This window comes from Benincasa hispida, chromosome 11, assembly GCF_027475165.1.
Source record: "Benincasa hispida cultivar pf3 chromosome 11, pf3_genome.v1.1, whole genome shotgun sequence".
Taxonomy (NCBI): domain Eukaryota; kingdom Viridiplantae; phylum Streptophyta; class Magnoliopsida; order Cucurbitales; family Cucurbitaceae; genus Benincasa; species Benincasa hispida.
In genome coordinates, this window is record NC_143488.1 from 72,616,153 (window position 1) to 72,688,241 (window position 72,089).

Consider the following 72,089-nt stretch of genomic DNA (forward strand, 5'->3'; position numbering starts at 1 on the left):
ACTCAAACGATTGTACCATATTCATCCTGAATATTCTAATCTATATAGAGATCTATAACTTTATTGAATACAATTCCCAAGAATTTGATTTATATATTTCTGGTATCTTAAATTATTATAAGATTCTCATATAAATATCATTATCAAGAGATCCATATAAATATGTTGCGACTACATCCATAAGATGCATATCCATACTTTCATGCACAGTCAGACCAATTAAATATCTTAATGTAATTGCATCCACCATTAAAGAATACGTCTCCTCATAATTAGAAATGTCCAAAAAATCTTCAGGGTCGGGGTCTCATGGGGAGCCACCTCGAACAGGGCGGGTAATCCCTGAATACATGGGGAATGGGGGAGGGAGTGGGGATTTTTTTCCCTGTTTACAATTCGCGTCCCCGGCCCCGACCTCGGCCCCCTCCTGTTTCCCTACCCTGCCCTGACTTTGTATATAAATTATAAATTTTTAATATATATATATGAATATTGTAGACTTTATTAAGATAATTATGGATATTTTAATTATTTAAGTTCAAGATTTTTATTACTTTAATTATTTAGATATTGTAATGTTTAAGATAGGATACTCTAAATGTTGAATTTTAATTTTTACAAATTATGAGAATTTAGCATTTTAATTATATTTTTTAAATTGTATGTGTATTATTGTTTTAATTAGTAAAATTGATAATATTTCATTTAAATGAAAATTCCATTCAAACTGTTTAAAGAATTGTAAAAATATATATATATATTTAATTGAAATTAAAAAAAATTAGAAATAAAGGCGGGAAATTTTTTCCTGCAGGGAACCCGATCCTCACGGAATCCCCGTCCCATCCCTCGCAGGAAAATTGGTGGGGATGGGGAATGGAATAGGGGGCAGGGAAGGCTTCCCCGTCCTCGCCCTGCCCGTGGACATCTCTACTCATAATCAATACCAAGTCTTTGTAAGAAATCTTGTGCAACTAGTCTTGCTTTATATCTTGTGACCTCACTACTTTCATCTCTTTTCCTCACAAATACCCATTTATATTCTACAAATTTGACACCTCCCATTTATATTCTACAAATTTGACACCTTCTGGTGTTCGGACTACTGGTCCAAGAACTTGATGTTTTGAAAGTGAGTTTAATTCTACCTTGATTACTTCTTTCCACTGAAGCCAATCTTTTTTATGTCGACATTCTTCAACAAATTAAGAATCCTCATTTTCAGATATAATATCAAGAGCAACATTATACGCAAAAATGTTGTTAATAACTACATGAGTTCGGTTTCATCTTTTTTCTGTCATGACATAGTTTATTAAAAGCTCATTATTATATTTAGGTATTTCACCTTTCTCATTAGTCATGTCATGAATTTCTTCATGTGTATTTACATCCCCAACCAAGTCTTTTTTACTATTAATTATTATTTTTTTTAGGATTTTTATCTTTAGAACCAACTGGTCTACCACGCTTCTAGTATGTTTCAAACTCATTAATGACAACTTACTGTGTTGAGATATCAATTTTGATGAAACATTTGTAGCTGGTATATGTGATTTAGTTACTTTCTTTGTATCTATAAATGCATCGGGTAACTGATTTACTATATTTTGCAAATGAATTATCTTTTGAACTTCAAGTTCATATTGATCTGTAAGGGGCTCTAAATGAGATAATAACAATGCATTCCTTGTAATTTCTTTTTTCAACTTCTTAATTCCTCCCCTTAATGTTGGAAAACTTGTCTCATTGAAATGACAATCAACAAATCGTGTAGTAAATACATCACCTGTTAGGGGTTCAAGATATTTGATAATTTGTGGGGTATCATATCCAAAATATATTCTTAACATCCTTTGAGGACCCATCTTAGTACGTTGTGGTGAAGCAATTGGAACATATACTGCACATCCAAAAATTCTCAAATGGGAAATATTTGGCTCATGGTCATAAGCTTATTGTAATGGTTGAGTATTATGATAAGATACTGGCCTAATGCATACAAGTGATGCTGCACGTAAAATAGCATGTCCCCATTCAGATGTAGGAAGCTTAGCTCTCATAAACAATGTTCTAACAATTAACTGCAAACATTTTATGAATGATTCTACTAAACCATTTTGTATATGAACATGAGCTACAGGATATTCAACACTTATCCCAATTGACGTACAATAATTATCAAAATCTTGGAATATACATTCATCAACATTATCAAGACAAATGATCTTTATTGTATAATCAGAAAATTGTGCTCTTAACTTAATTATTTGAGCAAGTAGTCTTGTAAAGGCAAGATTTTGACTTGATAATAAGCACACGTATGACCATCTGCTGGATGCTTCTATTAATACCATAAAATATCTAAATGGTCCACTTGGTGGGTTAATAGGTTCACATATATCACTATGAATTCGTTCTAAAAATGTAGGTGATTCAGTCCTCATTTTGGCTGGTGATGGTCTAATGATTGATTTGCCTTAAGAGCAAGCATCACATGATAATTCATTAGATTGAATAATCTTCTGGCTCAATGTATGTCCATTTGAATTCTCAATAATTCTTCTCATCTTTATAGTCCTTGGATGACCTAATCTGTCATGCCAAATTGTAAATATGTCTGGAATAATGAACTTTAGGTTCATTGTTGCATATGTTTCAATTGCTCGTATATGAGTATAATATAATCCAGAAGATAAAGCAGGCAACTCTTCCAATATACATTTTTCATATAAAACATTAAATATGATATAAAGATACTTCATATTATTCTTTCTACTCGTCTCAATATGACAACCATTGCAATGTATATCTTTAAAACTAAGTAGATTTCTCTTTGATTGACTAGAGAACAATGCATTGTCAATTGTAAATTTTATTCCTCTAGGCAAAATAATATTTTCTTTTCCAAACCCTTCAATTAGGTTTGTAGAACCTGATATTGTATTCAATTTTGCTTCCAACATTGTCAGTTTGGAAAAATATTTTTTATACTTGTAAGTATTGTATATGTAGCTGCACTGTTTGCCAAACATAAATCTTCTTTACTCATTTTTTAGTCACCCAACATATGAAAATGATCTAGATTTATTCATTAAAAGAAAATAGTTACAATAAGAAAAACAACATTTGAAATATACAAAAGTGAACATCTATTAAGAAAAAAAAACATGGAGATGAATAAAAAAAATCATTAAGTCTAGATCTTTTCAAAGTCAAAGGAAACACTTGATTCTATCAATTTTGTTGATTTTCTCTTTAGGAGATTCAAAGAAGTCTGCCACATTCAAAATTTTCATATGGGATGGGTCAAATATGTCATTATCCAAAATTTGCTTCCACATTTTTCTCTTTTTCCTTCAGAGATGCTTGATTGAGATCAACCAAGTATTTTGACCTTTGACAAGTATAATACCCAGTCATTCTGCATCAGAAACATTTATTTTCAACACCTTTTGAACTCTTATCTTGTAGAGCTTTTTCTTATCATCATTTTGTGTGGTTCTTTTGAAATATGAATGATTAGAACGACCACCACGAAAATAATAATTATTTCTTCCTCTGTCACGATCACGACCCCAGCGATTATTATTAAAATTCACAACATTCACTTCAGGGAATGGTGTCGTCCCGATTGGTCGAGATTCATGATTTTTTTATTAATAACTCGTTTTGTTCGCCCACAAGAAGACATGAAATTAGTTCAGAATATTGTTCAAAACCTTTCTATGTTACTATTGCAGGAGCATATTTGAGACGTGAAATGTAGAAAATGTCTTCTCTGATATATCAACATCAGTAATTTTTTCTCTACATAACAACAGCTTCGAACTAATTTGAAATAATGTGGAGTTGTAATCACTTACTGATTTGAAATCTAGTAGTCTCAAGTGCATCCACTCATAACAAGATTTAGTAAGAATAACTGTTTTTTTTTATGATCATGCCTCTCTTTCAAAATTTTCTACAAGATATGAGAATTTTTTTATTGTAAGATACTCCATTTTCAATTCCTCGTGAAGATGATGATGAAGGAAAATCATAGCTTTTGCTTTGTCCGTATTTTCTTCTTTAATAGTCCCTCCAAGATTCATACCATTGAAGTGGATTTTGGCATCAAGTACCAATGACAAATAATTACTGTCGTTAATATCAAGGGCAGCAAATTCTAATTTTGTGAGATTTGTATCATAAAATATTATATTTATATTAGAAATTTAATAGATATTAAATATGCAAAATAATTTTAAATTTATTAATTATAATGAAGAGGGAAAAACTGATATACCTTTATGATCCACCTTTAGTGAGAAAACGATAGGAGCTCGTATTGATAACGTGTTGTGAATTTGAGGAGTACAACGGCCCACACAAATATGGAGAAAATATGATATAATAATAATATAGAATAAAATAAATAAATATTAACAATAATATAAAATAATATATAAATATATAAAATAAATAAATAACAAAATGTAAATAAAATAATAAATAATAGAGTTTTAGGCAATTTGACAAGTAAGAAATGAATTATATGAACACTAATAGTGTGTAATCTTGAGATCCATGGACAATACATGGAGTAATAGATAAGTGATACATGACCGATAAATAATAATAATGGACATTTACAATACCCTTAATTTAACATATTTATAATTGTTTTTAAGTTTAAATTTTAAAGTAAAGCAAACTATTCCTCTAATTTTAGTGCGTTTTAATATATCTTCGATTTTTTTTTTTTTTAAAAAAAAACTCTTCAAGCAAATGAAATAGTTGATTAATTAAAAAATGATATTATTAAGGAATACCATTAAATGTTAAAATAACAATCTCTGAAGATGACGTCCATAATGTTCGAGACCAAGTTCAAACTTTGAAATTATATTTCAAAATATTTTTGATAGTAGTGTTTGATGTGGCAATTGTGGGCAAAAAATTGAGAGACATATTTACAAATTGATAGTAGTGTTTTTGATATTTACAATTTTAATTTTTGTAGAAGATTAAAATCATTGTTACCCTTCATATACACCAATATTATTTCAAATCTAGTTTGTATACATTAGTTGTGATTATCAAAGAAAAAGAAAAGGAAATACATTGGATGTTACAACAATTTTATCTAAACAATATTTTAAATAATATACATATTTTTTGTGATCTTTACCATTCAATTCCCATGTTACTTTACATATCATCATTTTTCTAAAAAAAATACTTTGATCTTATTGATGCCAAATTTTAAACAAGAAAAAATGCATCTAATCTTTATTTGACAACAATGATAATTGTAATTTGGGGTAGAGAGAAACTGCAAAACAAAAACAAATAGCTCTGACGCCAAAGTTAGTATAATAATTAAATAGAAAAGAAGAAGCCAAATATTCTTAGACACCTCATATGAAAGTCATAATGATGTATTTATAGGGAATTTATTCTTAGGTTTATCTTAGTCCTATTAAGATTAGGATATGAGTTTCCTAATCAAGAAAATCTAGAATAGAATCTTATCCTATCTTAAAGTCAAAAATGAAAAAAAAGTAAATTTTGTATAATTTAAACTTAAATTTTCAATTAAAGAATAATTTGGGGATTTTTTTTTCCTTGGGTTTTTTTTTGTTGAGAAATTATTTTAAATAGTAAAACTGTTGAAAATATTTATAAAATATAGCGAAATTTTAGAACTATCAATGATAAACGCTCAGTGTCTATCAGCATCTATATTGATAGTTCTAAAATTTTATTATATCTCGTAAATATTTTGATTTTTTTTTTATATTTAAAAACAACCCTTTTTTGTTCTCTTTTTCCACAAATAATGAAATCGTTTATAAGTCTCAACTGTTTATAATAAATTATGAGGTTGTTTCTTTTTAAGAAAAATCACGAAGTTATCCCAATGCCAGAATTTTTTTTTCCCTTTCTTTTTTCTTTTTTGCAAAGTAAAAAATGAAGAAAAAAAAACTATTTTGAAAACATAGTTTAGCTTAGCATGTGAACTTGTCTATTTAAGAGAATAGTCCGCAATTTTCTTTTTCTTTAATCATTATCATTATTAGTATTTTATATTGTTTAATAGCAAATAGCAATTGGAAGTTCATGTTCTGAGTCTGACAAGAGTACCATATATTTTTTAATTTAATTATCCCAAAAACTCAATCTCTTAGGGCTATAATACCAAATTTTATAGATTCAAACTAACGAATTATTTACCCTAACAATTTAAATGAAAACGATGCAAGTTCAAAATTTTTGAACACAAGGAACTTTTCAATATCTATCAATTTGGAATAATTTAAAAAATTTCAAACTTTAATACAAGGAAAAAGATGAATTTCATTTTAGTTCTCAAAAACAAAATCAATAATGTAACAAAAAGTAGGGTTATGAGGATTTTGTATAAAGTTGTAGTGGTACATGTTTGTGCCCTTCCTATGGATTGCACTAGGATCCATTACTATTTGCTCCAACAAAACTAGTGGATTCTCTCTCTTTTTCTTTATTTAGGAATTGGATTCTTTAGTAAGGAATTTCATTCTTTGGTATAAAGCTTAGATTTTTTTGTCCACCTTCGTAACATAAGTTTTAAGGCCCTCCTATTTTCAATTAAACAATAAAAAGACCGTAATTAAGTGGGTTTCATGTCAAATAACGATTAAATTAAGGACAAAATCAAAAAAGTATAGTACGCGTTCTGCCTCAATTTCCTTTTTTCACAAGTCAAGTAGCAAATAAAATATAATTAATTAATGTGATATGAATTCATATATCTCTGATTAAGAAATGAGTCTATATTTTTTTTAATGAGATGCTCTTCTCCTTAGATTTTTTTTTTGAGGTGGGTAATTTTTTATGTGGGGGCTTTTTTTTCCTTGTCCTTATTTTTTTCTTCTCGTCTGATTGTGCTTTGATTGTATCTTGATCTTAGATTATGAGATCCCTTATATTTTATTAGAATTCAATACCTTTCTATAAAAAAAATATCTAATTTGAACCTTATTCTTGATATTATCTTTTGATACATAAAAAAATTTCGATTAAGTCCCTTTTTATTAATCTTTTTTTGTTTTTTTTTGTTAAAATTGTTAATATAAAAATTTTGCTATTAACTTTTTATTTTATTAGCATATACATGCTACATAGACATACCATGTGTCAAATAACATTTTAAGTGACAAGTGTATACTATGTTCAAATATGTTAATATAAAAAGTAAATAATGGCCAATAAACATTTTCTTGACAAAATTTTTAAAAAATTATAACAAATGACTTATTTGAGAGTCGTTTAAATTAACGAGGGACGGATCTATTAAAGGATTAGAGCCATGTCCCTTCAAAATGCGACGTTTTATATATAAAAATATATTATTTTTCATTAAATATTAATTATAGTATTAACTTATATATATTTATTCGTTTTTATTAAAACATGTAATGCAATGCAATGATGCTACAGTGGCTAGGGAGTTTTCTTTACAATAGTCTAAGGATTGAGCTTCAGTGTATTTTTTTTTTTTTTTTTTTTTAAATAAATTTTGATTGTTTTACTTTTTTAATATCTATATTTATATCATAGTTTAAAATTTCAGTCGAAATCTCGAAAGCCACCTCGAAATTTTAGTATGAGAGAATTTTGGTTTTCCCCCTCATTCTCGAAATTTCGATGGAATTTTTTTTTTTTCAAGCAAATAGATTCATTGAAAGTTTTTTAAGGTTTATAGACTTGACTTGATTACATGAATGGTATAATTTCACACATCAATATACAATTTCACCTCAAAATAGAATTGATATAAGTTTTATTTATTTATTTTTTATCATCCAAAGCTTTCATTTCAAGAAACTAAATAAAGAAAAATAATAACATATGTTTATTTTTAACTTCATTCAAACATTTTTCCATTGATTTTCACATTCTTTCACGTCAAAATTGGATTGACGTAAGCTTTATTTTTTTACCATCTAAAACTTTCATTATTAAGAAACCAAAATTGATAAAATTAACATTTATTTATTTGTAACTTCATTCAAACATTTTTCCATTGAATTTTCACATTATTTCACCTTAAAAGTAAATTGATGTGAGTTTTGTTTCTTTTACCATCCAACGTTTTCATTTCCAAGAAAAATAATTAGAAAAAAATAAAATAAAATTTAATATTATTTTGTAATTATTTTTCCATTTATTTTTAAAATTTTCGCTCTTACATCAACATTTACACATTTATTTAAACTATACCTCTAAATGCTGTCTTATTTTATAGAAATGATGATTAAAAATAGTCAAAGATAGTCTAATTAGATCACAATCAAAGTTTTATTAACTAATTATAACAATTTCCATCAACTTCCATAAAGTTTCCCAAAATTTCCATCGATATTTATATTTCCATAAAATCAAGATCTCGATAATTTTATCGATATCGATATTTCAAATCTTAATTTAGATATTTACTTCTAATTCACAAATATATATATATATTTAATTCACCACCTATATTATAAACAATTTTGATTTTTTATTTTAAAAAACAGGTAAAGTATTTAGTTTTTAGCACACTTGAAACAGACCAAAATAACACATGCACACACACATAGATAAATAATTTTATAGAATTTTATGATATTATAATTAGTATTACTTAATCTAGATACCATATACTCATGCATTTAAAATTTTTAACATATCCACACACAGGTAAATAATTCTATTGAAGTTTATAAGAATTTTATAATTAGTCTTATTAATTAGTCTAGATATCATATACTTGTATATTTAAAATTTTTAACATACCAAATGTGTAAGAGACATATTAAATGTAAAATTAATATTTTAGAAATATATTAAACATAAAAATTGAAAATTTAGAGATTTATTGGACATTTTTTAAGTTTATGTAGACACAAATCTAGAAATTTATGAGTTGCACTTCTAACCTAATATATATTTGTACTACCATCACATGAAGTTTTAGATCCGCCACAAAAAGTAGTATAGAGAATTTCATTTAAAAGGTTAAGGACTATTAATACATAACCAAAAAACCCAGGATTATTTTTTATATTTGTATAAAATTATTGTCGCAATAAAAAAAGATACTCATGGAAGTTTTTCTTTTCTTTTTTTTTTTCTTTTCTTTTTTTGAACTAAATGTGTTTTGCACACTAACTTCTAAAAAGATTATAAAGAATGAGATACTTGACAAAAGCCTTTATGAATTTATTGAATTTATTTAGCAAGACATAATCTTAGTTTGGTTGAAGAACGTGATGTGTAATTGACTAGAATATCTTTTTCTCTTTAAGATAATAATACTTTTCTTCAATTAATAATGGTTTAATATGATGCATAATTGATTCATCATCTATTATAAATGATACTTGTTTGTTAAGAAAACAAAAAATTTCTTCAAAGGCTGGACCACCCATATGGTCTTAAAAAGGTAAACTTTTATCACAGTAAAGAGGACAGTCTTTTTTGGAAAAAGAAGGAAGCAAAAGGGAAAGATCAAGACCTTATTAAAGAGTGACTCTTTATAAAGGTTTTTTTTTTTTTTGAAATTGGAAATTGAAGCCTGAAAACAATAAAATAGAAATAAATGTCATTTTAAATGTTATAATATTGTTATGATAAAATATTGGGAAAAAGAATGAGTAACAATGTAAATCAAATGTTATTTAAAAAATGCCAAAAAATTTAAAAACAAAAAAAATTTAATTTACTTTAACAATTTTTAATGTTTTTCCTTCTATAACCATTAATGTGCTTTGGAAAAATTCAATTAATCTATCAAATGTCTTCTTTTAAATGGTACAACATCTATTTTTTATTGGAGGTTTAGATACTATCTTAGTCTTTATCTATTTTTTTTTTTACTCTATTTTAGAATGTACTTTTAAAGTACTTGCATTTCATCCTTGAATTCCAAAAGGTTGTAGTTTTAGTCCTATCATTTTCTTTAGTCTAAACTTGATGTATTGTTTTTGAATTTTGACCATAGCTTTGTATTACAATTTTTGTTATGGAGAAATTATTTCAAATCGTAAAATTATTGAAAATATTTATAAGATATAGTAAAATTTTAGAACTATTAATAATACTATCAGTGTCTATCAATATCAATATTTATCTATCAGTATCTATCATTGATAGTTCTAAAATTTCACTATATTTTATAAATATTTTGATTTATTTTCTATATTTAAAAATAACCCTATTGTTATGTAGACTATGTTATTTGCTTTTTGTAAAGATGGATTAAAATAATCAAATATTAAAAGTACCGAGTTCAAAATAGGAGGTACTAGCTACAGTAAAATGAACAAAAATTAAAAGGTTCCATAAGAAAAATAATATATATTTTTTAATTTAGAACAGGAAAATAATATTTAAACATGTATTTATGTTTGCTTTCATTATTATTGCGATGAGATTCTCTTAAAATTTTCTTTTTTTTTTCTTAAATTAAAAAATCTTACCATTTAAAAATGTTCAAATTAACCCATGGCTAATAAGAGAATAATAGAAAAAATGAACTCTTTTTTTAAGAGAATAATTACAAGGATAAGATATTGAACCTCAATCTCTTCAATCGAAGTGTATGTTAATATAAGCAAGCCAAACTCACTTTGATATAGAAAAATAAACTCTTGAAATCTCCCCTCTTTTATCTTAAAATAATAATTTATATATTTTAAAAAATTTAATACTATACTTATCTTTTATCTTGATGTGATAAAATTCAACTAACTTTTTTTTTTTTTAGTTTTGTGATATAAGTGGTAAAATATAATTATCAATCAGAGATTTTCACTAGTTTTATGGATGATATATACAAATAGCTCATCAATAATTTTATTTACATAGATAATAATATGCATTTGATAATTATTATAAGCATGCATTTTTTTTAGTATAAGTGGATAGAACCATCATCTCTGGGTCTTCAATACATATAGATGTTAATTGAACTAAGCTCATTTTCACAATTATTATAAGCAATCTATCAATTTTATTATATATAAGAAAAGAACCGCATAAATTAGTCAAGTATGAGGGGTTGCTTATTTTGGGCCTAAAAAGGCTTATTCTTGCTTGGTTCAATGGTCTATATTGGGCTTAATGGGCTTGAATCTACGAGTTGGACTCCACGCGCTGTGCCTCTTATCTTACTTGGTCCAATTGTCTTCATTGGGTCTCATGGGTTTGTATTGGGCCCATGGTTAGATCTTGATCTCTATCCCTTTTGCCTCGATCTTTCTTGCTTCTTCAAAGCTTCTCAATCTCCTCTTCCCAGAAACGCCAGTAAGTTCAATCTTCTAGTTTTCGTGTTCTTCATTTCTTTAGATCATCGAGCTTGTTTTTAATTTGTAGCAAACTCTTATAGTTCATAGTCGGTACTTCTGTAATCGGATTTCGTTTCTTCGTTAAGGTGATTCTATTACTTGAATTTCTTGTATCGGTAATATAGCAAATTTATTATTTTTTTTTTCCTCTAGATTTTTCATGGATCTATTATAATTTTATTTGTTTCCTGTGCAATGATCTGATAGTATTTGTTCATAATCGAAATTTAGTTCAATATTAAAACATTTTTTAAATTTTCTTTCCTATTTTTATAATCATTTTTCAATAAAATGTTTAGAAGGAAAATTTCCGTTGATGATAAGGTGATTCTTGAACTTTGTATCCAGAAATTTCTAGGACCTAACAATGTCGACGTCTATTTCTTTAGGTTGAGCTTTCTTCCTCTGTAAATGTGGTCTTAATTTTTATTCTCCTGCAGGAATTTAGGATATTTTTATGATTTCATAGCATCTACGACTTCAATGTACACAAACACAATGCTGTTTCTTTCCTCAGAAACCTTTAGGGAATAATGACCTGCGCCTACCCCTGCCAGTGTTCCATTGGAGGCTCTGATGTAAGTTTCATTACTCAACTTTACTTTCTAGGATTACTGGTGGAAATAAGATGTGCCCTTGATATTTTTTATTTCCTGACCGAAGTTGGGTACGGCTCCCTTCATAAAAGATTCTGTATTTTAATCAACTTTGCTTTTGTTGTTCAGTTTAGAAGGGTATAGTGCTTGAAATGGCCAAGCGAGATACATATTATTCAATGGTTGCTAATCATCTCAAAACTGCATGGCTGACACACTTAGAGGTTTTTGATTTTGATGCATTACTCGTGAATTTGATTCTTTAGGAATGTTAAGGGGACTGGAAGATGGAAGTTAAAATAAAGTTAAGTGTCATTTTAATGTAGGAGGACCATTGTTATAGAATAGCTTTCACTTTAGAATTAAGAAAGCATGTGTGGTATGTGGTAATGAATAGAGGGGGAATGCGCACCATAAACTCATTGTACTATTGGGTATTTGCTTTCTAAACCCATGAAAAATAGTTGTTATTATTTCATTTATTTAATTTGTGCTTGATACATTTGATCTTTGTTTAGGCTTGATGTTGTTGGATGCAGGTAGAGCTTGAAACTAGAGATCAAGATGTGTACAAGCACTATTCTTGTTGAACTTTGAAATTTGGATCTCCAAGGATATGGTTAGAAATGATTTTAATTTGAACTAGCTATCTGCTGAGTTTGTTCAACTTGAGTTAGGTAGGTTCCTTTTTAACTGCTATTGTTCTTTTGATTTGAAGCAAGCTCACCAACCCAAGTTTGGAAAAGGTGAAGGTTATGAGTGAGGTTCTTTCAAGAGATCTTGAGGCTGACTGTTCTTCTTTTTCAACTTGAAATCTTTGTTACTGTACTCAAAATATAAAGGCATGATGATAGAATAGTCAAGTAAGATGCACCTGTTAAATTTCAAGAACTTGATCATATTCTTCTTTGGATTCAAAATTCATTTCTGTTGGGTGGTAACTTTAAACATGAAATTTTGGGGATTGACTCCATCATAAACATTTCATTCATCATGTGAAAGTAAGACAACAGAAGTGTTTTAGAAAGGCAGTTCAATCCATAATTATTAACACGATATATTTGGAAAGTGATATTCATAGGTTTCCTTTATGCAATTTGGATGATTATTGGCTTACACAAGATTAGGTAATGATGCTTTCAGAGAATGCATACATCCTCAGTCATATTGACTTGACTTATTAGGTATAAAATTGTAAGTTTAAAGACTTATTATATAGATATAAAGTTAAAAATTAATAGACTAACCTTGGTAATTGAGCTTAAATATCTTCTCATGAAGTGATAAGATAATAGTACCTAAACGTGTAAATATTAGATCAAATAATTTGAAAAGGATGAGAACGACTGGTTAGAAGATTGAACACAGAATATATACACATCAGATAAATGTCCTCGACAAGACAAGAAGAAGAACTATTGAATGCGGAAGAACAACTATTGAATGCGGCCTCTTGTCAAGTCCTCCATGGCTGTTCCATCACAGGGCTTTTAAGCACTATTTTGTGGCCCAAACTGTTCAACAAATTAAAGAGAAAAAGGGGGAGAAAAAAAAATGCTTATAAGTTATAACACAAATGGAGTATATAATTAATATAATCATCTCACTCAAAACATTGGTCAATTAAATTGGTAAAAAAGAAGAAAAAGTTAATTAATTACCATATCATTATGAAGCGATTAAGTAGTGAGTGGCTGGGAGCGGTCGAGGGAGAAGGGAAAGATTGATGAGGATATGAATGATTAAAGTTGATAATGATAATAATAATGTTAAGAGAGTTTAATGAACTAAGTGGCACTATTGAATATAATTTAGTTGGAAAGGGAAGAGAACTTTTTTTTTTTTTTTTCATTGTAATATAATTTTGTAGGGACTCAAGGGAAGAGAATAGTAGAACTTTTGGGAAAAGGAGTTTATGGGGGAGGGTGGTACGTATCACCTTTACATAAACTTAAGCCTGTCATTTCAAAATTGGACCAACTTTTTTTTGTTAAATCGTAAACTTTAAGCCTCTGCTCTCTCTTTGCACTTTTTATAACTATTATTTACTCTCTCTTTCTATGTGTAGAAATATGGTTTTGGTTTTGGGTTTTGGGTTTGCTTTAACTCACATGGCCACGTAGAGGGACCAAAGATGCTTATTTTGAAGGCTCAAAAGCATAAAATGAGCAGCCCTTTTGAGTAGATAATGCCATATTTTGCTTTTAATATCAACTTTTTCTCACAGTGCCCTTTGCTTTTCTCTTTAACTAAAACACACCCTAAACAAATACCCAACCAACCACAATTTAGTTCAAACACAATCAAATCTACCCTCCTTCAATATATATGCATTCTGTCTAATTAATATAAATTATTAATCTCCTTTGAAAAAAAAAATCAAAAAAAAAAAAGAAAAAAAAGGACTGATGATCTCTAAGTTAACCATATTCACTTTGAAGCTAAACTATATATATTCAGCTTTTGTTATAGTTACTCTTTGAAAGTGTTAAAAATGGAGACAGAAAGACATGGGAGTTAGGGTGCATATGAAGCAAATACATTTATTCTCTTCTTCTTCTTCTTCTTCTTCTTCTTCTTCTAATTCTTCTATTTCTTTCTTTCTTTCTTTCTTTCTTTCTTTCTTTCTTTCTTTTCTTTTTTTCTTCCTTTCAATATTCAAACACTCCTTTTGGAGCATTTTACCCCATAGAAATGCTTTCTGTTGTTCAAATTATTGGGTGCTCTTTGTATGTCTTTTTAGGACAACAAAGATGGATACTATAACTTAACTTTTTGACCAAGGATGACACTTACCTCAACTCAAAAGCATTTTTAAATATTTATATACAGTTATTGCACAAGTTCTTGCACTTGGACCTTGACTACAATTTTAATTTTTATTATCATTTTTGAGTCCCTACAAACAAAATGGATTCAAGTTTCTATAGTGCTTTGCAATTATTATAATCACTGCCAATCATTTTTTTCACTTCACCAACTAATCTTCTTTTACCCTCTAAAAATCCTAACCCCTCCTTTTCTTTTGGTTTCTCAACTGGTAATTAGCCACTAAGTTAAGTTTAAGTTTTTGAGTTTTGTGTAAATTTGATCTACTAATTAATATGTTAAAAAAAAAAAGTAGAAATAAAAAAAAAAGTTAGATTAAATAAAAAGAGTAGACTCGAATCACAAATCTTTTGATCAATGTCATTAAATGAAAAGAAAACATACCAAATGACTTAACCACTCTCATTTGTATGCATATTGAATCTAAACAACTATATTTTGTTATAGATGGATGATAATTTATTTTATCAACAAAGTCTCTTCTGTATTTTTTTTTTTAATAAATAAATCTAGGCTATAATCACTCAAGCAATCCGAACCAACTTATAGGATATTAAATGATTAGGTCGGTGACCGGCATGATTGAACCCATGACCTCTTGGTTCTTTGGCCTTTTTTCGATGTTTTAACTACCACTAGACCAACCATGATGGTTCACTCAAGCTGGTGATTATAAAGTATGAATTTCTTTGGACAATTACGAAAACTTTCGAGGGAATGCACCTAGATATATGAAGCAAGGAAAAAAGGTTAAAGGGAGTTTAAAATGTGAATAACACATTTTTTTGCATCTTACTTATGGGTTACTTAATTAATTAATTAATAATATCTTAATTAATTAGCCTGGCCGTAAAGAAAGCTAATCGATCTCATGCATAGGTGACCGTGAAGTCTCTTTAGATCGGCACCATCTTTAATCTTTATTCCATGATTGTTTGAGCATTCTCTCTTTTTCTTTTTTTTTTCTTCCTTTTTTTTTCTTTTACTTGAAAACTACTTTTTTTTTCCCCTAATTCTCTGTCAAATATATATATATATTTTGGGTGTTAAAACAATGAGGAAAAAAAGAAAGAAAAAAAAGAAAAAAGTTAAAGTTGAAGATGATTGAGGAATGAAAAAACAGATCTCTCTCGTTTATTGTGTTGGAGAAATTACTACATATTTCTTAGTTATAGCGGATGCAAAAGAGAAAACTTCTTTTCTTTTTCTTTAATTTTTTCTTTTCTTTTTTTCCACTTTTTTCCTCTCTTGATCTAGATGGGGCTGGTAATTCAAAAAGAAAAATATCAATACCATCTAAAGAATTTCGATGTTTGTGTGTTTTTAATGGATCCATATGTTGATATAGCTAATCAAACCTTTATCCTTTTTTAATAGCTTCATCTATAATGAAAGTAGCAATAATTTCAATTTTGAAATATTGTGACATATTTGATAAGAAGTGTTCCTTAAATTCATAATGATAATATGGTGCAATGTATTAGCCATTTGTCTTATACAAGGCTCAACTAATAAATAAAATCCAGTTGTAATTTATGGTTTTTTAATATCTATGTCTTTTAATTTAAAAAATATGATAGTATAGCAACAAAATATATACATGTGTAAGTTAATATTTGAGTGTACTCTAACATTTTGATCAAAGATATATAGCTTTAACTCGTTGAACCATATATTGATGATCGTTAACTCGTCTTTATAATTACGATAGTTCCTTTATGTTTTTTTGTCTAGCTCTCATTATGTAACTATCGCATACTCATGATTATCCTCTTGTGATAATAAATCTATTGAGTTTGAGATATGATGTGTCAATCTAGATAGTTGAAATCTTCGTGTGCACCTCCTAATCCTTTTTTATCCTCTAGTATTTTGCTAAAAGAATAATTAGGTTTGTTTCCATACATATTTAAAAATAAATAATAGTAACTTCTTTCTTCCCACTTGCAAGAACATAGAATTATAAGAAAAAGAAAGGAAATAAATGTGTGGCATCATATTTACATGTACACACTTTGACAACAGGACAGGTGAAGAGATTTTCAACCTTCTATTTGTTTAAATATATATATTTCTTAAGAGATAGAGTTTGAATGTTTTAGATTTTATACTTAAAAATATCTAATAAATTGTTAAACTTGCGAAACTTTGTCTTATTCGTCTCTATACTTCAAAGAGTTCATAAAAAGTTTCAATTATTTTTTTAAAGAAAATCTTTGTCATATATGTTAATCGATTTAGTGATTGAATGCGAGTAATCTCGAGGAGTAAAATGATATCGTTTGTTAATATAATATATGTGTATTATTTGTTTTGAAAAATGAATATTAGGAGAGAGAAAGGAGGGGAAGGAGGAGAAGGGAGTAAAGTAAGCAGCTTTTAAGAAAGAATAGAGAATGAAGGAAGGGAATTTTGGGGGTGCGTTGAATTTTTTTTTTTAAAAAAAAAAGAAAAAAGAAAACAAAACAAAACAAAAAGAAGAAAATAAATAAATAAAAAAAGGGAGAAAAATGAGAGGGGATTGGATTTGGCATGCATGATTGATGAATGGTTAAATTCAAAGCCCTCACTCCAACATATGTTTGATTCCCACATGAATATTGGACACACTTCCCCATTCTCTCTTTTCACCCCATCGGTGTTTCTGGATACTCTTTTATACCAAACCTTCTCTCTCTCTATCCCTAAACACAAAATACACTCTAATTTTAAGCTTTTAATTATTTATTTGCTAAAATAAAAGTAGGCAAAACAAAATACGTTACGTATGCCAGAAACATATACATAAAGAGAATTATCAAAGACAGTTCATTTTTTTTTTAAAAAAAAAAATCAATAAAATTGAAGATTTTGAAGATTACGATGTATTTGCGAGAATAATCAATAACACTCACTCACAAATCGTTTTGAGTTTTTAGATACTAATTAAATATATGGTCGTTTCTTCTTAGTTATAGGAGGTACCTAATTTAGGCTTAGGATTTTTCTTTTGTAATGAGCTATAATAGAAGAAAAAGAAGTTATATTGACTACTATTAGAAGAGGGAAACAGAGAATATATAATTTTTCTCTCTTTTATTAAAAGATAGACCCATCGTGAAAAAGTTTATGGTGTGGAGGAGTAGAGTTTCACTAGGAAGTATTGTTTTGATTATATTTAATAAAGTTGATGCATATAATTTTTGCATTTTTGTAAACGCTCTTTAATTTATATTTCTCATATACGTCTTAACATAGTATAACTTCTCTAAAAACAAAAGAAACGTGAAGTTGATTAAGATTATATGTTATCGCACCTATGGATATCTCTTTCCCTTTTATATCTTGTTGAAAATAAAGATTAAATAATATGTTGTCTGTCCCAAAATTATTGTAATCTTTTTAGAACTCTAATTCAATGGATGAATCCCCACTTACCCTCAATAAAAAAATCAATAAAAAAAAAAAAGAAGAAGAAGAAGAAGAAGAAGAACAAGAGTATATCCCAATGGTAACTAGGTCTTGTAATAGTGTGGAAGAAAGAGAGATATATAGTGTATATATATAACTATAAAATATAAAGATTGTTAGAAAGATTTGTTGTCCACTTGGAGAATGGAGAGAGTATATTGATTTTGATGTTAGTGCCCTTCCTATGAATATATAATACCTTAACAAAAATTACATAAAAGGAAAAAGGAAAAAAAAAAACCCATTTATCCCCTTCTTTTTAATTTATTTTTTGGGTATATTTGTAGAGAGAGAAAGAAAGGCAAAGGCAAAGAGCAAAGGGCAAAGCTGAATTGCCTTTGATACTGCTGCCATTCCCTTGGTCCTGTTAATTGTCAGCACATGCATTCCACTTTCCACTACAAAATCCCCTTTCAACCCGAAAATTTTACCCTCACTTACAAGAAAAGCATACCCCCTTCCCCTCCTTCTCTTATTATTTCCCCTTATAACCCTTCTTCTTCATATCTATCCTTTTCAATTTTTCTGTTGTATGTTTTTGTAAGTATGAGAACAGGCGGTTGCACAGTTCAACAAGCTCTTACTTCTGAAGCTTTAAGCGTTGTTAAACAAGCTGTTCTTTTGGCTAAACGTCGTGGCCATGCTCAAGTAACTCCTCTTCATGTTGCTAGCACTATGCTTGCACCTCCTACTGGCCTTCTCCGTACGGCTTGTCTTCAATCTCATTCTCATCCTCTTCAATGTAAAGCTTTGGAACTTTGTTTTAATGTCGCTTTAAATCGTCTTCCAGCTTCTAATTCTACTCCTATGTTATCCCCTCATCATTCTCAACAACACCCTTCAATTTCTAATGCTCTTGTTGCTGCTTTCAAACGTGCTCAAGCTCATCAACGTCGTGGATCTATTGAAAACCAACAACAACCACTTTTAGCTGTTAAAATCGAGTTGGAACAGCTCATTATCTCCATTTTGGATGATCCTAGTGTTAGTCGTGTTATGAGGGAAGCTCGTTTCTCAAGTACTCAAGTCAAAACTAAAGTAGAACAAGCCATCTCTATTGAGATGGCTTGTTCTACCAAATCGAAAACGACGAGTAACAACAATAATAGTACTCCCCAGACGTCCTTGGTGACGTCTGGAAGAGCGAGGGAGGAGGATGTTGTAGTGGTGATTAACGAGTTGGCGGAGATGAAGAAGAGGAGTGTGGTGGTGGTAGGGGAGAGTGTGGGGAGTGTTGAATGTGTGGTGGAGGAAGCCATTGGGAGGATTGAGAAAAGGGAAGTGGGAGAGGGTTTGAAGGAAGTGAAGTTTATTAATCTTTCAATTTCATCATTTAGGGATAGGTCAAGAGTGGAAGTGGATGAGAAAGTTATGGAGCTTAAGAGTTTGATAAGGAGTTGTTTAGGGAAAGGGGTAATTTTATATGTAGGGGATATTAAATGGACTATAGATTATAGAGAAAATTATAATTCAAGTAGTAATCAAATTACAAGGGGTTATTATTGTCCAGTGGAGCATATGATTATGGAATTGGGGAAATTAGTATATGGGAATTATGTGGGAGATGTTCATCATCATCATCACCATCAACAACAACAGAAAGGCTTTGTTTGGATAATGGGAATTGCAACTTTCCAAACTTATATGAGATGCAAAACTGGAAATCCATCTCTTGAAACTTTATTGGCTATTCATCCTCTTACAATTCCAACAGGCACCTTGAGGTTGAGTCTCATCACTGACAGGTTAGAAATTATCAATCAATTCTTCGAGTTTTTGGTAAAGTCATGTTACTATTATTATTATTTATTTTTTTTGGGCTTATTACTGTTCTCTTTTAAATTTTTTTTTTCCTCTTCTTCTTCCAAAGCTAGGTCTCATATTCATAGCCCCTTTACTTTGAATTCAAGGGGGGGAAAATAAAAAAGGAATATTAGAATAAAAAGAAAGGTGGAAAAACAATAAAGGTTGTTTTATTTTGATTTTCCTTTCGTGAATTTTATATTTGTTTTCTTTTGAGCATTTATTCCAAATTCCCATAACAAAAAAAGTCATCTTTGGATATGGGCCAAACCCCAAATCCCATTACATTGATATGAAATTTACCTAGTTTTTTTTTTTTTTTTGGTTGCAGTGACATTCAAAGTCAGGGATTGGATGAGAATAAGAAAGAGATTGAATTAGAAGAGGAAAAACAGCTGAATTGCTGCGGTGAGTGTTCAGCTAAGTTTGAGAAAGAAGCTAGAAGCTTACAAAATTATTCAAATAATAACAGTGAGTCAACAACCTCTTTAACTCCTTTACCTGCATGGCTTCAACAATACAAAAATGAGCAGAAAGCAATGGGAGAAAATGACCAGGTCTTCTTTCATTATATCTCTTTATACACTTTGTAACTTCAAATAATCATAATTCCTCTATTTAAATATGAGGAATGCCAAAAATTAAAAAAAAAAAAAAAACCCTCTTTCTCCCTTCCTCTCACTAAAAATCAAAACTTGACATCTATTCAATAATATGGGAACTCATGATAACTGGCTAAAATACTATATTCTTTCTCATAATTTGTTTATGTCAGTGGAATAATAGTCACTGTATGATTTCTTTTTTCTTTTTTTCTTTTTAAATAAAAAAAGGAGAAATTTGTGGAATTCCACTTTGTCTCTCTGTATAGTTTTATTTTAAAAAAGAAACAATACTTTTCAAGCCACAAAAATTTAATTTCCAAAAACAAAATAATTCACTTGTTTGTAACTAAGGAAATTTTTACATATATATATATATATATTTTTATAGAGAGGGAATTATTCCATTATTAACCCTCCACTATCGTTAAGTATGAACTCATTTTTTTTCTCCATATAATAAATGGAAATCAGACGTGGAAAACGATTTTCCTTTTTGCAATTGAATGAAAAAGTGGTTTGGAATATTTCATCCTCTCAAAAAAGTATGAGATAAATTTCCCAATCAAAAAAGAAAGCCAAGAGGGATTTTGTATCTTTACAAAATGTAAATAATAATACAACTCAATTATTTGTATATTATTTATTATTATTATTTGACATTCTCTCTTTGTTGTTTCTTATTTTGTAACAGAAGTGTGTCACAGTCGGAGAGCTTTACAAAAAGTGGAACTCCATTTGCAATTCAATCCACAAGAATTCAAATAACAACAATATTATTTCTTGTTCTCAGAAAAGTTTGTCATTCTCTTGTATTATTCCGAATTCATCTTCCTCAGCATCAGGGTTTTCATATGATCATCATCATCATCATAATAATAATGATCACTACAATTTCTTACGATACACCCACAAAGAGAAGCATCAAGATCATTTCTATGAGGGAAATGTGGAGCCAAAGCAACTGATGTTATTGAGTAGTAATAATAATCATGGTTCGACCCCGTCTTCGGCTTCCTCAGGGAGTGATGTCGTTTTGGAGGGTGAATATGTGAGTAGGTTCAAGGAGTTGAACTCTGAGAATTTCAAGAGCCTTTGTAATGCTTTGGAGAAGAAGGTGCCATGGCAGAAGAATGTGGTTGCTGATATTGCTAGTGCAGTTCTTCAATGTAGGTCTGGGATGGGGAGGAGAAAAGGGAAGATGGGTCATGGAGATTTGAAGGAAGAAACTTGGTTGCTCTTTCAAGGTAATGTAAAGATTTTAAATTATTAACTTGAATCATCATCTAAATTTTGTTGCCTATTTTGAGTTGTGTGTGTCTAGTTTGAATGTTTTTGTGATGTGAAGTTTGTATTATTGTTTTGTTTTTGTGTGTGCTTAATTTGATTAGTGTTTGCATCTAAGTATCTTAACATGGGAGTTTAATTTGTTTTGAAATTTTAATGTAGTTATTTTTTGGATAGATGAAAATTTGGATAAAGATGAAAATTGAACTTGTAACTTTGAGATTGATAATACATATTTTATATCAATTGAACTATCATCATTTTGACATGCGATAAAGTAATTTAATTCTCTAACTTGCACTTATTCCCATGCAGCCTATTTTCCTACCTTGTAAAAAAAAATAAAAAATAAAAAATAAAACAATCATTTTAAAAAAAATCTGCCACATGGCATATTTTCACTGGTGTGGAGTGTGCAGCCCACATGTAAATTTTCTTCTCTAAATGAAAATTTATATTGGGTCAAAATATTATATTATAACTTCGAGATTGATAGTATATGACATATTGAATCCATGTTTTATTTAAAGATTTCACTTGAAATAAGCTAACTAGATGATATTTATTGGTCGAGATTTATTAGATACAAAATTTAACCAGATGTGGGTACATCAAGAATAATTTTTTTTTTTTTTTTTTTTGAATGAACTATGATATAGTGGTTAAAATTGATTAAGAGATTAATGAATTGAAGATTTAATTTAACAGGCAATGATGTAGGAGGCAAAGAGAAGGTGGCAGAAGAGCTAGCTAGAGTAATATTTGGGTCAGCAACATCAAATTTGGTGTCCATAACATTGAGCAGTTTCTCCTCCACAAGATCAGCAGATTCAACGGAAGATTGTAGAAACAAAAGATCAAGAGATGAACAAAGTTGCAGCTACATAGAGAGATTTGCAGAGGCCGTGTCCATAAACCCTCACAGAGTATTTTTGGTTGAGGATGTTGAACAAGCTGATTATTGTTCACAAATGGGTTTCAAAAGAGCCATTGAAGGAGGAAGAATCACCAACTCCAATGGCCAACAAGTTCCCTTAGCTGATGCCATTGTAATTCTCAGCTGTGAAAGCTTCAGTGCTAGATCTAGAGCTTGCTCTCCTCCCTTCAAAAAACAAGAAGAAAATGATCAACACAAAGACATTCAACAAAATCAAAAAAAAGAACAACAACAAGAACAAGAACATGAAGAAGAAGAAACTGCCCCTTGTTTGGCTTTGGATTTGAATATTTCCATCGATGATGATCATAGAGCTGCAAATGATGAGTCGATTGATGATGTAGGCCTTCTCGATTCAGTTGATAGACGAATTATTTTCCAAATCCAAGAACTATGAGAGTAGAAATATGAGAGTAGAAAGGTTTGGGCTAGATTGTTTTGCTTTTGTTAATTTTTTCCCTATATATATATATTTTTTGTTTTTCATAATTCCTTAACAACGTTTTCATCTTTAGATTAGATTGTTATATAAATATGATGAGGGTATTATGGATATATCAGCTTGGTTGAGATATATCTTAGTGTACCTATTATCCCTGACCCTAATATCTGTTAAAAGAATATTATTAGATAACATTGAGATTCCATCTCAAAACCCATTAACGATGAGAAGGATAACTAATATATCTTATTAAGTTGTGAGGTCTATTGATTTTCCATCCCATATAAAATAATATGATATGTCTATCAAAGTTTTGATATTGAATATATCAATAAAATATCGATATGAATAAATATTTTGATAAACAAATAAATTCATAAAATTTATTAAAAAATATTTAAATTATTAATTATGTTACTTTTACTCCCAAATTTAATTATAGATCTTGTAATTAGCACGTACTAACACATACATCTATAATTTTAATCCTTGCCTACCAGACAAAATTGTTTGATACATTCTAGAGGCCTCGTTCAACAATTTTCTTTTACCCTAAAACATATGCCATAAAGTTGTAATTGATAGATTGATTTTTATTTTTTTTTTATTATTATTATTTTGAAGAAAGTAATGGATGGAAAATTAAGTGGAATGAAATCCTAGCTTTCAATCGATAAACCATGGTTGAGATATTCGTTTTTGTTTTATATATTTTTATCGTTGGAATAATGAATGATAATCCATCTTTTCAGTTTTTAATCTCCATCTATGTATAAAGGGAGTTGGAAACCCATTTGGGTTTTATATTCTTTTTACTTCAATTGGTATGATATGGTTTCTTTACAAAAACACATACTAATGGTGGAATATATCAATCCCTTTCCAAACAATCTATGAAAAACAAATTATCTTCTTAACCTCTAGACTTGATAAGTTGTATCAATTTAATCATATAAACTTTCGATTTCATCAACTAAATATAATATATGTGAGAAAAATTACCAAAAGTTACAATGAAAACATCCCGATTTAGAGATATAGATTGTTATGGGTAGTTTTGGATCAAATAAAAAAATTGAGGTAAAAGTAAAGCCAGGAGAGTAACCTTATCCTAAAATGGACCCAAAATTGATAGGAAATAGGCACGGGTGCGTTTCTTTGAAGTGTTGAAAGAGAAATTGGGCCATATCACCAAATTAGCCCGCCTCGACCTCCAAATCTCGAACAATGAGGTCTATTTGCAATAAGTCATCCTTTATCTGGAACCTCCATAGTGGCTCGATCTAGACCTTTAGCATCATGTTTCCAAAGGGATAAAAGAGATAAAATTCTAATCCTAGAAGGATGAAGGAGATCCCTAAGTGACCTCCATTATATAGAGCATGACATCCTACCAAAGTATTCATCTTCCTTCTTTATTTATTTCCTTAGACTTTTGTGTTAAGATCTAACTTAAGTATTAGAGTGTTTGTAGCAAGCACCACACGGATGTGTTATTTTGACTATTTTGCAGGTGACCTCCCCAAATTACAAATTTACCATTTGTGATACAGGAAGGTCAGATGAGTTCACTTAGCCAGATTTTACTATAAACATAAATAAACATCATAATTGACAAAAACAGATTTTGTAGACCAAGTAGTAGGGGGTGTAATAATGTTGTTCACTCTTTGAAAAATACCACGAGCCTAATTATCAGAAAAAATTATATTGTCCCTTTCATTCCGAGTCATCCAAATGGTCGCAAAAATGATATATTGAACTTGAGCACATACTTCGGAAGAAATCTTTAATAGCTGAGCTTTTGTAACAGTAAGATTCTAAACTTTTCAATTTTATCACTTTAAACCCTCAAACTTGAAGAAGTGTACCAATTTGCATCTTCAATATACTTTTCTTTTCAATCATCATTAGAATAGTTTTCTACACATGTCTAAAGCTATGTGTTGCTCTATAATATTAGGTAAAATACACTATTATTATAACCAAATTAATAGTCTTTAATGGTTAAAACTCTCTGGCTATCCAGAGACGGAAAAATTCTTATACTGCTTTCATTTATTGTTTGGCATGACAACATTATTTAAAAATTAATGTGGAATCAGCAAATGAATTAATAATAAATGAATATATTATTTAATAATATGTCAAATTATGAATAGAATTGGTTGTTTATGTTATTTTCTAATGGTTAATTATATGAGTTTCTTTGCTCAATCAATTTACCAAGGATTACCCTTCGTTACGATATCTCCATGGCTTTTTTTGGGTCTCTTTAGCTTAAGAGAAACAACAAAATGACCATGCAATTTAATAAAGTATCAAATCTCTTTTCAATTATTTCACTATCTCCATTGCTCTTAACTTTTCTGCTTTCTTCTGATTGTCCTTTATTTTTCCCTCTCTTTTTATATGTTTTTCACGTGAAATTTAATAAAGTATTGTTTATTAGAGAAAAAAAGAAGTTGTTAGCATAAAAAGTTGAAATTTTGGAATATGGTTCCTCACGCTCTATATGGATGTCGCACAAGACGTCTTAGCAAAGTTAGAGACAACAACAAAGAACAAATAGTAAAACAAGTATGAAAACACAGAAGTCGGTAACCCAGTTTATAAATAGCAAAGATTACAGTGATAATACATGTAGAGCCCAACTTAGTTAATCACCTAGGCTCCTCCTAAATATATAAATATTATTGCGGTAACAATTAGACTCCAACTTAAGTATGTGAGACTCCCTCTCACTTGAAGATATCGTTCATTCTACTTGTGAACTCCTTTCACGTATGGATTTAGGCTCCCCTAAGTCTTGAGAACTCTCTTCTCGTTGAATAATAGCCCAGCCCCCCCTTGAGTATAGAGAAATCCTTCTCAATCAACTTTGTTTTAAACTCCTCCTAAGACCAAACAAACCTTTGTGATTATGGAAACGCTCATTATAAGAGCAAGTGAAGAACATGCCGCCACAAACAAAGCACAAAGCATTCTTCTTTAATTCAATGCAATACAGTAGGAATTTTGTAGAACTTACACAATGATCTCATAAAATAATATGTGCGACAACCCTAGTACAAGGATTTCTTGGACTTCAAAAATACAACAGGATGAAGGAAAATATCCTCGCATAACATCGACAAATCACCAAAAGAAAAATATTTCAGAGAAACTATTCTACAGAGTAATTTAATTATGGAAAGAGATATTCTACATAAATGACAACAAGAAGAACAACCTCTGAGACGAATATTTATATTGATAAAAGTTAAGACAACTCCTAAACCGTCTAAAAAATTAATGTTAGAAATCTTAAAGAAATATATTTAGCAATATAACATTTGTAATGGAAGTAACTCAATGTTTATCACACATTAGGTCGATTCTTTTCTTAAAATCACAGGTTTAATTGTTACCTCTCCTTTTTTTGTTAATTTTCTTTTAACATAATCTTGAAGAAAAAAATTTAGGTGTTTCTTTGTCAATGATTTTATTAACATTTTACATAAATTATCTCATAAACTAGCAACCAAAGTTTAATTTTATTTCAATATTTCTTCTCATGTGGGGTTAAAACATCAAAACGAACATCGATGCACATAATTAGATATTAATGGTCGATTTGATTTCGGAATTAATGTTGAGTTTCAAGCTTTTCAACTTTAGCGTTAAATCAATCTAAAATATTAAGTTGATAGGTACAAGTAAATTTAATATTATATCATTGACACTCTCCTCATTCATTGGTTTGACAAACTAACATTGCACGGGACGTTTCAAATCACATATTTTTATACGAAGTCAAACTATCAATTAATCAAAAAGTTTAAAGTGATGGACAAAAATAAATTTAATATTATATAAGTGAGAATTACATTATTGTACTAGGGAACATGGAGAGAAATGGCTAATGATGTTTTTTTATTAATCGGAAATCATGAACTGATCATTATAAATCATTTGATCGTCACTTAGGATTTCTTTTTCTTTTCTTTTTTTTTTTCCCCTCTCCCTAAGGTATTTCATTGATGAGTAAACCAAAAGAAAAGTGTAGGTAGAGGCGGTCACCACAATCATTGATTGGTGCAAATAATTCATTTTCTTTGTCATTTATCAATTGTGTTAAAACTTAAAAAGTAGGTAAACAGAGGGAGGTAGAGAGAAGCTCATAAAATTCATAGTACATCAATGAGGAGAAAGGAGATAGAGTAGAGAAAAGTCATCCTGTTAAGAGAAATAGTAGTAGAATCTCACAAAATAAAGAGGACTTAAAGCACCAAAGCCCGGTAAATACATGATATCCTCCCACAGTTGAGTAGACGGTCTTTCATCCCCATTGAAAATGCGATCATTTCGTTTCATCCACAAGCACCACAAGGCAGCTCCAACTAATTTGGATAAGAGGATGTTTCCGTTCGAATTGAGCTTCAACTTCAGTGTGAAATCTAACAGAACAGATAATTGAATGGGGAAAGATGCAAGGTCAGATGATAGACTGAACCTTCTAGTGGATCATATAATTAATTATGAGGCGGTTTGACCTATACCAACTAACCAATTCATTATTTGATCCACGTTTAAAAACATTTATTTACCAAACTTACCAATCTAGAGTCGAAGTCAAATTTAATTCATAAGGTTAACTAAATAAAATTTTAATGTGGTTCAATTTGAATCAAACTGAGTTCGAGTATAATCGAATTTTTATCTCAAAATAAATTTCACAAAACTATTTTTAAATTTCGTTAAATATAAATTTGGTCTATGTAATTTACAGAAATATACAATTTAGTCTATATGCTTTTAAATTACTAAATTCTAGCATTCTCCAAATTTCAAGGACTGAATTTGTAATTTAACTTTTAAAATTTTATTTCAAGTCTAAACAAAAATTTGATAAAATTTAATATCTACCTTGAATTAAATTTGGACATATTCTAAATTTTATTCTAAATATATGTATTTTTCATAGGAAAGAAAATTCAAATTCAAGTTATCTGGATGTGATTTCAAATTAAGAAAATTTGCAATCCTAAATCAAATTTTTTGAGTAAATTAAAAATTAAAAGGTCTAACAAATAATGGGGAAAAATACGAAATCAAGTTTTGTTATGGTTGAAAATTTTGATTGAAATATAACTCCAAATAAAAAAGAAGTTGCAAAAAAGAAGCAACATACAAATTTCTGAACTCTAGGTTAAATAACTATACACTTAAACAATTTTGAAGCTCATGATTATTTAACTCTACAAACTAACTCTAGAGACTTAACCATTTTAGATTTTATTACTCAACTTAACACCCTAACGCCTCTTTGGGGTTGTTTAAGGGCTTAACATGAGATGGTATAATATGGGTTGGTATATCATCTTAGTACTTGGGGATTGGTGTCCTAATTCTCCCGGAGCCTCGTTGTTTTGTAAAGATACACATTGTTTAATGAATAAAATAAGTGTTATTTAATTATGACATTTACTCATATCCAATAAACAAAGCTCATTGGTTATCTTACGTGAACTTAAGCATGTATATGTGATATACAAGTGGATCATGCCTTAAGTGATAACCTAAATAGGTCTGTAATATAAGGATTAAAGTGGGATACTTGATCTTGATGACATTACGGATACGACCCACTTTTTAGAGGTTTGCAAGTGTTGTAAACTACTACATATGGTAGATCCTGACCATTCACGTGGAGACGTGCGAGCGGGGTGTCCTATACAAAGAGTTTGTATAAGATCTGGACCAAAAGATGACTAGAATCTGTATATAACGCTGTTGATACTAGAGACTTGCATCTCACCTAAACGACCATAGGTGACACGACCTCAATTCTGAGTGTTTTGGAAACTCCTGCCTTTGAGGGCGGTCCTTTGATTAGTATGGGTGAGAGTGGCCAGATTGCCAACTCAACATGCCTACCTTTTTGGGGACTTGTTTGATCTGGGAGCTGAGAACTCAATCCACAAGATGGAATTCACTCCTTTCCCGAAGCAGGGATAAGTAGAGAGATTGCTCCCTTACGGGTTGATTCCGGGGCTTGAATATAGTGGCAACAACTTCTCTTTGGAAGAGAAGACTCAGTCAATAGTAGGACTATGACTTATGTTCATTAGAGGGATCAGTGGTACTTATGTAACTATAGGGGCATAACGGTTATTGGCCCAATTGTACTTACGAGCGATATGTGAAGGGTTGTCGCACTGCTGATTGGTTAAGATGGACACATAATATATCTATGGTAAGAAGAGTTCAGCTGTCGGTCTTTAGTGGAGTGCCTGGTAGTTAATGGATGGTGGATCTCGTGACTAAAAAGTTTAGTTAGTTATTCACGTACTGTTGGAGCTTTGAGCTACAGGTCCATAAGGTCCCCTTGGTAGCTCAATGGATTTAGTTGAGGATCAGTTCTTGGTGTTGATTTGAAATGTTCAAATTGACAAGAGGTATTTTGATTATATATGATATAATCGGTATAATGTATGAGATACATCTAATGGAGGATTGATGTAAATGAGATTTACATTAAGTACCATGGAATAGAAAAAGAACTATGGTTTATATGTTCATGAGATGAAATATTAAAACTATAGGTTATAAATATAGTATGATAAGTTGGTTATCATTTATATTTATGATAATATTAATTATTGGATAATTAATTTTTTTTTTTAATAATCAATTGAATGGGTGGTTATTGGATTTTCATGGTAACTGTGAGATAAAAGGAAAATGGTTTTCCTAATTTTAGTACGTTTTTATAAAAAAAAAAGTTTTTTGAGATTTCTCTCTCTCGTAAAAAGGATCTCATGGTAGTCGTCAAATAAATATAGATTTACTAAATGACAGCTTGGGTGAGCTATACGATCGTACAGTATTTACCAAATGATCGCATAGCTTTTGCTAGACGATTGCTTGCCCAAAGTAAACGATCATGTAGTGTTTATAGGCGACAGACACTGTGCTAAACGATCGCATAGCTTTTGCTAGACGATCGCTTCGACCTATATGATAGGTCTCCGCCATCTCCCACTTTCCCAGTCGTGTACACAATCAGTGTTTCCTCCTTCATCTGCCTCATACCAAGTCCGAACAGAGCTCACCCTCTGAATTCTCACACCGAGAATACCAAGGCGATCCTTGAGGACGAATGTGAAGTGTTCATGCTGTGTTCATTTCTGTGTTGTGGTCGTGTAGATCGAACGTTCAAGGTTGCTGTTGTTTGAGCGGTCGTGCGCAAAGGAGCATGGAGACGCATCTTCAAATGTTCGTAGAGTTTTCTCTTGGTTCATTTGACTTTTCATGCTGTAATTTCTGTATTAATTGTATAATCGTTTGTTTCTGTACGACTGTACATTTATTGTTCATTCATGATTGTAATATGGAATAATCTTATTTCCGCTGCTCCTGGAAATCTCAGATTCGATTTCAACCATTATCTTATCTCACTGATTTGAATTGTTTGTGGGCCCATTTTCCTTCACGCTTTCGTATCTCACCATTTCATTTTCCTCTACGTATCGTATTTCACATTTCATTTTCCTTCTACTTCACGCGTATCGATAGTCCTCTCTCTCACATCTCTCTCAACCATGATCTTAATCATCCTCCAAACCCTAGCCGCTTCAATCTTCTCCTCAAGCTTGTCCTCAACCACGTCTCTCTCTCACGCATATCGTATGTCACCGTTTCATTTTCCTTCATAGATCTGTTGTTTTCTTCACAGATCTGATGTTTTCCCTTTTCCCCCTTGTCGCTTCAATCTTGTCCTCAACCATGTTCTTGTCGCTTTGATGGTCCTCCGTTCACCCACAACCCGTTGTACGGTTTATTTTTGGTCCTCGATGTTGCTTCGGTTATCGATCATTGAATGCATGGTAAGGACTGGTTGAAGAAATTACAGCTTGGTGGGGGAGAATGTTGTCCACTTTAGGTTCGTTTTCTAAACCCTATATCGGCCAATGATGAGTCTTTCTCCTGAAATTTTCAATTTCATGCCTTGTTTTGATTTTTCATGACATGATTAATTTTTCTAAACATGCAACCTATTGATTCTCTGTTCTCTTTCTTGATTCGTTTTTAATACAGTGTCTTGTTATGTGCCTTTCTCTGGATAATAGTCAATTTTATACCTTGTTTTGATTTTCCAGCCATGTTTAATTGTTCTATACATGCAACCTATTGATGAGACTGTTCTATTTCTTGTTTCGTTTTAAATACTGTGTCTTGCTCTATGTCTTTCTCTTGACAAATAGTCAATTTCATGTCTTGTTTTGATTTTCTAGCCATGTTTAATTTTTCTAAACATGCAACCTATTGATAAGACTGTTTTGTTTCTTGTTTTGCTTTTAATACTGTGTCTTGTTTTGTGTCTTTTTCTTGACAATAGTCAATTTCATGTGTTTTTATTTTCCAGTCATGTTTAACTTTTCTAAACATGCAACCTATTGATTCTCTGTTATGTGTCTTGTTTCATTTTTAACATTGTGTCTTGTTCTGTGTCTTTCTCTTCAAATTTTTAATCCTGTCATGTTTTGATTTTCTAGCCATGTTGAGTTTCAAATTTTTCTAAACATGCAACCTATTGTTTTGTTTTTATATTGTTATGTGTTGTTCTAATCCTAATGCCTCGGTGAATCTTGAATTTTGTTAGTCCTATTTATTAATTTTTTACACGTTTTCAATATTATGCATTATTAATTACTTCATTTATTAAACTATCCACCAACTTTATTAATGGCTGTTCTGATTGTTTGCTGATTTTTTTAATGACTGTTCTGATTGTTTGTTGATTTTATTCCACTTGACCACCTATTCAACCACTTCATTAATGACTCAACCAATTTATTAATTGGATTTGAGTTCATTTATCCATGATGTAAATTTAATATTCTGAGGTTGGTCACACTTTTTTTTTTAATATTTGTTGGGGCCGTTATTAATGTTCAACAACCACCCCTCTCCTTTCACTTTTCCTATATAACAACATTGGTCCTTCTTTATTTGCTAAGAGCCTCCATTGTCCAAGATTTATATTGTCAATCCGATGAGTTGTTTAACTTCGGTTTCTCATTCTCTATTTTCTAATGTTTGGTTATGTTATTTTCATATTATTAAATTTATAACTTTTGGTTGTTTGGTGGGTGGTAGGGTGCCTCATTGTATTTTGATCTGGAAACCCGTGGACTCTCCATCCATATCATACTTCATAGAAGTAACATAGGTACTTCTCTATTCGAACTAGTTCTCTTCTTACATTTTAAGTATTTCTAGATTTTTTCTAACTTTTTTTTATTGTTCTGTTATGCAGCCCAAACTAATACGGAATACTCAATTAGTTTGAGGTTGGTGTGTTACTTTTTTTTTTTTTTTTTGTATTCCCCTATATTCCATTTCAGTTGTATTTTTTTGGTGTTTCCTCCTACAATGGATATTACATGGACTGTTTGACAATTTTTCGGTGTTATTAATTTTGCTGTTATTGACTGTTTATTAATTTTTTAATTTTTTATGAGTATTTGCATTGCCTTCATTTATTTTTAATGTTTACATGCTTCTTAATATTGAAGTTACCTAAGTTACCTTGCAAAAGTGTGAGATTTTTATTTTTGGAAGATTGAACAATAAAAATATAGTTTAATTAATTAATAAATATAAATATATTACTTAGACTTAATAAATTTCAGTAATTAACATAATCATTTTTAATTATTTTAATATAAATTATCAGTGTAATCATTTTAATTATTTTAATATAAATTATGGTCAATTATCAATATTCTAATTAATTAATTAATTCATTCATTCATTTTTAGCAATTAATATAATCATGTTTAGTTAAAAATATTTATTTATTTATTTTAGTAATTAATCCTTGAAACGTTTCCTTCCCAGTAAAATTTTGAAACTAATATGGACTTTCTACTGACTTTCTACCAACTTTGGCTAATGCAACAATTTTCACATACCTTTAACCAACTTATGAAAAGAATACTAAAAATAAATAAAAAAAAAACCTTTGACCAACTTATGAAAAGAATAATAAAAATCAATAAATAGATTTCATTTAAATCATAAAAAAAGACCATGCTACTTGCTACTCTTTGTTTTTTAAATTTCATTTAAATCATAGATTTTTAATATAATTCTTACCCTTTTTTTTATATGGATTTACAGATGAGATGATTAATTTACCAATCTACTAGTGAAACCCTCAAATAACTCATGAAGTTGTAGTAACGTATTTCAATTTAGACCCAGTCCCTGATAAAACTATTTTTCCTTTTGTATCCTAGAGATTTAAGTTTCTATTCCAAAATATGGAAAATGAAGAAGTCTTTATTATCATTTCAATCATCCCCACGTCTCAACAACAACTATTCCTAACATTGACCTTATTACTAAATGACCATCGTAGAATAGAGAACCAACCTTCCCACATTAGAAATCAGATTAGACAGTTAAACTTCTTTCGGCTTATTTATGAGAATGATGTTTGCTGTCACGAGAGCATGCAAATGGATAGACGAACTTTCGCCATCCTTTATAACATGCTTAGGACGACCGGTTGGTTGGCACCTACTCAATGCATTAACGTCCAAGAGATGGTGGCAATTTTCCTCCATATTTTGGCGCACGACATTAAGAATCACGTGGTTGGATGACAGTTCGCACGGTCTGGAGAAACTGTTTCGAGGAATTTTAGGTCCGTTCTAACCGCAGTACTACAACTTCATGAGTTACTGCTAAAAAAACCAGAGCCTAACACGAGTGACTGCACAGATAGTAGGTGGAAGTGGTTTGAGGTACTACAACAATTTGAATTCTACTCCTAGTTAAATATTAGGTTCTAGATTTTTATGAAGCTAGGAAATGTTTATTCCTTTATCAATGTGTGATCCTATACAGAATTATTTAGGTGCATTGGACGACACATACATCAAGATCAATATAAGTGCAGGCGATCGTCCCCGGAAAGGTGAGATAGCCACGAATGTGCTTGTCGTCTGTTCTCCAACTGGTGAGTTCATATTTGTGCGGCCAGGGTGGGAAGGGTCTACAGTTGATTCTAGAGTGCTTAGGGATACAATTTCTCGACCACACGAATTGAAGGTTCCCAAGGGTATAGACTTCTGTGATTGCATTGTCTGGATTTAAGAACAAATAGTTTGCCAACTAATTATGTGTATACCATGCCTAGGTTATTATTACCTATGTGATGTTGGATATCCTAATGTCAAGGGATTCTTCACACCATATAGGGAGAGCGGTACCATCTTTCAGAATGGTATGGTGCTGGAAATGCACCGACTAATCCACAGGAATTTTTCAACATGAAACATTCATCTGCTAAAAACTGCATAGAAAGAGCATTTGGCATACTCAAAGATCGTTGGGTGATACTACGTGGGAAGTCCTAATATCCAATTAAGATTAAATGTAAAACAATAACGACATGTTGCCTGCTGCACAACCTGATAACGAGGGAGATGGGCCAAATTACAATGTCCGGAACAATGAATGATGAAGATTCTACATCTAATGAGCTCCGCGATGAAAATATACAATCTATTAAATTAATCGACGAATGGACAAATTTCAGGGATGAGTTAGCGACGCAAATATTCGATGAATGGGAACAAGCATCATGAGCACAAAGTTTCTTGTTCAATTAGTTTTACCATGAATAACTTCCTCCTACTTTTAGATTATGTTATCTTTTGGTTCAAACAATCTACTGTATTGAATTATCTTAATTTATGTTGTGTTAATTGGTTCACGTGAATGGTAAAACATGTTCTATGCTATTCGTACTAAAACTTTGTTTATCTAACTGTTCCCAATTTATTTTATTAAGTTATACGTATGTATGTAGCTAAATGGCAGGACGTGAGAAAATGACAAAATACATTTGGACAAAGGTTGAAGATGCACGATTAGTTGAGTCATTATTGCACTTGGTAGAAATAGGTTGGCAAGCTGATAATGGAACATTCAAGCTTGGCTATCTACAATAGCTACAACGTCTACTTACCGAAAAAATTCCTAGTTGTTCCATTGGGCTGTCGACAATAGAGTGCAAGGTTAGATTTTTAAAGCGACAATATTGTGCATTCACTGAGATGCTGAGTAATGCATGCAGTGGATTTGGTTGGAACGACGAGTTCAAAAGTGTGGAAGTAGAGAAAGAGATTTTCGATGTATGGGTTCGGGTAAGAGAACATATTATTGTATTATTATCTTACAATTGAACTCTTTCTAATATAATATTATGTTCTAACATAATATACATTCCTGTTTGTAGTCCCATCCCAACACGAAGGGTTTGAGACACAAACCATTCCCCCACGATGATGAGCTTTCAATCGTATTTGGGAAAGATAGGGTCATTGGTGAAGGCAGTGAAACCCCGTATGATCAAGCATCTGCAACAGATGAAAATTTGGAGGATATTCAGTTGGGATCATAGATTAAGCAACAAGAAAGTATACCTGACATGAACGTACCGACTGTTGATGGGATGGATGAGGTTTTCCCAGATACACCCATCAGTAGGCGTACTGGATCAAGTAAAGATACGAGAGGAATGAAACGTAAGAGGACTCCCATCCAATCTGGAATGCTTGACATTGTACGTACAACAATGGACGTATAGGAAAGTAAAATGGAGAAACTTGTACAATGGCAGAAAGAAAAATATGAATGGGAGCTCAAGAGGCGTCAGGAGGTCATCGAACAGATCTACCAAGTGAAGAGTTTAGAGGAGGACGATCAGTTGACCCTCATAGATCTGTTAGTGAATGATATTCAGTAACAGATGGTTTTATAGCCATTCCACTACCATTAAGGAAAAGGTATTACATGCATTTGTTGGGCAAGATTAACTAATTACATTCTCAGTGTTTGCAAGTTGGTTTGTTATTATTTTTTGTAACTTTCCCTAGTCTTTTATTCGATAGGTATCATATATTTGTTGATTTTTTGTAACATGTACAAATGGCCCGTGGCATGTGGGCCTTAGATATGGATGCAAATTTTTCTAAGCAAGTTGTAAAATGGTCATGTATAAGGCCATCAAATTATGTTAAATTTTTTGAGGGGAATGAATTTAATGAATTTCATATCTGATCTAATTTTTTTTTTTTTATCAGTGGAATGAATTTAATGAATTTCATATTCGGTCTAAATTAATACTATTTTGTAAAACCATTTGGCTTTCTTGGATGAGAAGTTTGAAATGAATAATCTAAAATTGAACTGTATACCATATCTTGAGATTGGAAAGAATACAAAAAATGCAATCAATGTCTTATTCCAAATAGGATGGATACAATAATTGGATTATAAGATTTTTTAGAAAAATAGTGTTCATAACGGTAATTATTATAGAGTACAAAAACTGAACCAAATAATACTGACATATGAACTTTGCACACACCCAAACGCAGACATGTGAACTCAAACATAACAACTCTGCATACCCAAACACAGACATATGAACTCAGACATAACAACTTTGTACATCCAAACACAGATATATCAATTCAGACATGACAACGTTACACACTCAAACATAAACATCAGAACTCTTCAGACATCAGAACTTCTGACATCCTATATCACAGTGCCTCAAACAGCTCCAAAGTATATTAAGAAACTATTGATATTATAAACATGACAGATGAGGGAAGAAAAACACACATAAAATTTTATGTTAAAAAAATTGTTGAAAAAAATTACACCCTAGAGGAGAAAAAACCCAATTAAGAAAAATACAATCATCTAAAAAGTAAAGTTTAAATTTCACGTTTAGTCTCTAATTTTTTTTATTTGTATATAGTAAATCCATAAATTTTAAAAAGTGTCTTATACTTATCATTAAAAAATATCTTATTTGACATTTCTAAACTCTCAAATTTTGTATTATGGAGTATCTCAATCATTTGAGAATGATATTTCTATTTTATTAGATATAAAATTAAATTTTGTGTCTAATAGGATAAATTTTGTATCGAATAGATCCTTTGACTTATTCAACATTTTTAATTCATTAAACTTGTAATTTAACAAAAATAAATAATATCCTTGAGTAGTATATATATATATTTTTTAAATGACAAAACTAACTAATAAAAATATTCATAAATTATAGCAAAATATCATCGTCTATATGTAATAGATTACAATAGACTATTATTTGTGTCTATAATGATACAGATTGATACATATGGACCCAGATAATAACTTATCGCGGTCTATTGTAATTTATTGTGGATAGATATCAAAATTTTGTTATATTTATAAATATTTTACCTCATATATATATATATATATATATATCCTACTAAATTCAATCCTACTCTGAAAGAAAGACAGGAGTGTAGAGCATTCGCTACCACTGCAAACAGTCCACTTTCCTTTTCTCATTTAAAAGTTTGTACTATGAATAATCCTCCCAATTGAACCCAAAAAAACTGTAGCCACATATATTGTTCATTGAAAAATTCTCCACTCTAGGCAAGTACTACTTTCTTTTAAAAGCATGTTACTCTAATACATCTACTTTTATTTTTATTTTGTATGAACATTAACTCTGAGTATCTTCATCACATTCGGACATTTTTTTAAAAAATATATACAAACTTAAGAGTCTTTTTGAAATGACTCGTATTTTTAATCACTTAACAAGTCATTTATATGTATAGAAGGTATGAGTAGATGAAATTGTTTTTTTTTTTTTTTTCGACACGCCAAAATGTGAGTGAGCTGATATTGTTGATATCCACTTAAATAAAAGCAGCTTTCATGTGCATAATGAATGGCAATGGCGCTTCTACCAAAAGAATCAAAACCATTTTATAAGCATCTGCCAAAGCTCTCTTTGTCTGAATTTTTGTTAACATCACAAACTGTTTGATATGGCTTTCAACTTTATTCTTCTCCCCTTTTTGTACTAAAAACTTAGTCTCATTCTTAAATTTTTGCCAGTTGTGTTCACTCCTTTTTCTTGTCTTAAAAGCACCAATAATGTTTATATCTAAACTACCTTTTTATTTTTTCTTAATATATATAAATCAAATTAATTATGGATTATTTATAAGTTCATTCTTCTAAATTCAATTTGCTTTCATTGTTTGCAAATAAGGACATAGTTGATTGTCAGACACTTTTTTTGGGTTGTTATTTGTTAAAGCTAATTACTAACATATTCAACTTAGAAAAGGAATCATATAATTTATTTTAAATATTAGTTAAACTAGTTAAGTGCAAAACATTCCTTTGTATTCACTTATATAATTCCGTCTCTCCCTCTCTCTACTATCACATTTAATTAGATGTGTCTAAGAGAAATCTCTTTAATCAATTAGGACAATTAATTCTAGGGACCCTCTGAAGGACAAATTATATTCTATAAGTTTAATTTGCTACAATGCAATTGTTTCATAATAGCTACATGATGTAGATAAAAAAAATCTACAAACTCTCTAATAACTACAAAATATAAATTCGAAATACTTCTCTCTCATATTTAGTGGTGTGAAAAAAGTGACAACTATAATGTAGTGGCCTCTCACAAAATCATTTCTCCCTCTACATGATTTATGAGAGTCGATCGTGGATTTAAGAAGTTCAAATTTCCTTTGTATTAATTTCTCCCTCTAAAGGCCTATTATGAATGCATCGGTTTTGGATTTTGGTTACCCTAAACCCTAAAACCCTAAACCCGATGAGGGTCCTAAAGATGTGTCAACCTTATGTTTTGGTGCACCCTTACACACTTTCCTCTAGTATATTGTTAAAAAAAAGTTCAAAATTCCAATCTTATTTATATGATTTTAATTATAAGTAACTAAAAATTTACATAACTTTGTTTTTCTTAAGTACAAAAGAATGTATGGAAGTGAAAAATTAAATATCCAATCTTAAATGAAAAAACATACTGTCGTCTTATTCATTTAACTATGCTCATATTCACAATTCAAATGCAACAAATCGATCAAACAAAAAAAAAAAAAAATCAACATAAAAGAGGTGTTTTCCAACAATGAAAAAAGGGAAAAAAAGACATAAGGCATATTTGAATAAAATTGCAAAATTCACTTCCACATTTTCCCGCAAATACTAACAAGTCCATTTTTTCCTCTCTTTTTTCTTCTTTTGAGGAAAAACAAGTCTTTTCTACCCAACGAAAAATCCTAGCTCAAAGTTTAAGCACTTTTTAAAAAAGATATTCTCACTAAAAATGTGTTTATATCTTATATTATTTAATTAACAAAATTTCTGTTCGTTCAAAATTAAAAATTGCAACAATTAATTTTTTTTAAAGGGGTAATACGAGAACTTTTCAAGTGATCATCCAATTTAATGCTACGTTCGCCCAAACACACTTTTCTACTTACTTATTCAAACTAATTTAAGATGCACTAATCCAAAGATTGATATGTTTGAAAGTTTAGAGTAAAAATTGATACGTATTGTTGTTGGAGAGTAAAACTTGATATTTTCTCTAATAAATTCCAACCATCAATCTCTCAAATAATTGTTGTACCAATAGGGTTTCAATCATGAACAGTAGATTGAAAACTTGCAAAGCTCCAAATGTAGTCATGTCATCCATGACAATTTTCTAAACAAATATAGTAAAAGAAAGAAAGGACAATAAAAAAAGTGACTAAAAAATTCTCATCGAATAATAAACATGAAATCCAGTGGCTTTCCAATTATAATTATTCCTTGCAGGCAAAGTCAAGAAGGAAGGTGGAGTAATGGATGCATCAATACAGCTATTATATGTACTTTAAGGAACTTAATTTGATTCTAAATACAATTTATTCAGAAAAAAAAAAGGTAGACTTGCGTCTTACAGAAAAAGATAAACTTTTAAAGATATCTATAAAAATTGTTCTAAATATGCTTGTGGTATGGAAAAGCTAAATATTATAATTTATATGGTCTATATGTTAAATTTTACCTTTGTTTTCAATAAAATATGTCGGCCATGTACCTTATTTTATACACGTATCATGTTTTATGTATATCAACTCAATTGAAAATAGTTAAAGTGAGCTTAACTCAATAGTAATTAGCATGATGTGTCTCCTAGAAGTTGAAAGTTCGATCTTCTATCACCGTAATTATTGTTGTATTGAAAAAACAATATTAAAAATAATTAATAAATTGAAATTTATTGTTTGAAACTATTCTAAACTACGTCAAAATCTACCAAAATAGACAAAAAGATATTAATAATATATATGAGCCAACTTGAGAATAACTCATTTTTATTTCCTTGAAGTCGTGCACTTTACCTTTCACCTTACACTATATCCTTTTGGTTTATTATTCTTACTATTTTTTAGAGAGATATAGGTTTGAAATAAAGATGAACGAAAACTTGACGTAATAAAAGAAGGAATATAATTATGAATATCCTATTCAAGAGGTTATCAAGAAATGAGTAAGTGGACATAAAATATATGTAGATATGATTTGTAATAAGATATTAAATATGTTAACTAGTTGCTTTAAAAAGATGATTAACTAGGGTTAATGGTTTGGATGGAAAGCTTAATTAGAAAAATAATACAAGATTTGAATAATGGAAAAGTTGGAAATAATATAAATAAACAAAAGAAAAGAAAAGGGGAACGTTGGGAATGCACAAAGTGAAGAAGATTAAGGTATGATCCATAACGTAAGGGTTGTGCAAAGGGGAAGCAACTTTTACAACTTTAGAAGAGAAAAAGCAAAATCTTCCCTAAGAAATATCAAAAGAGAGCACTACTTTTCATGGTGTTTTTTGTAAAAAGAATAACCTTTTTTCTATCTTTGATTTTTGTAAACCCAACATTCTCATCTTTGGAAAGTTGGGTTTTATATATATATAATTTTATTAACTTCAAATGCAAATAATATGTTTTTTCTTTCAAATAAAAAAAAAAAAAAAACCCACATAGATAAGCATCTTCCTTCTTTAAAACCTTAAAGATGTTGCTACTTTAGAATCATAAAAAGATCATTATCTCTCACAACTTTTTTTTTTTTTTTTGAAAAAAAAAAAAAAGCCTAAAGAAGAGAATTTGTCGTTTGTGGCTTTTTCAAAAAGATTGGGGTTACTCGAATAAATGCACTAAGTAGAACACATTGGTGGGGCTCTCTCTTTCTCTATGCATCTTAGACTTCACTAAGACCATAACCATAAGGAGACAAATGCTCAAACATATCTACAAATAATAAAAGATTATAGATTCTTATTGCCATCAAATTTATAAACCAAAGTGAAAGAGAATATAAAATATATTGTGCAATTTGGGAAGTTTTGTCTTTGACCTACTTTGTAGAAGCCAATACCAAACCTCTAATGGCAACTAAGATATAGGGTTTCTTACAAATTTCAGCCAACCCTAAGCTTTAGGATTAGACTTTTCACATTAAAGGCTTGATTTGAAATGTATTTAGTTCAAAGAAGAACAAAACACCACACTCAACTCGTACATGGTTTTCAAAAATATAGAAATCAGAAGATGTATTGTAATAAATGGATGCCATTTAATCTTCAAGGTGAAAATCTCACGTACGGTTCTGTCGAGTGGCAGTAAGGGTGACTTATCTGTCAACTTTTCCACTATCACCTCCAAAAAACCAAATTCTGTCTTACGTAAAGTTGCCAGAGTACGCTTATAGATAATCTATGTAGTGAAAATGTACTTATATAAATTTATCAATCTCTTATCCGAAGAGTTTATTCTGCAACTTTTTAATTAAAGAACCAGTGGCCTTCTAATATTGTGCCTTGCTCTCTAAATCATGGTATTTTTTCCATTTAATTTTGCTATAATATTCTAATATTAATTTTATTAGTTTTGGATTTGTTATTTATTAATATTGAATCATCCATCCATTCAAAAATAGTGAATGAGTTGAAGTAATTATTTTTCAACAAGATACTAAAAGATAAAGAGATGATCAATATTGTCATCATACTCCGAACATGATCTCAATTAGGTTGAAGTGAATTTAATTACATCAACACGTTAGTACATAAAGAGAAAATAACATTGTAGGAGTTCGAATATATATGACTCATGTTTTGATACCCATGTTAAACCTAATTTATTTTTTTCATTTATGTGTTATTAACGATTTTGGACCTAGGGTTAGAGGTGTCATATATAAACTCTCTAATCTTATTAACATCTTTACAATCTGTATAATTATATGATTTTTTTTTTAACTGCTCTTTGATCCCATCTGTCTATGGACGTTATTAACACATTATTAATGAACCACGTAAATTTTCATGTTTGATTTCTTTCTTTTTTTTATTGTCGATATTATAACATCAAGATTTTGACAATTATATTTCACCCTTGGAGTTGGCCAATCTTTTTCCTTTATGTTTCTTTTTTTAAACCTCAATAATATATGAATCAAGAGAGTTTGAATTTTAATCTTTTAATCGAAGATATTATGTTTTTTTACTTGAGCTCCATTAAGGTTGACATGACAATCCGTGCAAGCTAATGAGATTGATTAATTGTAGTTATGGGCTGAGATATATATATAGACACAGTTGGTTGTCGGGTTTTTATTGAGAGAAAAATGGAATCCAACCTTTTATTGTTCCTCCCTCAAAAGCAGCAAAAACAATTAAAGATGAATAATTAACAAACACTTAATGAACATAATAAAGAGAGGAAATGAAAGAAAACCTAATTAATAGGGGAAAGTGGGATTCCCCTTTTGAGTAAAGCAAACACTGAGTTTCTCTTCTTTTGAGTGGTTGTGGGTAATGTTAATTCCTGCCTCACAGGGACAATTAACTTTGATCAAAATGCGCACACCACCTTTTCTTTCAACAATTTGGACGGTTCAGCTTTTCCCAAAAGGAGCCTTTGCTAATGGTATCTCAATTAACTATATACAAATATTTATACACTTGGACATATATATATATATGTATATAATGATATGATATGATATGAAATAAAAGGCTAACAAATTTCATGTCATCTAAAAGATTACTTGTTCCTAATCATTGATTTGATGGTTGCCCATTGATTGCCATAGGGCACATGGAATGCATTTGGAGACCTTGAACCGGATTATATTGGAACTGCTGATTCAATTCTGTTTTAATCAAATGTTATCATATTATTTGGAGATTGTATGATTATTGTTTTTTTATTATGTATACTTCGTGATATTTGATTGTCTGTTTTGTTGGGATTGATGTCCTAAAGTCTCGTGTTCTGTAGTTTGTAAATAGTTTGTACGAACGTTTGTGATGCATAATATATGATATTTACTTCACTTCTTGATTTTGCTCATCTGGATATTTTATTTGCTTTACCACACACCAATAAACTAAAATCCCTAGTTATCTTTATGTAACTTAAACATGTATGTGGTGATATACAAGTGGATCATAAACCAAAATGGTCTGTAGTATATGGATATATGAGGGAAACCTTATCCTGGTAACACTACGGATGTGGCCCGCTTTGTGGAATGGTTAGAAGTGTTGTGACTTATCACAGATGGTAAATTGGTTATCGTACTTACGAACATTTGTGAAGGATTATCGTATTCATAATTGGTTATATCCGATGGACATAAAAATATATCTAGAGTTCAGTTATCGGTCTTTAGTGGAATGCTTGACAGTTAACGAATGGTGGATCTCGTGGCTAAAGAGTTTAGTCAGCTATTCACGTACCATTGGAGCTTCGAGCCATAGGTCCATAAGGTCCCCTTGGTAGCTTGGATAAAAGTTGAGAATCAGTTTTTGGGTCAGTTTGAAATATTCAAATTGACAAGAGGGAGTTCGATTATATATGATATAATTGAACTGGTTAATTATATATGATATGATTGACTAAATGTATAAGATACACTATTTTGGAGGAAATTGGGTATAAATATGATTTATATCAAATAGAGGAGAAACCACTATAGTTAATATATGATATCAAACTATAGGTTATGAATATAATATGATTATATTTTTAATTTATTAATTAGACGGTTATAAGATAATTGGCCGGTGTTTTCTCTGAATTCGTGCGTTAGTGGGAGGTTTAATTCAGTTCTAGTAACTGAAGAATAAAATGAAAATAGTTTTTCATTTTGCAAAAGTGAGATGCATAATCGCACATGGTGTGATAAGCATTCTCTCGCTTAGTGTTTGAGAGCCTATACGATAGCATCCGCTTACTAAACGATCGCATACCCGTGCACCTTTTATCTAAACGATCGCTTACCTTTTCATAGACGATCGCTTAGCGTCTGAGCATAACTAAACGATCGTATAGACGATAGCTTAGCTTTTACTACATGATTGTGTGTTTCACACTAAACAATTAAGTACCCGACTATACGATAGTTTATCTATTCTCCCACTTGCTTGATCGTAGTACACAATAGCCTTTCCTCTCCCCCTCTACCAATTCCATCAAAGCCCACCCTTTGGATTCTCATTCCGAGAATACTGAGGGCTCTGAGTGGTGGTGTCGTCCCCATTGCCTGTTGTTCGTGCGAAGCTGTTCGTGTAGACGACCGAGGTATTGTTGGGTGATTACTTGTTGGAGCGGGAGTTTATTTGCAGAGAGAACGAGTTTTCAAGTGAAGAAAATCTTCAACTGGTATGTTCTCTCGGTCTTTTGTTTAATTTATCATTTAAGCATGCCAGTAATTTAGCATTTTCAATGCATATTTGTATGTTTGAATGTACATGTGGAAATTCTGTCACAATGAATTGGAAAGATCCTTTTCCGCTCATAGGTACTCTTGTATAAGAGTTCTTTCATGTTTATCCATAGAAAGCAATAGGTTAAGTTAGCTTGTGAATCAAACATGATAAGTAATGTTCTAACCAACTTAGGATTGAGTCGAACAAATATTTAGACATAGTTTTTCCTATTAAATATTCCACTTAACGTTCCCTAGATCTCAATGCAATTAGGACGAAATTGTATTCACATGCTTTTCATCAATAAAACTTGGACAAATTAGTTGTTTAAGATGATCAATTGGCTTTTCCAACTAGTTCAGTTAGGTGCAAGCAAACACTTAATTCAGGTGATGAGAATTCGATGATCAAGTATATTGAATAGGAAAATTTGAGGCTTTCTTCACATATTTTTCTCAGACCCTTATTTTGTTGCATTTATTTTACGCAATTTAATTTTCTTGCAATTCAACAAACCAATTTCGAGACCCCACTTTCAGTTACTTTGGACTGCAAACAATTTAGTTTGGAAACTCTTCGACCCCTCATGTCTGACTGGTGCTACCACTACCACACTCTTGGTAGGAACAAAAAATTATTTGATCCGAAATTAGACTATAAATTCCATCGACCACTCATGTTTGCATCCCTTTAAAAACTTTTATGATGCTATTATTCTATACTTTTGAAAGTTTTATTATCCAACAAGCTACATCAGAACTCTAAGATATATACGAGCTTAATAGATAATTGTTGATGAGGTCATGTGCTATAGAGAAGAGGAGTTGACCTAGATAAAAGTGGTTAAATAGATAATTATTTGATAGGAGACTTAATTTTTCTTTGTAGGAGGAGTGGTTTGTCAGAAATGTAACAAATGTCTTATATGATATTAGACTAAAAAAAAATCATGAATGATAGCCATGATAGTTTGTATTCAAAGTGGAGAATATTGTACCAATAAAAAATCGTGTAGAGACATTTGGGAATGCAACAAAAATCCTATATTAGCTATATAAAGGAATGACCATGGGTATATAAATGAGGACAACTATCCTAATAGAATGAGGCTTTTCAGAGTGAAACCAAAAACTTAAAAAATGAGTGTTTATGCCTAAAGTGGACACTATCATACCATTGTAGAGATAATTGGAGATCGTTGTCCCTAACAAGTGATAGCATAATCATGCTCGTGACTTAACCTTGTTAGTAAAATATTAAGGTGTCGAACAAAGAAGTAGTGGACCCTCAAAAGTAGTCATAGTGTGATCCACGGTTGAACTCTATTCAATAGACAGTGTGCTCCTATGAAGAGAAATTCGCCTAGAAAAGAGTTAAACTAGATGACTATTTGAAGGGAGACTTAGTGGTCATTTGTTTGAGGTGATAACTATTAGAAATGTGATCAAGAAGTTCTACATCAGTTATATAAATGGTTGATTATGGGTATATAAGTGAGAACAACTATCTTCAATGGTATGAGACCCTTTTGGATGAAACTCAAAATAAAGTGAGGATGGTTTATGTTAAGGACAATATCATATCATTATGGAGATTGGAAGGTTTGTTATCTCTAACAGAGACTTCGTTGTTCTAGTAAGACAAGACTCTTTGCTTTTATTAAATATAGAGGTTTGGACAATTTCTTTGGCTCAAAATAGGAATTTAGGTCTTAATCGGAAGCCTTTTCTCTAGCTTCTATTTTCTTTTGGCTTTGTGAGCTGTAGACCTCTTTGCTTCTCATTTGTGTATTTGTATGTGTGCGTATATATATATATATTATGATAATCCATCTTTTTTAGACCAGAACGTGATGACAGACATCTACTAATTCATCGACCTCTAGTACTTTATTAAAAAAAAACATGTATTTAGGTCCGACTTAAAGAAATTATATTTTGATTGAAAAATAGAAAGGGGCAAGACTACAATCTTTTTTTTAAAATATAATCAATAATGCTTCTTTAACGTACTTACTCTGCGAAAATGCTATTACAAACTAGAAAAACAAATTGGGAAGTTACATTTATGTTATCTTTAATTGATATAGCAAGAAACTATAGAAAAAAAATATCAAAAGATAGAGAAAGTAGAGGGATAAACCAAATTATAATTCATTCTAAGTTCATACCTTTCTTTTAGCAAAGTATAGACAATCCATTAATGATTTATAATAAATAATGTTCTACAACATATATAACTAGCTATCTAGATTTCATCTGAAAGTATATTTGATTTAGTAAGAAGTACTATATATATTACTCTTAATACATTCATCTCACGTATCCTCAACCTTTACTCTTACAATAATTAAAGCCCCGCTATATAATTAAACTACTAGATAATTAAGAAATAAAGGAAAAGGATAATATTCAATATATCATCACCAACTCAAAAAGACTTTAGCCTTTAATTAATCAAAGAGTACAACTAGTTTGTTAATGGGTGTTTGCCTTTTGTAATGGTTCTTTGGTTGACCAGCCATTTAGGTTTGTTTGGGTATGAAGTAAGTAAATAAAGGGTAAATGTTTGATCTTAGAAGGCAATTATTAGAACACAAGACTAATGGAAAAGAACCTCAATTTTGAAGGCGTCGGTATAGGTTATTGTTCACATTATCAAAGTAAAAAGGACATCAGAAATAAAGAAAACTTAAGCTACAAGCTAAATTTTTTTAGATCAAAGATAAACTCAAGGAAAGTAAAGACCCTAAACCCTTGTTTACTTTATTCATATCAAGGCCTTTGAATGAGTTTCTCTTTAATTTTGTCCCATTCTTTAAGACTAGAGAAGAAACCATTATGCTTCTTTCACTTTGGAAACCTTTTAAAATCCACCACAAAATCCCAATGCATAGATAGCCAACTTTTTGGAACTCTAATCACTTTCTAAAGATATATATAGGCTTTGATCATCTTCTCTTTTATATTCCTCCAACAACAATGGCGGTTCTTTAAATTTTTGTCATTTTTTCTTTTTTCTTTTTACCTTTTTCCCCTTTTGATCGATTTATTTGGAATTTGGCCTAACCCCATAGACATGTAATTGACTTGCATTGGAAGTTAATCATGAAAAAAAAAAAAATAATAATCCCCCATCTCTTAAAAAAAGGCACTTGGAAAGGAGTTTCATATGTATACAAGGCTACCTATTATTATTGTGTTCGTAATTTTAAGTCATACAATCAATACTTATCTCAATCAAAAGACAATCATCAAAGTGTAAAGCGTCTCGAAAAGATCTCTTCATCTATCCATATGTTTTGAATTTTGATGGTCTTGTTTTCATTTGTTCTTATTTCATTTGATGCTGGATTCAACCATGTATAAGTATTTTTCTTTTTGAGATCAACAACATGAGAGTATAGAAATTTGACCGAAACTTTGATTTCTGTAAGTGAAAGTGTAAATGTTTTAACCAATTCAACTATGTTGATGTTGATATTTATAATAAACGTATCTAATTTAACCAAAAAAAAAAGGGAGTTGAATAAATTAATGTAAAGCCGATTGTGTTGCTTCAAAGAATGTAGTGAATTGAAGTTGAATTAAGTGGCTTAAGTTAATAAAATCATCAAGTACTACATCTAAAAATGAAAGAGATTATAACTTTATATCTTAAAAAACTTATTCCATTTTTTTAAACAAGATACTAGGGAGGATAGTGGGATCAGTAGATGCACCAAAACATCTCGTTTAGATTGACATATCAATAATCCTCTTATCATACACCAAACCAAAAGCGATGCAATTCCTCAAATACCCAATGCCTAAAAAACTTATTCCATGTAATTCCTCAAATGCCAAACAAATTGTAATTGAATTTGTAACGTAGTTTGAAATGTAAAAACAAGTATTTGATAACCTCTCTGTACTTTCGGCTCTCTTGTTCTCTCTTTTGTGACAATGAATCTTTTCCATTGGGTTTAGGACTTGATGATGGTGTTACGGACGTGTCAATCTAGTTGAGATATTTCAATGCACCCACTGATCCCTTGACTCTCTTTAGTTGTTATTTTTTCTGGAAAATAAAGAAGAAAAAGAAAGAGATAACCTTCTTTACACAAAACACGCTTCTGCAAAGTGTAGAAAATAACAAGGTATTTAAGTGGGTTTTATTGAATTTTTTTGGTAAATTTAAAAATCCCAAGGACATTCTTATAATAATGGGCAGTGACAATTTTGTAATTATCCTTTCTTCTTCAAAATTAGGGCCATTTTTTCATGGGTCTCTTTTGGTTGGAAAAGTGGCAGCCACTGAAGCTAAAAAAATTATGACCCTTGGAAGAAGACTAAAGAGCCGCCTGAGAGAAAAAAACCGAAGGGCAGCCAATAGAGGCAGAGCTGAAGCCATTTGTGTAAAAACATTGAAAAACGAGCCGGTCTGAGCAGCGGCCATTTTTCCTTGCGTGGTGTTTGCAGATCAGGAGGCGGCAGGCTGTCGTTTCCGTCCGGCGAGATCGACTGGTGCGGGTGGTCTGGGTTCCAAGGCGGGTGTTTTTGAGGTTTGAGCGAGTGGTTCGGTTTGGGCAGGTCCGGTCTGGTTGTCGACTGATTTTTTTCTTTTGGTAGGTTGTCAGCGAGAGATAGACGCGCGAGTCTGCGCGTGGTTTGCCGGCCAGAGGCGGGTAGCACACTGTTTTAGGCGACGTTGTGTGTGGATCTCTCGGTATCAGTGGCTACTAAAATTACAGATTGGTGATTTCGTTGATTATTTGTAATTTGTAAATTCCTTTATTGCTCATTAATGAAATTAATTCAAGCTGGTTATCAAACTCGATGTAGACCAAACTAGTCGAACCACTATATATCTTGGTGTTCTTTACTGCTTTCGATTTATTTCTGCTGATTGTTTTCGTTCTGTTTAGCCAAAGTTAGGTTAAGAAACTCTCACAAGTGGTATCAGAGCTCTAGTTGATCCAAGAAGGGTGTGTGGTAGTGTGTGCTGGCATATTCTTTGTTCAGGAATTTTTGTTGGAATTATGTCTACACGGTTCGAAGTTGTTAAATTTGATGGGAAAGGTGATTTCGGGTTATGGAGGAAAAAGATTAGGGCTATTCTGGTAAAACAAAAGGTAGCCAAAATCTTAGACGAAGATAACATTCCACCAACAATTATAGAAGCTGAAAAAAGGGATATAGATGAGATGGCCTATTCGATGATAATTCTGTATCTATCAGATGGAGTGCTTAGGCTAGTAGATGAGACCACTACTACGGTGGAGTCGTGGAAGAAACTGGAAAGTCTTTATTTGACTAAGTCCTTGCCAAATAAATTATATCTAAAGGAGAAATTATAAGATTTACTCAAGTAAAGGCTTAGGAGAGAACCTAGATGAATTCCAGAAGATTATAGTTGATTTCAATAACATCGATGAGAAGATGTCAGATGAAAATCAAGTAGTTATTGTTCTGAATTCTTTGCCAGAATCGTATCGAGAAGTAAGGCAGCCATTAAATATGGACGGGATTCATTGTCCATGGATATAGTGTTGGATGCCTTGAGAACGAGAAATCTTGAGATTAAAAAGGAACGCAAGGATGGAGAGTTACTCATGGCTAGAGACAGAAATGAAAAAAAAGAACGAAAAAGTAAAAGAATCAAGATCCAGGTCGAAATCAAAGGGGAAAAGCAAAACGTGTTTTCTATGTCATAAAGAAGGACACTTTAGAAAACATTGCCCTTTGAATAAGAGCAAGGAAGCATCAAGTAGAAAGCATACAGGGGATTCTAGTGCAGTAGATATTACTGATGGGTATGATTCAACAGAAGTTTTGATGGTGTCCAGCCGAGACATTCAGAATACTTGGATCATGGATTCAGGGTGCATGTTTCACATGACTCCTAATCGAGATTTCTTGATTGACTTTCAGGAAAATGATGGGGATCAGTTCTGCTTGGTGATAATGGTGCTTGTGATGTAAAAGGAATTGGGTCAGTTCGAATTACAACACATGATGGTATGATCAGAATTCTTACACATGTAAGGTATGTTCCAGAACTCAAACGAAATCTAATTCTTATAAATCTGAGAATGGAGTTCTGAAGGTTATCAAGGGCTCTTTGGTTAAGCTGAAGGGGACCTTGAGGAATGGTCTTTATGTGTTGGAGGGTACTCTAGTTTCAGGTAGTGCTGTTGTTGCATCTGAGAAAGAAACAGATAAGTCCATGTTATGGCATAACAGATTAGCTCATGTGAGTGAAAGAGGTCTTCAAGCTCTTTCAGAACAAGGTTTGCTTTGAGGAGTTAAAGACATTGAACTCCCATTTTGTGAACATTGCATAATGGGAAAGTCTACCAGAGTGAAGTTTGGGAAAAGGAAAGCATTCTAATAAAGGAATTTTAAATTATATTCATTTAGATTTGTGGGGTCCTACAAAGGTACCTTCTATGGGAGGTTTAAGATACTTTATTGCAATCATTGATGACTTTTCAAGAAAACAGAAGGATGAAGCTTTTGGGAAATTTCTTGAATGGAAAAAGCAGGAACCAGACAGGCAGGAAGGTAAAGTATCTGAGGACAGACAATGGTTTGGAATTTGTGAATCATAAATTTGATAAATTTTGTAAATCTGAGGGAATTACAAGGCATTTCACTATTACGTACACTCCACAGCAGAATGGTTTAGCTGAGAAAGGTTCAACAGAAAAATTATAGAGCGTACAAGATGTCTCTTGACAAATGCTTCATTACCCTTGAAATTTTGGGGGGAGCTGCCCAAACAGCCTGTTATCTTATTAATAAGAGTCTGTCTTCCGCTTTAGGCCTAAAGACTCCTCAAGAGATATGGACAGGAAAGCTTGGATCATCTCAGAGTGTTTGGATGTTCAGCTTATGCTCATGTTAAGGAAGTGAAGCTGAATAAGAAGGCACTGAAATGTATGTTTATTTGCTATCCTCAAGGTGTTAAAGGATATAAACTTTGGTGCTTGGAAGAGGGCAGAAATAAATGCATTATCAGCAGAGATGTGACCTTTAATGAAACAGAGATGTCATTTCGTGTCAAAGAGCAGTAGAAACAGTGGACAGTTGATCAGGTTGAGGTAGAGGTTAGAATTGATTCTAAAGCACAACCATCAGTTAGTTTAGGTGATTCCAGTGATCAGACATCCAGTTCTGATGGTAGACAGCCTCAACTGCAGAGGACTTTGATTGATGAGGGAGCTTTTGGTGAAGAAAGCTCAAGTGACAGTGATCTACAGAACTATCAGCTTACACGTGACAGGTCTCAGTGGGTGAGGCAAGCTCCTACGAGTTATGGTTATGTTGATTTAGTTGCTTATTCTCTTACTTGTGCAGCTGACAGTATTGAAGCAGAGCCTCTTACTTTTGAGGAGGCTATTATATCTGATTCGAAGGAATAGTGGAAGGATGTTATGGAAGCAGAGTTGTTCTGGTTGCAAAAGAATCAGACATGGTCATTGGTTCCAAAGCCTCCTAATCAGAAACTCATTCAGTAAAGTGGATTTATAAAATCAAGCCAGGTACAGGAGGTGACAGCAAGCCTAGGTATAAGGCTAGACTGGTAGCCAAGGGCTACACTCAAAAGGAGGGAGTTGACTTTCATGAGATTTTCTCTCCAGTGGTGAGGCATTCGTCCATTTGATTAATTTTATCTGTTGTTGTTCACTTTGATATGTTTGTTGAACAGATGGACGTCACCACAACTTTCCTTCATGGTGAATTGGAGGAAGTGATCTACATGGCTCAACCTAAGGGCTATGAAGTGAAAGGGAAGGAAGACATAGTTTGTCGTGTTCACAAGTCCATATATGGACTGAAGCAATCGTCGAGGCAATGGTATATCAAGTTTGACACCTTTATTCTGAAGTAGGGGTTTCACATGAGCTCATATGATGCCTGCGTGTACTAAAAACTATCTCAGAAAGGTACATATACTGATCTACTTCTATATGTAAATGAAGTAGTGAATTTGAGATGAAAGATAGTGAACTAAAAAGGATCCTAGGCATGGATGTGAAAAGAGATAGGGAGAAAGGTTTGTTAATCATTTTGCAGGAGAGTTATGTGCATAAACTGCTTGAGAAATATAATATGTTTGGTTGTAAGGCAGTTAGCATCTCATTTTAGGCTTTCTTCGTCTTAGTGTCTTGTTACTGAACAAAAAAGGTTAGAGATGACTAATATTCCCTATTGTAATGCTGTTGGAAGTATTATGTATTTGATGATTTGTACTATGCCTGACTTGGGATATGCTATGAGTATGATAAGTAGGTTTAGGTCAAATCCTGGGAAGAAGCATTGGAATGCAGTTAAATCGGTGCTTCGATATTTGAAAGGGTCACATTTTTCGTTTGTTTGGTAATGTGGTCAATTGGAAGGTTGCTCTACAGTCAGTTGTTGCCTTGTCTACTACTGAGTCAGAGTATATTTTAGTGGGTGAAGCTGTGAAAGAGGCAATGTGATTGAAAAGGATAGTTTATGAGTTGTTGTCGCATGAGTTCATTCTTATCGTCCGTTGTGATAGCGGAGTGCTATTCATCTTGCGAAGAATCCATCTCATTACGAACGGTCTAAGCATATCGATGTCAAATTTCATTTTATTAGAGAAGTTGTGGCCCAGAAAGATGTCGAACTGGTCAAGGTTCATACAGTTGGGAATAGATATGTTAACCAAGGTTGTTCTAGCCCATAGGTTCAAATGGTTGAATATTAAATCTGGATGATGGGAAGATTGGAGAATCAACTTGGCACTTAAATATTCATAACAGGAGATTTGTAGAAAAAAACAAGATATTTAAGTGAGTTTTATTGGGTTTTTTTGGTGAATTTAAAAAGCCCAATGATATTCTTGTAATAATGGGCAGTGACAATTTTGTAATTATCCTTTCTTCTCCAAAATTAGGGCCATTTTTTCGTGGGTCTCTTTTGGCTGGAAAAAGGACAGCCGCTGAAGCTAAAAAAATTGTGACCCTTGGAAGAAGACTGAAGAGCCACTTGAGAGAAGAAAACCGAAGGGCAGCCGACAGAGGCAGAGCTGAAGCCGTCTGGGTAAAAACATTGAGAAACGATCCGGTCTGAGCAGCGGCCGTTTTTCCTTGCGTGGTGTTTGCAGATCAGGAGGTGGCAGGCTATCGTTTCCGTCTGGCGAGATCAACTGGTGTGGGGTGGTCTTGGTTCCAAGGCGGGTGTCTGTCGGGTTTGAGCGAGCGGTTCAATTTGGGCAGGTCCGGTCTGGTCGTCGACTGGTTTTTTTCTTTCGGCAGGTTGTCAGCGAGAGATAGACGCGTGAATCTGCCCGTGGTTCACCCGCTAGAGGCGGATAGCACACTGTTTTGGGTTGTTTGATCTTGGATGCTAAAATTACAGATTGATGATTTCGTTGATTATCTGTAATTTGTAAATTCCTTTATTGCTCATTAATAAAATTAATTCAAGCTGATTCTCAAAGTGGATATAGATCAAACTGGTCGAACCACTATATATCTTGGTATTCTTTAAGTTAGGTTCAAAAACTCTCACACAAAGTTTGCAAGAGAATTCCCAAAATCTAATACCAATATTTAGAAAGAAAGAAATCAGAAGGGACAAGAGAAGAGGATGAAAAAGATATAACAAAGGTGTAAAGTGGTTTGATCTTAATTGACCTATGTCCATTCTGAAAACCAGAGATTAAAGACTTTATATTTTTGGAGAAGAAGTTCAATTACAAGAGTTAAGTATTTTTAACTCTCACTTGCACTCTCTTATGTATTTATTTCCTTTTTTAAAAAAAAAAAAAAAAAAAACTGACCATGTCAAGCTTCGAACCCAGGTCTGGAGTGATGATCAGCATGCCACTAGCCATTGAGCCAGCTTCAGTAACCCACTTGCACCCTCTTATTGAACAGTCTCCGGTTTCATCATGATGACAGGGTATAAATAGAAACAGCAGTTTAACTAACTAACTGTTTTAAAGAGAGTTTTATTGATGTAATTCACTGTATTTATAGTTTGAATAATCTTTCACAAATTAAAAATGTGGTTATTTCACCAACTTTATGTCTTTTATATAGAACTATATCAGACAAACAATAATGTGCATCAAATTATTGGTTTTACTAGATTAAGAACAAGTTCTTAATGATGAATAACCTTTTGTTTGGTGATTTAATTTATGGTAGATTTTTAGGAGTAAGAAGAAATAAAAGTACTCATCAGTCGTACGTGGTAAGATAATGAGTTTTCTATTTTATTATTTATTTATTTATTTTGAGAAAGAGAAACTTCTATGATAAGATCACAAGTTGAAATAAGTTACAGTAACTTTAGGTAAAGTAACAGTAACTTTAGGTTTTTCAAGTAAAGTCTAAAACTAAAATTAAAGAGAAATATTTAAATGTAGTCTGCTGCATCCAATTAAAAATTGTTACGTGGTAGTTCATTTTTTTTTAAAAATTATTAATCTTTGTTTGTAGGTAGAAGAAGGGGAGCATGAAACTTATATGCAGTCTAGGTTACACCCTATTTCTAGAAAAACAAACGGTATTTTAAGAAAAAAATAAAGTGGAAGTCTTAATGTATAGTAAATAGAATGAGAAAGGTGTGTCTTGAATATCTTTGAAACAAATACTTCTAAAATAAAATCAATTTTGGGGATTTTCAAAAATGAAAAATAAGGAAAATTATTTACACAAAATAGTAAATTTTAATATTTTTTTATAGAGGTTGATAGAAGTTTATCAGTGTTTATTATGGATAGAAACCTATCATTAATTCTATGGGATAAACGTGGATAGAAGTCTATCAGTGTTTTTTTTTTTTTTTTTTTTAATTTCTATAAATAGTTTGACATTTTTTCTATCCGTGAAAAATTTCCATTAATTTTTCTATGGCCACTTTTCTTGGGAGAAAGATATGATAACAATATTTGGATTAATTAATTTTTTAAATTTTGCTTATAAATTATTTTAGTTGAGGTATTTTGGTACACCTATGGATTCTTCCTTATTTCAATCTATTGTTAAAAAATGATTTTAGTTTATTAAAATTTGTTTTCCTTTTATAAAAAAAAATCTTAATAAAAAAAAGTAGGTAAAAAATAATTGATTTGAAAACTTCTTTTGAAAGAGTACTTAAGAGATGAATTATTAAAAAAATGAAAAAAATTAAAGTGCTTAACCAAAATTTTTCATAATATGAAGAAAAAATAAATTTTATAACAGTTAGAGTTACTTCTGAAAATTTTTCATTTAAAATAAATTTGAAAAATGTAAGATATAATAAATTTTAATAGATTTTTTTTTTAATTTTTTTATTTTAACAATGTTTTAATTAGAAAGTATTCCAAATAAATAGACAAATAAGAGGTGGTGGGAACATGTAGCAGTTAGCTCTAGTATGTTATTTATTGTCCAATTTCCATCATCCTTAGCATTTTCTTGAAGGAAACAAAAGAAGAAAAGGATAGAAAGATTTACAAAGACTTACATGTTGAAAAAGCTGTAAATTCCAAGACCCACCAAAGGAAGAATTGAAATAGAGTAATTTTTATTATTACTTTTTTATTTTTTAGGCATCTACAAAAGACAAAAAGATTAAGCATGGAGACAAAATTTCAACACAAGTTGAACTCTTTTGCAGACTTTAAGGGGAAAAAAAAAGGTTGAATTGAATTCATGTTGGCAGCAGTGTTAAGAATGGTTGAAATGTTTGGAGCACATTGCAGCCAGGGTTTGGGGTTTGGGCCATTTTCACTTTAATAATGGAATAGGCCCATTATTCATGTTTTTCAGGTCCAGGAAGTTTTGGAAACAAATGTATGGCCCAACAAGCCTTTATTCTTTGGGAGGTTTGTTTGTTGAGCTTTTGACCTAACTCACAACTACTATATATCTATATTCTAGATATTTGGGGTTGTAAAAATTATGATCAATCTAAGGGTAGGGTTAGGTTAGGGAGTTTTTTTTTTGGATCAATTCGAAATTTTGAGGTAGTCGGGTTGGTTACTAGAAAGACTGAGGAGGATCTTCTAGGTTGAGTTGGGTTGTTAGGTTATTATTATTTTTTTTTTTATCAATTAAAAATATGTAAATTTATCTACAATATATAACTAATTCACACAAAAATTCAAATGTTAATCACAAAATATCCATGATGTATATTATAAACTTTAAGCAAAGACAAACATCATGACAATCATAAAAGAAAAATATAAAGATTCAACCTAAAGCTTTATTACAGATTTTATTACGAACTTTAAACAAAGACAAATATCGTAACAATCATAAAAGAAAAACATAAGAATTCAACCAACCATAATTTGAATAGAGATGAAATTCAACGTAAAGCATGTGCGTGCATGTTTTTAATACAATGGTGAGTAAATACTCACAAGAGTCATCTTCTAAATTTGATTTTGTTTTAAAGCTCATTTTTATTTAGAGAATCAAAGCACGAAGTTACAAACTACAATCAATTGACGTAACTAAGCAAATAAAACTAATGAGGAAGATCTTGAAGAATTGATTTCACCAACTAATTTATGAATGGATTGACTTCTAATCTCATTTCATTTTTGTTAAATTAGAAAGTGTATATATAAAATAATATATTATTAATTTTACGATATTAAAAAAATTAATATACGACACTAATGAACTAAAACATATTCCTAAATTAATTTGTGATGGTTAATTTAGATTCAATGTAGGAAAAAAAAACATATTAACATTTAGAAACAAAAAAAAAATTTACATATGTAAACACAAAACAGTCTAGGTTTCCCTGAGTGTGAGATTTCCTTACCTTAGTAAGTAAACTTTTCTCAAGTTTTGATTGAGCTTCCATCAATACAACATTAAAAATGCATCCCCAAGTTCTCTGTGTGATTCATTAAACTCACAATAATTCAACCAAGCCTAATTGATAGTTGGAACAAACTCAAAATGAAAAAACAAAAAGGTTTTATATATGTATGTATATGACTAGCTTTGAGAAGATCTTCAAAGGAGGAATAATATATCTCTTCAGAAAAAAAGAAGGCAATCCACAAAATTTGAAAAATCATGTTAACAAATAAGGAAAAAACATTCCACAAATATGTTGCTCGTCACACAACAATGTCACAGAACATGTTGCTGACATAATTCAAGACGAGTTACAAAATATGTTGCTCAAGTTTTTCCTATAATAAAACTAGCTAATCATACTGCAGTAACACTTCAGAATACTCGAATACAAAAATATATATTGTAATATTATAAGAAGGTCTAGTTTTTCTCAAAATTTCCAAAAGAAATCTCACAAAATTCTTCACCCATCCTCTCATCCCACTCCTTTTATTTATAACTAAAAAACCTAATGAACTTACAACCTATTTACTAATATGTCCCTTCTATTAACTATACTAATATTCTATGCTAATAATAGTAATATATCTCTAACAAGTTGGTTGTTGGAGGTGGAAGTTGCATGGAGTTTGACATCAAAGGAGGTGATTGGAGATGATTATTGGAGTTGGTCCTCGTCAGATGTAATCTTTAGAGGTGGTTGTCGGAGCATGTCACCAATAACAATTGTCGCAGAGTTGGTCATCAACAGTTGCCGACGAGTGGAGTCATTATTGGAAACATTTGAAAGAAAGATATAGTTCTTCGATAAATGTGTAAGCTTTAATAGTGAACACTATTGAAGTTGGTGGAATTGAGTTATTTAACCCACTTTAAGGCCCCATTTGTTTCATAAGTTTTTTCATGAGATTTTAGACAAACATTTAATATCTCTGTTTGTATCACAAAATTTCACTTTCTAAACCCAGGATATTATTATCCAAGGAACTTTCAAACATCTATTGAGATTTTTAATAGCCTAAAAAGTGTGGGATTTTTATGTATAGGAGATTAACAGTAAAACTATAGGTTAATTAATTAATAAACCCATATCATATTCATTACTATTAATTTTAGTTAATTATTAAATATAAATATATTATTTAGACTTAATACATTTCAACTAATATCTTTACCATTAATATATTTCAACTAATATCTTTACCATTAATACTTTATGCTATCTTAACTATTTACTATAAATTATTATTGTTAATTATCAATATTCTAACTATTTTATTTATTAATTTAATTACTTTTAGTAATTAATTTAATTAAAAATTAATTAATTTTTTTATTATATTGATTAACTAATTAATTAACAAACCAATAAATTAATTAATGGTAAATTTAATTGATCTCTTACATTTAATTAAGTAATTATTTACGTTTAATTTCTATATACAAATTATTGAATTGAACACGAATATTTAACTTCTAGATATTAATTATCCTACATATTCAAACATAGACATTAATTATCCCAAACATTTAAAACTCGAACATTCGAATTGACATTTAATATCTATATTCATAAAACGATATCTGCAATCCAAACGACCAATAAGAGATATAACAACTAACTCAACATAAGTCAATGCTCCAAACACCCTTTTAGTGAGGTTCAAATTCACGCCTTAGACCCTAAATCCTAAATGAAAAAAGAAAAAAAATGTTGTGAACTTGAGGAGCACAACGGGAACACAGATACCAATCAAAATACAATATTAAAATAAATATAATATAATATTATAAATAAATAAATAAATATTAAAATAAAAAATAAAATTTATAAATAAAAATAAATTAAATTAACAAAATATAAAATAAGAAATTTGTCTAAATTCTCCACTTTCTCCAATTTTCATGAACTTTGTCCAATGTGTGTATGTCTTTCAAGACCTACCAAATGCCACTATTTATAGGCAATTTGATAAGTAGAAGGAATATTATATGGTCACTAATAATGTGTAATATTGAGATACATGAACAACATTTTGGGAAATGAGGTCATGACACATGGTCAATGGACACTAAGCATGAGCATCTAACGGGCATCTATTATCATAATATTTATAATACTCCCCCTTAGATACCCATTATATATATAAAATATGTCTCGTTAAAACCTTACTAGGAAAAAAATCCAATAGGAAAAAAATTTTAGTGAAAGGAAAAGAGTACATATTTCTTATAATTTATACCCCTAAAAAGTCTAATCCCCCTCATGGAAACAACACTTGAGATTTTTTAGTCGTTGCATTGCAATGTTGTGTACCAGTTTTTCAAAGATTGCGATAGGTAATGCCTTTATAAAGAAGCATGTCGGGTTATCTTTTGAATAAATTTGTTGTACAGTAATGTCGACATTTTCTTCAAGATTATGAGTGTAGAAAAGTTTTAGTGAAATATGCTTTGTGCTATCTCTTTTAATATATCACCCTTTCATTTGGGATATGTATGTTGTGTTGTCTTCGTATAATATTGTTGGAGGATTTTTATTAGAAGAAAAATCATGTATTCCACGAATGTGTCGAGTCATTGATCTTAGCCATACACATTATTGACTAGTCTTATGAGTTGCAAGAATTTCAGCATGATTTGAGAAAGTAGCTGTTATGGTATGTTTACTGACCACCACAATATAGCAGTTCCTCCACATGTGAATAGATAACCTGTTTAAGATCTAGTTTTGTATGGATAAGATAAATATGTAAAATTTGCATATCAAAGTTTGATTTATTTACATAAAACAAACCTATATCGATCATTTCTTGGAGACAACGGAGTATATGCTTAATTCCGTTCCAATTTCTTTTTGTTGGAGAAGAACTATATCTTGCTAATAAATTTACTGAAAATGTAATATCTGATCTTGTATTATTAGCAAAATACATAAATGCACTAATTGCACTAAGATATAGTATTTCAGAACCAAGAAGTTCTTCATTATCATCTCGAGGTCGAAATATATCTTTCTTCACATCTAGTAAATGAACTTTCATTGGAATGTTTAATGGAAATGCTTTGTCTATATAACACATTTTCAAAACTTTTCCTATATAAGTTGATTGATGAACAAATATCTCATATGCTAAATGTTCAATTTGCAAGTCCAGGTAAAATTTTGTTTTTCCAAGATCTTTCATCTCAAATTCTTTCTTCAGATATTCTATTACCTTTGAAAGCTTTTCAAGAGTTCCAGTTATATTTAAGTCATCAACATATAGAGTTATAATAATAAATCTCGACTATGATTTCTTTATAAAAACACATTGACATATTGGATTATTTTGATATCCTTTTTTCAACATCTACTCAGACGATTGCACCATATTCGTACTGATGTTTCAATTCATATAATGATCTCTGTAATTTGATTGAATACAATTCCTGGGAATTTGATTTATATGTTTCAGGTACCTTAAATTCTTCTAGGATTCTCATGTAAATATCATTATCAAGAAATCCATATAAATATGTTGTGACTACATCCATAAGATGCATGTCCAGATTTTCATATACAGTCAGACCAATTAAATATCTTAATGTAATTGCATCCACCACCAAAGAATACGTCTCCTCATAATCAATACTAGGTCTTTGTGAAAAACCTTATGCAACAAGTCTTGCTTTATATCTTGTGGCCTCAATATTTTCATTTCTTTTCTTCACAAATACCCATTTGTATCCCACAGGTTTGATACCTTCTGGTATTCGAACTAGGTCCAAAAACCTAATGTTCTGAAAGTGAGTTTAATTCTTCCTCAATTGCTTCTTTTCACTGAAGCCAATCTTTTCTATGTCGACATTCTTCAACAAATTTGGTTTAGGATCTTCACTTTTAGATATAATATCAAGAGAAACATTATACAAAAACATGTTATTAATAACTACATTAGTTCGGTTCCATCTTTTTCCTGTCATGACATAGTTTATTGAAATCTCATTATTATCTTTAGGTATTTCACCTTCCTCATTAATCATGTCAAGGATTTCTTCATGCATATTTATATCCTCAACCAAGTCTTCTTAACTATTTATTATTTTTCTTTTTTGAGGATTTTTATCTTTGGAACCCACTAGTCTACCACGCTTCTGACGTGTTACAGACTCATTAATGACAACTTGTTGTGTTGGGATATCAATTTTCGATAGAACATTTGCAATTGATATATGTGACTTAGTTACTTTCGTTGCATCTATAAATGCATCTGATAACTGATTTGCTATATTTTGCAAATGAATTATCTTCTGAACTTCAAGTTCACATTGATCTGTATGGGGATCTAAATGAGATAATAACAATACATTCCATGTAATTTATTTTTCCAACTTTTTAATTCCTTCCCCTAATGTTGAAAAATTTGTCTCATTAAAGTAACAATCAACAAATCGTATAGTACATACATCATCCGTCAGTGGTTTAAGATATTTAATAATTGATGGGAAATCATATCCAATATATATTCTTAACCTCATTTGAGGACCCATCTTAGTACGTTGTAATGGAGCAATTGGAACATATACTGTACATCTAAAAATTCTCAAATGGGAGATATTTGCTTCATTCCCATAACTAATTGTAATGGTGAGTACTTATGATAAGATACTGAACTAATGTGTAAAAGTGATGCTATACAATAGTTACAAGTGATAACCAAAATGGTCTGTAGTATATGGATATAGGAGGGAAACCTTATCCTGATAATGCTACGGACGTGGCCCGCTTTGTAGAATAGTTACAAGTGTTGTGACTTGCTATAGATGGTCTGATCCTGATCGTTCATGTGGAGACATGCAAGTGGAGGCATCCTATAGAAAGGAGTTTGTATGAGACTGGACCACGAAGTGCTATAGTCTCGTTATATAACGTTGTTCATGACAGAGACTTCACTTCACTAGAATGACCATAGATAACATGACCTCAATCCTGAGTGAGTTGGGAACTCTTACCTTTGAGGACAATCCTTGAATTTGTACGGGTGCGATTGGCCAGATCGCTGACTTAAACCTGCCACTTTAGGGATTCGTCTGATATGAGAGTATGAAATATAATGAAATAGAGCCACTTTGAGGTTCTTTATGAAATGAGACATGGAATGGAGCCACCCTTTGTAGGAACTACCTGTAATAACGAACTTGCATTTAAGTTAGGCCAGCCTTTTTCTGGGGTTCCATACTTTGGAGGCCACCCAACCCAGCTGGTCAGGGGCGGGCCGACCAAGGTTTTCCAATCTTCCAAGTTAAAGGACATATCCTATTAACTAAGGAATCCCTTTTCTCATGGAGAAGCCCACGCTACCTGGGGATGAGCAAGCTTCCCGAATCCACGTCTATAGCTTTACAGTCTCTTTTTCAATGGTAGTGAATCTCTCTCTGCTGTGCTTATTGGTAGCACGTGTGTCGCCCAAGGCATAAGGGGCATGATGACTTGACATCATCCTCACCTTCCTCCAGCTTATCACGGGCAGTCTGCTCAGGGTTCCAACCTCAACGGTTGGCAACTAAACACGAGGGGTGTTCATGGTCTGTTGGTTTTTCAGTTCTCGTAGGGGAAGGCGGGATTGGCGCATCTACAAGTTGAGAACAGCTCTTATCATAAACAGGATTGACTATGGATTCGAGACTCTTTGAAACAAGGGGCGCTTCTGGTTCTGTCGGTGCTTGAAACAATTTAGTCTTCTCCATATTAGCTCGAAAGCGAGTTCTTACTCTTTGACCTGAGGGGAAGAAAGCGGTGATTACCTGGGGTAAGGTTGACCTTCTTTCTGCGGTACGACTATTATCTTATTAGAGTCAGTAGCTGGGAATCTCTTCTTCTCGCCCAAATAGAGAAGTGAATCTAAAGGCCAAAGAGTGATCTTTGAACGCTACTACGCATCCTTTAAAAAGTTTGTTCTGATAGGGAATGAGACTGAGATATAAGAAGAGGCCCATGTTGGTCTTTTTCTCGATTTTCTTTCATGGTATCCGAGATCTTCGTAAAGTGGGTTTTTATGATCCGATAAAGAATCAAACCCGGGGAAGATCAACGTCTTCTATCCAGTTGGAAATTGTTGGTTCCGTGGGTGAAATAGAATCTAAAGAGAATAAACGAAGAGGTTCTTCCCATTATGGAATGCAAGAGCAAAAGCGCAAATCCTAGTATTGTAAGAGAAGGGTCAGCTCATCCAAGCGGAGCTAAGAGGTGGTTCAGATGGACTTCGCCGTTCTTTCCCAACTCAAATTGAAAAGGCATTCACTTACAACAAGAAACAACCACCAGTGTTTGGTGCAGCACCTGCATTTTGGTGTATTCTTCTTTCTTTCTTTGGTCTTTCGTTCCGTCATATTCCTAATAACTTATCCAATTACAACGCCGGCCTATGAATGTGGTTTCGATCCTTCCGGTGAATATCACCATTTTTGTTCAATAAGATACTAAAGTGGACCTTCGAGACTCTTCTAGGAATTCCTGCCCCTATCAATTTGAGAGCTCTACTATCTATTATATATCAAAATTTCCGCAGTTAATGCTCAAAGGATAAGGGGGCGGATTCGTCTTATATGAATATTGGAGTCCAAGCGAAAGCTAGATTCGTTTTCAGAAGATGGAATGTCTAATGTTTTTTCACCTGGCGAACTCATTGGAAGACGAATTAAGAAGATTCAAATTGATAATTCTAGTATTTAACATTCCGCCAAGTGCAATAAGAACAAGAAGATCAAAACCTAAATGTGCTAGGGGTTGATCATCGAAGCCAGGGCAATAACTCAAAAGGAATTTGAGCGCTGATGTAGCTAACAGCCACCTTCATAGTTCTGGCTCAGCTCACAGCACAGGAAAGGGTCTTGAAGCTCGATCTCTCCCCTGGATGAACCATATAGCCAAGAGAAACCATAAACCAAAATAGAAGAACTTGCCGCTCGGAGAAGGAAGAGATAAGAGGGCCAACGGCCTTAGCCACGACATATCGAAAATCATGATTTTACGAGGTGATCCATTCTGACTTGTTCCCTAGCATGTTTTTTCGAACGAAAAGTAATTATCACGGGAAAATTCTTGATGATGTTTAGCATTTTTCCACGAGAGGTAATTAAAAAAAATTATAGAATGAGGTTGTTACCAATGCCTAGATCTGGTGGTGTATACACTAAAGTATCTAAAATGAGAGGAAACAAGGGTCAAGAGAAGTCAGCTCGGTTTATGAGCCCCTTTCCGAGTTCTTAGTTATGGATGGGTTTTTCTTCCTGGTGCTTCCTTTCTTGCACTTCGGTTCTATTGAGACAATAAATGACTTTCGCTCTGCTCTGTATGCCAATCCAATAGTGCTTCTTACGGAGAAGTGTTTCAAGTGGATCCATACTTTCGACATGAAAGAACATAGACATAGTGGTTATCCAATGAGATACTACGTAGGACTAGTTCCTATGGAGATTCCCCTTGGTCTAATTCCACACTCCTAAGGTATGCCCTTCCGGTGGGTTGTTCTCTTTTCTGTCTTTTCCATCCAGTGCCCACACTGCGTCAGAAAATCTTCGTCTTCGATCTCTCTTCGCAACGCAATATAGAAGTCTAGCAGTTTCTCTTGGCATCTGTCTTTTAAGTTGATCATTTATTCTCCTCTCCCTATTGGTTGGTCGTTCCCTGCAACTCAATCATTGAAGATTCGGGCTCAGATTCATGAAACTGATCATTTGACCTCTTCTCAAGTAAGAAAAGTGGACTCCACCAAGAGGTTCTTTCTCTCACGTAATTCTTAGCTTAGTACGGAGCCAATTAGGATTGACTACTTTTTTGACAGACTACGAAACAAAGATTCGAATGATTAGGCTACAAAAACCGGCTAACGGGGGTATTCCTGCATATGAGAACATAGTAATGGAGAAGGTAATAGCCGCATCATCTGATGCAAAACGAATTTCATAACCACCATCCATCACCAATCACATTCCACACCCCACTTCAAACTTTTCGATTCCTCAGGAGGAATCCTCTATTCTATTTCGAGAAAGACAGTCTAGAAGTAGGAATTTATCGAACGAACCGCACTTCTTCGTATACGTCAGGAGTCTATTGATGAGAAAGAGCTGGGGAGAAATAGCCGTCTGATGGAAAATGGTAGCTTAATCCCCGAATGGTGAGCCCTTCTCCTGCAAGGTATAGAACAACTAAGGTGTGGGCCCTGCTCGCTTAATGTAACCAACGTTTATTGGAAAAAGCAACCCGGGACCAAAAGCGATTATACGCCTTCCTCTTTCATTTTCATTTCCAAATCGAAAGGAATTCCATCAAATGTTCGTTGTTCAATATCTCGGCGAGGAAGAAGATAAAGGAATGTTTCAGAAGAAAGAATAAGTACTGGCCATTCCATTTCGACAAAAGACCCACACCGCCCCCACCAGGCAGGCGGCCACGGGTCATAACGCACTCTCCGCACAACAAATCCTAGTTGGTTAATTGGTCACATTTTCTTCATGGAATGGGTTGGATTGATATTAGTCTAGATACAGCAAAGGTTACATCAAACTTCAAGGTTGATTGGCACACTCTTGACATCAGAAAGAAAGACACATTAGTTAAGATAGGGATTAAGCTGGAGACCAAAAGGATTCCTGTATATCAGGATTTCGGTGCGGGCTGCGAGAGTGGTACCAAATCGAGGCAAACTCTGAATACTAGATATGATCTCAAAATAACAGGGGTCAAGGTTGGCCAGTGAATGTTGTGGCAATTCCACCCAGAAGGTAATGGGTTACTCCTACAGCACGTCCTTGGACAATGCTCAAGGGGGTTCGTGCTTTAGCACTTTGATTTCACGTTTCATAAACTTTCGCCTCAAAATATTGAAATAAAAAATCAATTCACTCTTGATAGTGATATATGGAGGTTCTACCCCGTGGAAACGCTCTTTAATGGAACTTTAGCTTTAGCTGGTCGTGACCAAGAACCCTTGGAACATACTACAGCCCCAGGTGGCGAAAGGCCCCCCTTATTTTGAGTGCCCTAGTAGTCATGCTCTTACCCAGGTGCTGCCTTGTTCGGAGGCTTCGGTTTAAAACTCGAATGAATCAATAACAACTCATTAGTGGAATGAGGGAGAGCAAAAAAAAGCAAGAGCGATTCCCGTAGTAGCGGCGAGCGAAATGGGAGCAGCCTAAATCACCTCTTTATCAAAGATAGCTTTTTCTCCGGCCTGTTAAAAGACTCCTGCAGCCTTTTTCTCTCCCTAGTTCCCCTTAGAGTCAAAAAAGGATTACTAGGAGAGCTAGGAGCACACTGAGTAAACTACCTCCTAGGATTGAGATAGATACGAGACAGTTCCCAGATCGTTATGCCTCTCGTAAAAATATAATAACCGACATTGCTCTATTTTTCCCCTTAACCAGCTCGCACAAAACCTATTGATTGCAACTTTCTCCAGACCTCCGAGAAAAGCATGAAAAAAAAAAGGCTCGAATGGATGCGGTTAGTTGAACCGATTTCAAAGGCTTGATCCCTTTTTTCGGAAGAAAAGAAGGATCCGGACAAAATCGATGAAACGGAAGAGATCCGAGTGAATGGAAAGGAAAAAACAAAACAGTGGGGAATTTTCCGCAATGGGCGAAAGCCTGACGAAGCAATGCCGCGTGGAGGTAGAAGGCTCGCCAACTGGCGTTACCTGCGCTTTCGTGTCTCTCAGTGTGGTCAGCACTGGGTGTTTCCGAGCAGCGAGGCTTACACCCATTCGCACTAGTTGACTCTTCCTCATTGACAGCCAGCCTTTGTTTCCATGACGACATCTAGAGCATTCCAACAAACTGACTTTTTGATCTCCGAAAGGAGGGTGCTACTCGATCGACTAAGGCCGTTGCAGGTGGCTTGAGAATGACGCTAGGACTCTTTTCTCGACAACAGATCGGGAAAAGGGAAAATTTTTACGAACAACAAAAAACATGTTGTTCGCCCAACCCTTGGAACATACTACAGCCCCAGGTGGCGAAGAGCCCCGCTCCATTAGGTAGCCACACCGAGGGGGCTAGAAGTTAGTGAAAGGGAGGATCTAGGCTATCATATCTTACTCTTTTTGTTGTTCAACAAATATAGTAAGTGTATAGTTCCTATCCATTTAGGTAGAACGTAGGAGTGAGGGCGGGCTCTCGCTCGAATCGGAACCCTTCTTCCAATGGTACTATAATTCCTATTCCTATCTCTTTATTCCCTCTTTCGCTCTATCTACATTCTAGGGACACTCCTCAGCAGATGATCTTCTTTCTACCATCTGATCTTCCTCAACATTGCTACACTGCATTTTTGAATGATTTACAAGGTCTGTATGCAACCAGGCCGACTTCTTAGGGCAAGAGCGTGACTTTCTCGACCTATTTGACCCTCTGGCTGCATCCCCGTGTCCACTAGCCCTCCCGTCCAGTGCGAAGAGAAGGAGAAAAAGCACCGCCGAAGCAGCACACAGTGAATTTACCTCCTATTTTTTTGTTTGTAAAGATGAAGAAACAAATTCGATTTTCTCTCTTATTTACTATGGCAACCATCTTCAACTCTTCTCGGGATTCGATGTTTTTCGAGAAAAGGTTCGATCCATTCATATCATGATTGGGGTTTAGATCTTTCAATCTTATGTCGTGAGGGATGTGACCTATGTTTGGGCTCTTCGATGAGTTCCACGAACCAGACCCACAAAGCAGCATCATAGGTGCAACGTAGGAGAGAACTGCCTTTGCAAATACGATGTTAAAAGTACTAGATAGATTTAGAAAAGAATGTCAACTAGAAAATGAAGATCGAATTAAGTCTCAAGAGGAGAATTGCCCTGACCCTGCCAACCATGTCCAAATCAAAAAAACCGTAGACATTGGGTAGACTTACGTTCTAGCTAACAACTGAACTAAGAGCCCTTATTACTATTGTTTATCATCCGATTCAGCCCGTTCCCTCTATGTCCATTCAATCTGAATATGAAGTATTTCCCATTCAATGGGTTCTTTTTCCCGAATTTTACTCTTAGCAACTCCCCTAATGATCAATATAAATACGAATGAGCCGACATAGGCAGCGCCTACCACGCAAAGATTTCTTGAAGAGGTTGGGTTGGTTCCTTTTCTAGCCCGCCAACAATTTGATTTAGTTCCATGAAACAAGAAAAAAATCCTATTTTGAAAATAACTAAAATATTAATAATAATAAATAAAACAAGTGGTAAGCACGTAATATATGAGTAGGGGCATAGCGATCATCAATCTGTACCAGAACCAAAACAAGGTCTTTCTGTGAAAGCTTGTCGCCCCTCTCCCTCTCGGTCGAGCTGCTTCGCCCCTCTCCCTATCCCTATTTTCAATAAGCACACACCACTTCACTACACCTAAGCAAGATGTTTCGTCTTTTGCGCTTAAAAAGGGGCGATTTAAGCAATGAAGAAGGCTTGGGACCTTGAATGTTGTCGGGGTTAGTGAGACGATGGGGGATAAGCTTCATCGTCGAGAGGGAAACAACCCGGATCACCAGCTAAGGCTCGTGATCAGTGGCGAAGGGTGGCTATTATCTTATTAGAGTCAGTAGCTAGGAATCTCTTCTTTCGTCTATTAGCGTTAGATTCTTTTTTTATGCGAGTAAAATCGAACTACATTGGGATTGATTCCGAGGATGAATCAGTTTTTTTATTTATAATTTTTTGCATTCTTTCTTTTCTATAATCTACTGCTGTTCGACAATTTGTACTTGAATTCCCTTTGTACCCGCCCTTTCTCGCCTCGACAATATCAGCGCCAACCGTTCCTGCTTCGGTAAAAGTGCTCGCATCTCCCGTTGAAAAATCGGTCGAGAGTCACTCCACCGACCTATTCATCCCCTTATATTAGTAGAAGAGAGAAGCACCCTAAAGTTTACATCCTAATTCTGCCTGGATCCGGTATCATAAGTCATATTGTTTCGACTTTTTCTTTTTTTTCATTTCGCTGCTATTCTTTGCGAGAGGGAGAGGGGCGAAGCAGCTTGACCGAGAGGAAGAGGATTTTTGCTTGTGGAAATTATCGAGTAATCGGAGATAAAAAAGCGATGTTACTGCATGGATCGGAATTCAAAATCCCCCTGTTTTCATCCATTAAATAATATTTAAGTACTTGAAAAGTCAGTCCAGTCCCGAAAAAGGACGGTAGAGTCCGCATGTGCGTTGACTTTCGTGACCTCAATGAAAGAATAAAAAAAAATTTCGGAGTCTGGCCACGAGGTCTGATAAGTATGAATCATAGTTCTAATATTTTGGAATATATGAACTGTAAAAGCAACGGGAAGAATTGCTCAGATACCAGTAAGCGAGGCTTAGCCTAGGACACCAGAATATCGAACCATGAACAAAGAAAGGCATGAGAGAAAAGCAAACGAGGGTTTCGCTCGTTATAGAACTTGACCAAACATCTCACAACACGAGCTGACGACAGCCATGCAGCACCTGTATGAAAGCCACGTGATGATTCAACGTTCGTGGTAGGCATAGGAGCTGGGCGAAGCGGTAGCGAAGCTCTGGTGGTGATACAAGTGCAAGGTGAGCGTAGTAGCCCCCTCTTTCAAGATATTACATGATATAGAAAGCACCGTACCCGATCTTTTTTCCTTCGAGTAGGTCTGTTCACTTGAAAGTTAGGTCAACAGAAAAGTTCCATCATGCAAGGAATATCGTAGAACAGCCGAAAAGCGATGACATTCCTTGTGGCTTCTTCTCAGCCAGAGGCATCCGAAACAGGAGAATCAACCCTCGCATAAAGAGACGACTAAACTATACGCGGCGGGAATATGGGTATCCGATCCTTATGGATTAATCGGAAGGGAGACTGCGAGAGTTCTAAGCCAACAATCCCTCGGTAGGGGTTTTTTATTGTAGTCTGTGGAAGCCAGACTTCTAGGGACAAAGGAATTTATTTATCCATCAAGGGATCGAGCTATGACAGATCTTGCTCTGGCTAAGCCTACCGAGACGGACCCGACACGTGACCAATTTGAAAGATCATTTGATGTAGTTGAAATAACTGAAGTTTAGGTTGTTCGATCAAGTAAGGGAAACTCGATGGAATTCATAACTGTCTCAATGTTTTTTTTAATTGTCTGAATATTCAAAAACTTATCCGAGACTCTTTCTCAAGTAGGTATGAGATATTCGGTATGCGATGCGAGATGCGCTTTCCGAATAGGGCTAGTGACCTTTCTGATGTTGCGATGATCTGGGTGGCTGCCACTGCTCGGGAATGGGTCCATATGTGGGTTCAGGAGATTTGTTGGGTGGGAATAAGAGCCAGTAGGTCCAAGAAAAACCTCAGATCAATCACTAAACTTAGGTCGGCTCGGCCCTCCTTCTTAGAACCCATTGAGGGGGGCCTCGGCCCGAGAAGGGGAGAGGAGATTCAAAACCATTTAGCAGTCTTCGATCTGACATATTGGCCATATCGGAATAGTGTCTAGCGCTTCCGATATGGCCAATAAAAGTAATTATCACGAAAAGTAAATCACTTTCGCTCGGTATTGAAATTTACGAGGTGATCCATTCTGACTTATTCCCTAGCATGTTTTTTCCTTCTTAGAACCCATTGAGGAAGGCCCCTGCTCGGTATCAAAATTTTAGTATCGGCCTCCCTTTAGGAGGTTATGTATTGGGTTGTATCAGTGGTACTGATTTCTTGGTGTCTGCTCTAGGTTTGACACAACCTAAAGCAGGACGTGAGGCTAGTACCCTTCGGGAAGTGATTGGTCTGCCATATGCTATAAACGAGATTAAACTCCATTTCTCATACTTTCACTCATCGATTCACTTATTGAAAAATTAGGTTAGGTAGGTATATTTCGATCTCACACTAAGCCAAGAAATTCAAAAACGAGAAATTTGGAAATCGGGGGATAGGGATCAACAAGTTATTGAAAAAAATCCAAACATCTCAGATCTCGATAGAGAGGCCGAAATTTCTCGAACGAACCGCACTCCTTCGTATACGTCAGGAGTCCATTGATGAGAAGGGGCTGGGGAAAGCTTGAACCCAATTCCTACAGTGATGAATAGTTGTGCAATTGAAATTCCTGGGGAGTGAGACATTTGTGTATTGAGAGGACCATTTACTATTTCGTCGAAGCTCGATCTCTCCCCCGGATGAACCATATAGCCAAAAGAAATCAGTAAAAAAGTTCCTCGATGGTCATACATATTAATCGACGAGTTAGAACAAGAGGAAGGAAAAAATGAGGAAACTTCATGGTATACCCACCCATGGA

At 32.5% G+C, this 72,089-nt stretch overlaps 1 protein-coding gene and 2 long non-coding RNA genes across 5 annotated transcripts; 2 read left to right on the top strand and 1 right to left on the bottom strand.

The window, feature by feature from the left end:
- The first annotated feature begins 11,174 nt into the window (after nt 1–11,174).
- On the top strand, nt 11,175–12,870 carry LOC120089819 (uncharacterized). 3 transcript variants are annotated; one of them, XR_016524337.1, is made up of 5 exons: nt 11,308–11,440; nt 11,795–11,932; nt 12,080–12,174; nt 12,469–12,569; nt 12,669–12,870. It is a non-coding gene; the product is annotated as an uncharacterized LOC120089819 (long non-coding RNA). The 3 variants fall into 3 exon arrangements; XR_016524339.1 differs by lacking the exon at nt 12,080–12,174 and having other exon boundaries at nt 11,304–11,440; nt 12,490–12,569; XR_016524338.1 differs by lacking the exons at nt 12,469–12,569; nt 12,669–12,870 and having other exon boundaries at nt 11,175–11,313; nt 12,080–12,466.
- A 5,652-nt stretch (nt 12,871–18,522) lies between these two features.
- Nucleotides 18,523–23,432, top strand: LOC120092105 (Double Clp-N motif-containing P-loop nucleoside triphosphate hydrolases superfamily protein). The gene is made up of 4 exons (XM_039050313.2): nt 18,523–19,974; nt 20,364–20,589; nt 21,329–21,881; nt 22,630–23,432. The coding sequence occupies exons 1-4, from the start codon at nt 18,611–18,613 to the stop codon at nt 23,253–23,255; spliced, it is 2,769 nt and encodes a 922-aa protein (XP_038906241.2). The 5' UTR covers nt 18,523–18,610; the 3' UTR covers nt 23,256–23,432.
- Nucleotides 23,433–53,728: 30,296 nt separating this feature from the next.
- LOC150032873 (uncharacterized) lies at nt 53,729–55,033 on the bottom strand. The gene is made up of 2 exons (XR_016524869.1): nt 54,781–55,033; nt 53,729–54,377 (listed from the first exon to the last, which is right to left on the bottom strand). It is a non-coding gene; the product is annotated as an uncharacterized LOC150032873 (long non-coding RNA).
- Nucleotides 55,034–72,089: the final 17,056 nt, after the last annotated feature.

Bases quoted from the DNA above. Each gene is read 5' to 3' on its own strand.
- LOC120092105 (XM_039050313.2), top strand. From the start codon at position 18,611: ATGCATTCCACTTTCCACTACAAAATCCCCTTTCAACCCGAAAATTTT. The intron at 20,590-21,328 runs GTCTTCTTTCAT...ATTTTGTAACAG, and splicing joins CAATGGGAGAAAATGACCAG to AAGTGTGTCACAGTCGGAGA. The intron at 21,882-22,629 runs GTAATGTAAAGA...TTAATTTAACAG, and splicing joins AACTTGGTTGCTCTTTCAAG to GCAATGATGTAGGAGGCAAA.